Source organism: Tachypleus tridentatus, chromosome 10 (assembly GCF_004210375.1).
Source record: "Tachypleus tridentatus isolate NWPU-2018 chromosome 10, ASM421037v1, whole genome shotgun sequence".
NCBI lineage: Eukaryota > Metazoa > Arthropoda > Merostomata > Xiphosura > Limulidae > Tachypleus > Tachypleus tridentatus.
Window position 1 is genome coordinate 7,545,388 of NC_134834.1, and position 56,717 is coordinate 7,602,104.

At 32.7% G+C, this 56,717-nt stretch overlaps 1 protein-coding gene across 6 annotated transcripts; it reads left to right on the forward strand.

Moving 5' to 3' along the window:
- The first annotated feature begins 4,923 nt into the window (after nucleotides 1–4,923).
- Nucleotides 4,924–50,378, forward strand: Swt1 (Swt1 RNA endoribonuclease). 6 transcript variants are annotated; one of them, XM_076459987.1, is made up of 20 exons: nucleotides 4,924–5,117; nucleotides 8,614–8,798; nucleotides 14,329–14,863; nucleotides 15,413–15,492; nucleotides 20,835–20,912; nucleotides 22,666–22,747; nucleotides 22,874–22,959; nucleotides 26,227–26,331; nucleotides 26,791–26,872; nucleotides 37,117–37,260; nucleotides 38,036–38,085; nucleotides 39,937–40,034; nucleotides 40,176–40,238; nucleotides 42,054–42,142; nucleotides 42,362–42,524; nucleotides 45,649–45,738; nucleotides 46,362–46,502; nucleotides 48,358–48,457; nucleotides 48,707–48,777; nucleotides 49,254–50,378. In XM_076459987.1, the coding sequence occupies exons 2-20, from the start codon at nucleotides 8,628–8,630 to the stop codon at nucleotides 49,360–49,362; spliced, it is 2,337 nt and encodes a 778-aa protein (XP_076316102.1). In that variant the 5' UTR covers nucleotides 4,924–5,117; nucleotides 8,614–8,627; the 3' UTR covers nucleotides 49,363–50,378. The 6 variants fall into 6 exon arrangements, with proteins under 6 accessions (XP_076316102.1, XP_076316105.1, XP_076316101.1 ...); XM_076459990.1 differs by having other exon boundaries at nucleotides 4,935–5,117; nucleotides 8,614–8,821; XM_076459986.1 differs by lacking the exon at nucleotides 4,924–5,117 and adding an exon at nucleotides 5,118–5,230.
- Nucleotides 50,379–56,717: the final 6,339 nt, after the last annotated feature.

Here is a 56,717-nt window from a genome sequence, read left to right on the forward strand (position 1 = left end):
ATGGTATTTATTCTATGTAACAATGATCTGAGGTCTATATTGATGGTATTTATTCTATGTAACAATGATCTAAAGTCTAGATTGATGGTATTTATTCTATGTAACAATGATCTGATGTCTAGATTGATGGTATTTATTCTGTGTAAGAATGATCTGATGTCTAGATTGATGGTATTTATTCTATGTAACAATGATCTGAGGTCTAGATTGATGGCATTTATTCTGTGTAAGAATGATCTGATGTCTAGATTGATGGCATTTATCCAATGTAACAATGATCTGAGGTTTAGATTGATGGTATTTATCCTATGTAACAATGATATGATGTCTAGATTGATGGTATTTATTCTGTGTAACAATGATCTGAGGTCTAGATTGATGGCATTTATTCTGTGTAACAATGATCTGATGTCTAGATTGATGGTATTTATTCTGTGTGACAATGATCTGATGTCTAGATTGATGGTATTTATTCTATGTAACAATGATCTGATGTCTAGATTGATGGTATTTATCTGTGTAAAAATGATCTGATGACTAGATTGATGGTATTTATTCTGGGTAACAATGATCTGATGTCTAGATTGATGGTATTTATTCTGTGTAAAAATGATCTGAAGTCTAGATTGATGGTATTTATTCTATGTAACAATGATCTGATGTCTAGATTGATGGTACTTATTCTATGTAACAATGATCTGATGTCTAGATTGATGGTATTTATTCTGTGTAAAAATGATCTGAAGTCTAGATTGATGGTATTTATTCTATATAACAATGATCTGAAGTCTAGATTGATGGTATTTATTCTATGTAACAATGATCTGAGGTCTAGATTGATGGTATTTATTCTATGTAACAATTATCTGATGTCCAGATTGATGGTATTTATTCTGTGTAACAATGATCTGAGGTCTAGATTGATGGCATTTATTCTGTGTAACAATGATCTGAGGTCTAGATTGATGGTATTTATTCTGGGTAACAATGATCTGAAGTCTAGATTGATGGTATTTATCCTATGTAACAATGATCTGATGTCTAGATTGATCTCATTTATTCTGTGTAACAATGATCTGAGGTCTAGATTGATGGTATTTATCCTATGTAACAATGATCTGATGTCTAGATTGATGGCATTTATTCTGTGTAACAATGATCTGATGTCTAGATTGATGGCATTTATTCTGTGTAACAATGATCTGATGTCTAGATTGGTGGTATTTATTCTGTGTAACAATGATCTGATGTCTATATTGATGGTATTTATTCTATGTTAAAATGATTTGATGTTCAGATTAATGGTATATTCAGATACAGATTTCCTCTGATAATAATCGGATAGATTCCTTAGAATAGAGTAGGATGGAACAAAGAAAAACAACGTTTTCTGTGTTCTATGAAGAATGAAAGAGACACTATACAGTGTATAACATCATAAGAAACATTTGTTTATTCAACAAAACAATCAGATTTGATGAGTTAGAAATAAAGATAGAGACTTTACTAGAGAAGTGAAAATTTTGTGATAAATACTCTTATATTTCTAGAAGTCAGAAAATCTGTTCCAGAATAACAAAACACAACATTATATACGAAAAACAATAATGTCATTCTTCCTAAAACATGTGCACCGTCTACGTCACTGTCAGTCATTCTCACAGAAAAAGAAGGGGTGAGGTATCTTTAAGTTATGATCTAACGTTTCAAGAAAAAAACTTACATGTTCATTGTAACATAGCATGTTTAGTTCTATAGAAATTGTTAAAAAAGGCATGTGATACTATAGGTGAATAACTCAGAAAAATAAGTAAGTAGGGTGAAAAGAACTTAGTAACTAGGCCATTTCCTTGATCAGCGTCTTTTACTTAAACCATAAAGAAAACATTGATGTGTTACATGCAATTAGATTTGAATAAAGGGGTTAAAAATGAATAATATATTTGTTGTTGTTTTGAATGAAGCACAAAGTTACACAATGGGCTATTTGTGATTTGCCCACCACGGGTATCGAAACCTGGTGTTTAGCGTGTTAGTCCGCAGACGTACCTCTGAGCCACTGGGGAGCAATATATTTATATACTACAAATGTGCACAATAAAAAACAAAGTAAAAACATAATGCTTCATAATCAGTCATGTTTAAATGAGTATTTTTTAAATCCAATTGATAATACAGAAGATGGAATGTAGTGTATGATCTTATTCGTAACAAATGATCGTTGTGCCTGTTTGTAAATGAAGGAAATGGCTGTTACAGCTATTATAACTATTCTGCACAAGTAAATATCTTGTGTAATTTTAACAAATTATTCAAAATAATATAAATACTGTAATCCGTCTAAGTTTATTATGTGTTGTTTTTTTTAAATACATTCTTGTCTTTAATCAAAGTATGTGGACTGAATAGTATTGGAAGAAAATACAATGCAATCCTAAAAATATTTCATAACGTCTTGTCAGTTACATAAAACTGTAAAAATAAATATGGATTTTAATTTACACTAAGCGACAACGTTCCTTCAGTTACACACTTTTGGGCCTTTTGTTGGAGCCTACATCGGGAAACAGTGCACTGTATGATAACATTGTTGCTTAGTGTATTGTTGTCCGATAAGATCGCTGCTGAGAGAACTGAGATAGTGTATTGTTGTCCGATAAGAGCGCTGCTGAGAGAACTGAAATAGTGTATTGTTGTTCGATAAGATCGCTGCTGAGAGAACTGAGATAGTGTATTGTTGTCCGATAAGAGCGCTGCTGAGAGAACTGAAATAGTGTATTGTTGTCCGATAAGAGCGCTGCTGAGAGAACTGAAATAGTGTATTGTTGTCCGATAAGAACGCTGCTGAGAGAACTGAGATAGTGTATTGTTGTCCGATAAGAGCGCTGCTGAGAGAACTGAAATAGTGTATTGTTGTTCGATAAGATCGCTGCTGAGAGAACTGAGATAGTGTATTGTTGTCCGATAAGAGCGCTGCTGAGAGAACTGAAATAGTGTATTGTTGTTCGATAAGATCGCTGCTGAGAGAACTGAGATAGTGTATTGTTGTCCGATAAGAGCGCTGCTGAGAGAACTGAAATAGTGTATTGTTGTCCGATAAGAGCGCTGCTGAGAGAACTGAAATAGTGTATTGTTGTCCGATAAGAACGCTGCTGAGAGAACTGAGATAGTGTATTGTTGTCCGATAAGAGCGCTGCTGAGAGAACTGAAATAGTGTATTGTTGTTCGATAAGATCGCTGCTGAGAGAACTGAGATAGTGTATTGTTGTCCGATAAGATCGCTGCTGAGAGAACTGAGATAGTGTATTGTTGTCCGATAAGAGCGCTGCTGAGAGAACTGAAATAGTGTATTGTTGTCCGATAAGAACGCTGCTGAGAGAACTGAAATAGTGTATTGTTGTCCGATAAGAGCGCTGCTGAGAGAACTGAAATAGTGTATTGTTGTCCAATACGAACGCTGCTGAGAGAACTGAGATAATGTATTGTTGTCCGATAAGAACGCTGCTGAGAGAACTGAAATAGTGTATCGTTGTCCAATACGAACGCTGCTGAGAGAACTGAGATAATGTATTGTTGTCCGATAAGAGCGCTGCTGAGAGAACTGAGATAATGTATTGTTGTCCGATAAGAACGCTGCTGAGAGAACTGAAATAGTGTATCGTTGTCCAATACGAACGCTGCTGAGAGAACTGAGATAATGTATTGTTGTCCGATAAGAACGCTGCTGAGAGAACTGAAATAGTGTATCGTTGTCCGATACAAACACTGCTGAGAGAACTGAGATAATGTATTGTTGTCCGATAAGAGCGCTGCTGAGAGAACTGAAATAGTGTATCGTTGTCCAATACGAACGCTGCTGAGAGAACTGAAATAGTGTATCGTTGTCCGATAAGAGCGCTGCTGAGAGAACTGAAATTGTGTATTGTTGTCCGATAATAGCGCTGCTGAGAGAGGTGTAGCTGGAGAGAGAAACACATACTACCCCAAACAAAGAGACCTCAATGACTTGATCAGAGATCTTGGTTTAACAAAGTCAAATGCCGAGCTTTTGACACACAGGCTCAAGGAGTGGGATTTGTTGGATGAAAGTGTGCATGTCGTAAGTCAGAGGAAGCGTCACCGACGTTTTCCAAGCTTCTTTACTTGTCAAAATGGGCTCTGCTTCTGCCACAATGTATGTAGTCTGTGCGAGGCAACCGGAATTGCCTGTAACCCGAATGAGTGGCGCCTCTTCATTGATTGCTCATCCAGAAGCTTCAAAGCTGTGCTGGTCCATAACGGGAATAAGTATCCGTCTCTTTTCCTGGCTCATTCGATGCACATCAAAGAGGAATACAGCAGCATCAAGACATTACTAGAAGCCTTGAAGTATGATGAATATGGCTGGGAGGTTATCGGAGACTTCAAAATGGTGGCCTTCCTGATGGGTCTTCAAGGAGGCTTTACCAAGTTACCCTGTTATCTTTACCTTTGGGACAGCAGGGACACCGCAGCGCACTACAACAGGAAGCACTTGCTACAACGGACCGAGTTCTTTGTGGGGAGGCGCAATGTCAAGTGTGAGCCACTAGTGGACCTCCAGAAGGTAATGTTCCCACCATTGCACATAAAATTGGGTCACACGAAACAATTTGTTACGGCTCTTTATAAGAACTCTTCGTTTTAATTACTGAATAAATACGGTAACTGATACTAATATGATTTTTTTTTTCATTCCTCAAGTACTGAACAACCTATAAACCAATTACTTACTGTACGACTATCACTCCAACTCTTCTATGTATAATTGTATTCTTATCTCTTGATATTCTGCAGTCTATATGTCATTACATCATTAGTTAGTAGACCCCTCCAGCAAACATCGAAATTAAAACATTAAAGGTTTTGGCCTAAAAAACTGCTTATTAAGTTATATACTATAGTAGCAAACATTATACAGAGTTAAGGTGGCGCTTGTTTGCAAAATAGCAGTTTTAAAGCGTGAAGTTGACACTGTAATATCGATAGTTTTAGTTTTGAATAATGCTAATATTAATTTATTATGAGAAATGTGATTCTAAGGATAGCGATAATATTTTAATTTTTAACAAACAGATCAACAGTCTTCGTATGAAGTGGTAAGTACACGTCATACCAGGTACTTCACTTGCATGTGATGCAAGATGCACGAGAATTACGATTCTACGATTTTGAACAAGCGTTTCACATCCGTTAATGAGAAGAGATTAGCGTAATTCAACATTTTACTTTCTTGAAATTGTATTTTTCCCAGATATAAGCAACAGAGCATGACACTTGTAAATATTAAATATTCAAGACCACTCATACGTTATTTTTAATGAGGATTTCTTCGAAAAATGTATTTTAAATAAAATAATAATTAGGCCTAACTCTATTCATCTTATGAGTTAAATTATTGTTGTTAATTTTATGGCACATTGGCTCAGTTGCAGTTTTATTTCGAATTTATGTGAAAACTTGTTGTATTGTGCATATAAAATTTTTGAATTACCAATTTTTGTAAAAATACAAAAGTATGAAACGTTTGGTAGAGGCATAATGAATTAGTAAAGTTTGTTAAAAGATATTAAACCCTTATTATAGGATATGCAGATACAATATGTAATCTATATGATGGTCAAAATTATCTATTATTAATATGAACGTCACTTCGTGTTTCTACTTGTCTCAATTAGAGTTATGCAATCAATGAACAGACATATTACTAAAATCTTGAGACACTATAGGTACATGTGGTGAATTTAGAATTATAATCAGTTTTTTTCTTTAGTATGGGTTTAGTCCAATGGAGTTGAACCTGTGCACACTGGGATAACCTTTTGTACATATAACTACTACATCCCTGGAATTATTCTAATAACCTTTTCTAGAACTGTTTTTCAGTGTTTCCCTGAGTTGAGGCATCTGGAACTGTACAAATGAGGCCTAACAATGGTTTATATGTAATTAATATACAGTAGAGCTTAACTAATAATTTATTACTTTTGACTTGTAACTTATGTATAAATACATGAATGCTGTGACAAGTGTATCTTTCTCTTCAACCAACCACGGTTTCAGTGGCTCGAGTGACTCAACTAACAGTGTGTCAACATAATTTTATTCAAACATGCCATTGGGTTGGTATCTATCTATAATTTATTAAGTTAGTAATCTAAATTATGATATCCAGTTATGTTTCATAGAATTTAATATAATTTAAACTCTTTTTCTAAATATTTGCCAATTACACCAGTTGATTCAAGTTGTTCTGTGTATATACCTTGACATCTTCAGCACAGCTTGATATATCCATGAGTTGAAGTGACTCAAGTTTCATTTGTAACTTTTGAAATATCTTCTAACAAATGTTCAAAATATTTCACTTAATTTAAATGTTACTTCTATTAATTTTAATTTGTGTAAGTTGTACAACTAGTTCTAATTAAATTACTTGTAATTTTCTAATACATTTAATCTAAATAAAATAAGCACTTGAAGGATAGGCTTAGATCTCATTAGCTGTATGGCTTATGTTGCAGTAAGTATAACAATAAATTCTAGAACTAAATTACAAAATAAGTAATTATAATATATTTAATGTTTATTTTAAGTTATATTTAATCAAAAATTAATTAAAAAATAAAGTCTGAGGGAAAAAACTTACAAAAGTTAAACACTGTAACACTAAAACAACAGAAATTGTCTTCAGTATTGTTATGAACTTTAAACACATAAAGACCATGTGTTTGAAATATAGTGGTGTCTATTTTTATGTATTTACCGAATGCAGAATAATTTTTATGCAATTTACTAATTTTGTGTGGAACATAAATATCTGTGTTAACAAGGCTAGTGAATGTTTTATTTTCACTTATCAACCACCTAACACGTACAATCCAATCACTACTTTTACCTCAGTCCCTACCGACATGATTTTCTTGGCTAATCTTTTGCATAATACCTTTTCAAAAGATTTGTAAATCTAAATTTGCCAAAAACCATAACCTTTCCTTTCTCAAGTAACACCTTAAAAATATGTAAAAGATTTGTTATAAAAAATCATCCCAAATTACTTCAAACAATCACGTTCTGTTTTATAACAATCTCGGTTAATGAATCTAAAATTAATTATCATGTTAAACTATTCCTGTTTCTATCAGCTTTGATCTGATTATGTAGTTTCTCATTTTCTCCTTTAAGTCTGACCAGGTGGCTTATAAATAGTTTTTAAAATAGTGAATGTGTGATGTATCTACCTTATAGTTTAAGAAAGTTGAATTTACCATTGAGATGTTATTTTAGTGTATAAAAATGTATTAGTTTCTCCTTGTGTTGGTAAGTTATATTTTTAGACATAAATTGTTCAAACATGAGCTGTTTAAATGGAATAACATAATGCTTGAAAATTGTGTGTCAGAGAAGTGTGTGTTGTGTAAGTGACTGTCGTGTGTTGAGGAAACATGTACCCTTCCAGGGTGATTACAATATAGGTATAGAATGTCATACCAGGGTGTAACATGTACCCTTCCAGGGTGATTACAATACAGGGTATAGAATGTCATACCAGGGTGTAACATGTACCCTTCCAGGGTGATTACAATATAGGTATAGAATGTCATACCAGGGTGTAACATGTACCCTTCCAGGGTAATTACAATATAGGTATAGAATGCCCTTACAGGGTGAACAGGGTGTAACATGCCTTTCCAGGATCATTATAATACAGGATATAGAATGTCATTCCAGGGTATAACATGCCCTTCTAGGATGATCATAATACAGAGTATAGAATACCCTTCCAGGGTGAACAGGGTGTAACATGCCTTTCCAGGATCATTATAATACAGGATATAGAATGTCATTCCAGGGTGTAACATGCCCTTCTAGGATGATTATAATACAGAGTATAGAATACCCTTCCAGGGTGAACAGGGTGTAACATGCCTTTCCAGGATCATTATAATACAGGATATAGAATGTCATTCCAGGGTGTAACATGCCCTTCTAGGATGATTATAATACAGAGTATAGAATACCCTTACAGGGTGAACAGGGTGTAACATGCCTTTCTAGGATCATTACAATACAGGATATAGAATGCCCTTCCAGGGTGATTACAATAGAAGGTGTAACGTGCCTATGTAGGGTCAGGACGGGTTAGTCATAACAAATAAACCTCAGGTAGGGCTTGAGAATCAGTGGAATTTAAATATCTGTTACATTAAACTAAAAACAATAGTTAAGTAAGTTATAGTAAAGTTTAAGTCCACACTACCATAACAATGTTGTTTTCAGTTCCACTTTATAGGCTGATACATAACAAATTCAACTGATAGGTTTGAGAGTGTAATGAATATTTTGGGTATATTTTTTTTATATTTATTACTCATCATTATGAATCCTTTCCAACCCCCGAGTGGTCCTCAGGGTCATAAATATTAATATCTACTCGTATGTCACACACAAAATGTGATACTGTTATAACATGTACAGAGTTTTTCATTAACACAGCTTATAGGAAAGTTATGGTGTCACATTGCTTTATGCAGGTTTGTCACTGTAAACTGTTTGTATCTGAAGCTGTTACTGAGTTAACATGATTTGTTGTAGATCTTGCAAGAAACATGTGCGACATGAAGAGGCCGTGTAAGCCAACCCTTCCTCGTGGTTGGGTAGAGTATTCATCAAAGTCACACCCAGAGAGAACTTACTACTTTAATATGTATACAGGAATGTCATCGTGGACCTGCCCTCAACCAAAAGCCGATGCAGACTCGAGTCGCCAGAGATCTGATGTAAGCTATGTCTGGATGTGTGTGTATGTTTATGTTTTTATCATTTATATAAATGAATATACAAGAAAACACGCCACATTGCTTCCACTCTGAAATGTACAAAACCAAATATTCTGGGGAATATAACTCAAATATTTTGTTTCAAATAAAGAAGAGATTTCTGAGTAAATGAACTTAATCTAAAATTCAGTCGTCTACTGAATATTGCTGAGAAGTTTATGATATAAGCAAGAATTCGTTAAGAAATATGTTTGAAAAACTGAAACCAAAACCTTTCATTTCTTACTACATATTTCCTAGTGTCAGCATACATTTAAAAAACATATTTAAAAACTAGCTACAGTTATTGTAGCAATGGAACAGCTCACGTAGGAGAACCAAGGGTTGGAAATTAATTAATATGCAGCAAGTCACATTACAGAAATCCTGTAATGAATAATTTACATACAGTCAAGGTTTTGATATATTAGAGAGAGATTTGACAGTCCAGTGGAACTTCAAGTACCATATTAACCTGAATATAGGGCAATCTCAAATAAAAGACAACCCCATTTTCAGAACTATGGGAAAGTAACTGAACTGGAAGATGTTTTAGGTCCACAAAATCAGTGCAGTAACTGAACAACATATGGATGAATTAGGGTTGGTGATAATCTTGAGTGAACTCTGGCATGACACTTAGATGGATGTCATCTGGACATTTAGAAATGTGACATGCTAAAGTAGGAGGGAGGGTTCTATGGTTTGCTACAGTTATGACAGCTGTATATTTTCCAGTCTAAATATGAATAAAAAATCATTGTCTCATAATCTGGCAACTATGGTATGTTTTTTATTTGTAACAGTAAACAAAGTTGATATTTATTTATTAAGAAATTTAATGAAACATTTATTAGACACTGTTTAACAAATGAACATAATTTGACTGTTTTTCTTGCATGGTATTGCTCTGAAAATAACATAAACTCTTTATTAATGACATAATTATCTTTCTATATATGTAAAAACTGCTCATTTGGGTTGAGGGAAGTTTTCACGCAAAGAAGCGAACAACATTTCGACCTTCTTCGGTCATCGTCAGAACGAGCCTTTTTACATGTATATTTTTCTCTACAAGTGGGTTTTCTCGACGTCACTGATAGTTTTTTTTCTGTATAATTAAAATGCTTATTGATGAGTGAAAGGTGTTCAGGAACTATATCTCTTGGTAGCTAACCCTAATCAAGTTATAACCAACAAATGTACACCAAAGGCACTTGAAATTACAACTCGATACAAATACTTTAAGACAGTCGGTTGTTTGAATGTGTTATTTATAAAGATTGTTCATGGATAGGTCCAAAACAGTGAAAGTGACATGCTGTTAAGCTGTTATTAGAAACAGGTTGAGAAACGACTACTCGTACAGATACTTGGAGTTGTTGCCCATGAAGCATTAAGCTAATACACACAGGGTCAGTCAATTTGACCAGTCTTGTAACCATACATACTATAACTATGAATTAACTAAGTGTATCATTATGATCTTTTAGTAAACATTCCAAGTCTGTTGCAGGTATTAACAAAGAACTATTTCTATTTAAGATTCTTCTGTGAACTTATGAAGCCATTTCTGTATTGGTCTGAGTGAAAGGTGATTTTCATGCTCAGAATAATTACTTTCATTTACACAACTTTCTGAAGCTCTTAAATGCACATCAAGAGTTTTTCAGTGAAACTTTAAACTGTGCATCCTATTTTCTGTACCTTACAATAAAAGTTTAAACTATAAATCTTATTTTCTTTACCTACTCTAGTAAAACTTTAAACTATCTTATTTTCTCCACCCTACAGTAGAACTGTAAACTGTGTATCTTATTTTCTCTACTCTGCAGTAAAACTTTAAATTCTGTATCTTATTTTCTCTACCCTACAGTAAAACTGTAAACTGTGTATCTTATTTTCTCTACCCTACTAAAAATACTTAAAACTGTGTATCTTATTTTCTCTATCCTACAGTAAAACTGTAAACTGTGTATCTTATTTTCTCTATCCTACAGTAAAACTGTAAACTGTGTATCTTATTTTCTCTACCCTACAGTGAAACTGTAAACTGTGTATCTTATTTTCTCTACCCTACAGTAAAACTGTAAACTGTGTATCTTATTTTCTCTACCCTACAGTAAAACTGTAAACTGTGTATCTTATTTTCTCTACCCTACAGTAAAACTGTAAACTGTGTATCTTATTTTCTCTACCCTACAGTAAAACTGTAAACTGTGTATCTTATTTTCTCTACCCTACAGTAAAACTGTAAACTGTGTATCTTATTTTCTCTACCCTACTAAAAATACTTAAAACTGTGTATCTTATTTTCTCTACCCTACAGTGAAACTGTAAACTGTGTATCTTCTTTTCTCTACCCTACAGTAAAACTGTAAACTGTGTATCTTATTTTCCCTACCCTACAGTAAAACTGTAAACTGTGTATCTTATTTTCTCTACCCTACAGTAAAACTGTAAACTGTGTATCTTATTTTCTCTACCCTACTAAAAATACTTAAAACTGTGTATCTTATTTTCTCTACCCTACAGTAAAACTGTAAACTGTGTATCTTATTTTCCCTACCCTACAGTAAAACTGTAAACTGTGTATCTTATTTTCTCTACCCTACAGTAAAACTGTAAACTGTGTATCTTATTTTCTCTACCCCACAGTGAAACTGTAAACTGTGTATCTTATTTTCTCTACCCTACAGTAAAACTGTAAACTGTGTATCTTATTTTCCCTACCCTACAGTAAAACTGTAAACTGTGTATCTTATTTTCTCTACCCTACTAAAAATACTTAAAACTGTGTATCTTATTTTCTCTACCCTACAGTAAAACTGTAAACTGTGTATCTTATTTTCTCTACCCTACAGTAAAACTGTAAACTGTGTATCTTATTTTCTCTACCCTACTAAAAATACTTAAAACTGTGTATCTTATTTTCTCTACCCTACTAAAAATACTTAAAACTGTGTATCTTATTTTCTCTACCCTACAGTAAAACTGTAAACTGTGTATCTTATTTTCTCTACCCTACTAAAAATACTTAAAACTGTGTATCTTATTTTCTCTACCCTACAGTAAAACTGTAAACTGTGTATCTTATTTTCTCTACCCTACAGTAAAACTGTAAACTGTGTATCTTATTTTCTCTACTCTGCAGTAAAACTTTAAATTCTGTATCTTATTTTCTCTACTCTGCAGTAAAACTTTAAATTCTGTATCTTATTTTCTCTACCCTACAGTAAAACTGTAAACTGTGTATCTTATTTTCTCTACCCTACTAAAAATACTTAAAACTGTGTATCTTATTTTCTCTACCCTACTAAAAATACTTAAAACTGTGTATCTTATTTTCTCTACCCTACAGTAAAACTGTAAACTGTGTATCTTATTTTCTCTACCCTACTAAAAATACTTAAAACTGTGTATCTTATTTTCTCTACCCCACAGTGAAACTGTAAACTGTGTATCTTATTTTCTCTACCCTACTAAAAATACTTAAAACTGTGTATCTTATTTTCTCTACCCCACAGTGAAACTGTAAACTGTGTATCTTATTTTCTCTACCCTACAGTAAAACTGTAAACTGTGTATCTTATTTTCCCTACCCTACAGTAAAACATTAAACTGTGTCTTATTTTCTCCACTGTAATACCAACAATGTACAATAAAATATAAAGTATTTAAGTGTATTGTTATTGCACTTTTTACATAGAAAGACTAGAGGTTTTAATAGTTATTTAACCTAACAGCTTCACCTTTTAGCCTTTTTACATATTTTAATCATATTACTGTAAGGTGAAAAGTAGTAAACTGCAGGGTAAGTAAATGATCAGGATATAACAAGTGTAACATAAGTGATTCATGAGGATATAACAAGTGGAGCATGTGTCCTGAGCTGTTTCACTAGTAGCTGTGTTTATTACGTTTTCTATAATTATGCTTTCATTTAATTTTTGCTGGTTAACGTAAGAAAGTTTTTATATTTATTTTAGTAATTTGTGTTTGTAGACCATGCTTTTTATCTTGCTATGATATTTGTCTAAAATAAAATTCATATAGATTTCAGGTGTTTGGAACACAGAGAAACATGAGGCACTAGGACAATGTTTCAACATCAATATAATCTGTATAACTTTCTAACTAAACTGTAAATATTCCAGATGCTCTTGGTAATTAACACACAATAAGATGTTCTTGTGCACTGTTAACTCTGAAAGTTAAAACTAAACAAGTGAACTTAAAATTCTTTCATGTTACAGTATTTTCTTTATATTAATTATCAATGTCCATCAGATAAATAGGAGTGCATTAATAGTTGGCTGAAATGCTTGGAAATATGAGGTACTTTGAGTTTGACAGAACTGTTGAAAACTCGGGGAATTATGACAGTAGGAGGTTCAAATATTATATTGATCCTCATCATCAAATAGAGACTGTCTTTCTAGATGCTATAGATGTTGAATTGCACAAGTTTTAAGTAGGAAATAAATCTGAGAGTCAGCATGACACAGAAGTTTAAGAATGAATTTTTTTTTTTTGAGATTGAGAAATTAAAAATTCTATAATATTAAAATCTAAACTATAAACTAGATTTTTGTGCCAAGTATGTCAAAATATGATGATAGAAAATGTTTAATTACATTTTTGATGTAACTAAACAGGTTGCAATGTATGCACTTTGACCCTAGTGCAAATGGTGACACATTTGAAGTTAGCTAAAGTGTTAAATCAATGTCTGGTTTTAGAAATATTTTAAAAGTGACACTGTACTATGAGAAAGTTCATATTTTGCAAGAGAAACGTTATTAGTATCGAATAGTGAATTAACCTAATTTTGGCTATGTATAAAATAGGGCGTTTATTACATTTAAGGTCTTTTTAAGTTTCTCTTATGGTGGTAAGGATTTTCATTTTCTAAAGTGGTATTAATACAATTTATTTACTAATAACTGTGCACTAATTACTTTTAGCCTTTTTACTGTGATTACCTATGCACAAATTATCAGGAATATGTTTTATGTTGTTTAACTTTGTAAAAACTGTCTTTATCTCTAACCTGATTTCATGTTGTTTTTGTGTAATGTTTTTCTTTTTTTAACCTTGAATAATTTTCAACCTCACTTTATATCACTCTTTTCATTGCTTTAGTAAAATATTCCTGTGTATAAACATATTAGAGAACATTTCTTCAAATGAGTATAATAGTTTTATTAATGAAGAAATACCATAGCCTTTTCATATCTTATTTTGATATAACTATACGATAGTTATAATTATTGTAGGTGTAAGTTACGAAGTGGTAAAAGCTACATGAACTGGAATTTGGGAAAGAAATATTTTTATAAGTGTGTGTTAATGGTCATTAAGGTTCCAGAAACGTACCGTGTAGGAATGAAGGAAGCATTTTCAAACTGTACGATATGGATAGACTTCTATTTAGAAAAATTAATTGAAATATGGAAAGTATCGTTTTGATTATATGTTTTTTTTATAGAAAGATAAAGAAAGACAACAGGTTGAATGTATCCAGAGAGCTCCAGGCCAGTCTCCACTCACAGTGAGAGAACGACCACTTGTCACACCAGCTTCACCTGTTTCTCCATTAGATGTCACTGCTTCAGTTTCTCCTTCCACCAATCGTGTAAAATGTGGAACTGTGGTTTCAAGTTCAAGTGAATATAAAAGAAAACTTTCTTTTACCATAAAACAACAGGAAAGTTCTCCTAAAGATAATAAAATAAAACTTGGTAGTTATTCACTGAAGAAATCAAGTTTTCCACACGAAAGAACGAGTCACACGAAACCTTTTCGAAAGAGAGCTTTTGAACCAACAGTGACGTCATCATCACAGAGGAATGGAACGGGTTCTGAAAAACAAGAAAACAACAAAAGCCCGTTGACCGTTGAGTATCCAGAAAGAAAGGTCATAAAGCTAGTGAAAAGAAGTAGACATTCCTCAAAAAGGATTGAGTCTCCTCCAAAGTCATGCGGTTTATCGACAGAACCATCAGCCAGTATGACTAGGAAAGGTGAGAGTTAATTCAGTGTTTGATTTTACATCACATACCGAAGTAGTTGTAGAAATTATCAGTGATCTCTGGAACAGGGACTTTGTGGTATAATTTCAATAGTGGTGATTTGCCACGTCTGAAGTCCAGAGTAGCATTAAGATTGGGCACAGCATATCTCGTGATTTCTAACTCTTTCAAGTTCACTGATATTAGTTGTTGTTACTTTATTACATAATTTTTCGGATCAAAGTGATTTCATTTGTCTGTAAAGTAAGTTGATTGCTTATAGTTTCTCATAAGTGAAAGATGTTACAAGTATTTTAGTTCATTGAGAAATATAATCCTTTGTCTATCACGTTGCATAAACATAATGATGGTTGTAAAGCTGGAATTGGTAACTGACTACGCTCGTCTTGTTTATTAAATGTAATCTCTTTCATTGTACAGACTAATGTGTTTTCCACTCTGGATGTAACTCAGGATCAGTGATTTACTTTTTAAGTTTCTGTTAATGTCTGACATATTTGTAACTAATGTAACTTTTTCTTTCATTTTACTTGAATGCAGAAAACAAAATAGGAGTTTCACAAAAATCCAAATCCCACACTTCATCTGAGTGTCTCTCTCCAAATACTGATATATCTGAAGTAAGTTGGAATGTTTGTTAAATTGGTGTTTTAAAAATATTTTGTAGGTGCTACTTAAGTAAGAGAGTTTTGAAAAACAGAACAACAGTTATTAAAACACAACTTTAGGTCCACTTGAAATCACAGTTGAGATTTTTGTAGCATTGATTGTTTTGCAACTTGCACACTTTTAAAACTTACAGGTAATTCAAAGTTAGCTACAGTGTTTTATTTGAGATATAATATCTGTGGCACACCACTATCTGAAGATGAACATTGAAAGTTTATTGTATATGCTCCAAACATAGAGATGTAGAAATTATAACTTTTTATACCCTGAATTTTGTGTTTTACCATTTATGAAAGTAAAATATATCTTGTAACATACCAACTTAAATTATCAAAATATTTTTTGTATTGTTTATAATTAATGTTGTAACATTATACTTGAATGATATTTTTAAGACATTGTAACAGAAACAATTACTACTGCAATACATTGAAAGTATTCTAGACAGAATTTAATACACAGGTAGCGTTAGAACAATGTAGAATAAAACAGGTTCTGTTAGAACAAGGTAGAATAAAACAGGTTCCGTTAGAACAAGGTAGAATAAAACAGGTTCCGTTAGAACAAGGTAGAATAAAACAGGTTCCGTTAGAACAAGGTAGAATAAAACAGGTTCCGTTAGAACAAGGTAGAATAAAACAGGTTCCGTTAGAACAAGGTAGAATAAAACAGGTTTCGTTAGAACAAGGTAGAATAAAACAGGTTCCGTTAGAACAAGGTTGAATAGAACAGGTTCCGTTAGAACAAGGTAGAATAGAACAGGTTCCGTTAGAACAAGGTAGAATAGAACAGGTTCCGTGAGAACAAGGTAGAATAGAACAGGTTCCGTTAGAACAAGGTAGAATAGAACAGGTTCCGTTAGAACAATGTAGAATAGAACAGGTTCCGTTAGAACAATGTAGAATAGAACAGGTTCCGTTAGAACAATGTAGAATAGAACAGGTTCCGTTAGAACAATGTATAATAAAACAGGTTCTGTTAGAACAATGTATAATAAAACAGGTTCTGTTAGAACAATGTATAATAAAACAGGTTCTGCTAGAACAATGTAGAATAAAACAGGTTCTGTTAGAACAAGGTAGAATAAAACAGGTTCTGTTAGAACAAGGTAGAATAAAACAGGTTCTGTTAGAACAAGGTAGAATAAAACAGGTTCTGTTAGAACAAGGTAGAATAAAACAGGTTCTGTTAGAACAAGGTAGAATAAAACAGGTTCTGTTAGAACAAGGTAGAATGAAACAGGTTCTGTTAGAACAATGTAGAATGAAACAGGTTCTGTTAGAACAATGTAGAATAAAACAGGTTCTGTTAGAACAAGGTAGAATAGAACAGGTTCCGTGAGAACAAGGTAGAATAGAACAGGTTCCGTGAGAACAAGGTAGAATAGAACAGGTTTCGTGAGAACAAGGTAGAATAGAACAGGTTCCGTGAGAACAAGGTAGAATAGAACAGGTTCCGTTAGAACAAGGTAGAATAGAACAGGTTCCGTTAGAACAAGGTAGAATAGAACAGGTTCCGTTAGAACAATGTAGAATAGAACAGGTTCCGTTAGAACAATGTAGAATAGAACAGGTTCCGTTAGAACAATGTAGAATAGAACAGGTTCCGTTAGAACAATGTAGAATAGAACAGGTTCCGTTAGAACAATGTAGAATAGAACAGGTTCCGTTAGAACAATGTAGAATAGAACAGGTTCCGTTAGAACAATGTAGAATAGAACAGGTTCCGTTAGAACAATGTAGAATAGAACAGGTTCCGTTAGAACAATGTAGAATAGAACAGGTTCCGTTAGAACAAGGTAGAATAGAACAGGTTCCGTTAGAACAAGGTAGAATAGAACAGGTTCCGTGAGAACAAGGTAGAATAGAACAGGTTCCGTGAGAACAAGGTAGAATAGAACAGGTTCCGTGAGAACAAGGTAGAATAGAACAGGTTCCGTGAGAACAAGGTAGAATAGAACAGGTTCCGTTAGAACAATGTAGAATAGAACAGGTTCCGTTAGAACAAGGTAGAATAGAACAGGTTCCGTTAGAACAAGGTAGAATAGAACAGGTTTCGTTAGAACAAGGTAGAATAAAACAGGTTCCGTTAGAACAAGGTTGAATAGAACAGGTTCCGTTAGAACAAGGTAGAATAGAACAGGTTCCGTGAGAACAAGGTAGAATAGAACAGGTTCCGTTAGAACAAGGTAGAATAGAACAGGTTCCGTTAGAACAATGTAGAATAGAACAGGTTCCGTTAGAACAATGTAGAATAGAACAGGTTCCGTTAGAACAATGTATAATAAAACAGGTTCCGTTAGAACAATGTATAACAAAACAGGTTCCGTTAGAACAATGTATAACAAAACAGGTTCTGCTAGAACAATGTAGAATAAAACAGGTTCTGTTAGAACAAGGTAGAATAAAACAGGTTCTGTTAGAACAATGTAGAATAGAACAGGTTCCGTTAGAACAATGTAGAATAGAACAGGTTCCGTTAGAACAATGTAGAATAGAACAGGTTTTGTGAGAACAATGTAGAATAGAACAGGTTCCGTGAGAACAATGTAGAATAGAACAGGTTCCGTGAGAACAATGTAGAATAGAACAGGTTCCGTGAGAACAAGGTAGAATAGAACAGGTTCCGTGAGAACAAGGTAGAATAGAACAGGTTCCGTGAGAACAAGGTAGAATAGAACAGGTTCCGTTAGAACAATGTAGAATAGAACAGGTTCCGTTAGAACAAGGTAGAATAGAACAGGTTCCGTTAGAACAAGGTAGAATAGAACAGGTTCCGTTAGAACAATCTAGAATAGAACAGGTTTCGTTAGAACAAGGTAGAATAGAACAGGTTCCGTTAGAACAAGGTAGAATAGAACAGGTTCCGTTAGAACAAGGTAGAATAGAACAGGTTCCGTTAGAACAATGTAGAATAGAACAGGTTCCGTTAGAACAAGGTAGAATAGAACAGGTTCCGTTAGAAGAAAGAACAATGAAAACGTATAGTGTTGGATATGTTGTTTTTAATTTTGAACAAAACCCTTTATTTAGGAAGATTATTGTTTGTGAAGAAGGTATTTTTGTTTGTGCAAGTTGATACTGAAGGTTTCACCATGCTTTCTTGTCATAGTTGTTTTCCAATATTCTTGTATGTTGGAATGAATAAATATAAATATCAAAGACATAATTTAATAGTTTTCTATGAAAACTTAGTATTTGATTAATGTTTGAATTAGATTTCAGTTATAAAACATTGAATAACTTAGTTGATATGTGAATATTCTGGTCAGCTATTTTTTCTTTACAATAAGTTACTACATTGTTGTAATATCCAGTAGTTATGTAACCAGGCTACGTATGTTACGGTGACAGAAGTATTTTCGTGCCACCTCGGGAACTGTATGACGTATTACAGCGCTTGTTACACAGGAGTAAAATATGTTGTCTGATTTATTGGGCTACATACTGAAAATGGTATTTAAAAGATGTATTTAATTTTGATATATAAATATGAGAAATACAATTTTTAGGAAGTTTATTCAGTTTACGTATACGACAGAGTGAAAACATCCACTCAAAGCTGAACATTCTGAACATTGTATTAAAGATAACTACTATAATGCAGTGTGATATAATCACTTAGATCAGAAAGTGCTCTAAATATCAATCTAAATAATTTACAGACCAGTAGTAACATATAATATTTATGATGGATTTGTCTGTCATTCACAAACAGTCTACAATTACAAAAATTACAGTGACAGTAAATATTTAATAATTTGAAACTAAAAATAAGTAACAGTTGTAAGGTTTTCTTCGATAGATTGTTTAGCCGGAGTATTCATAATGATACTTTGTAGAATGGACAGTTACTGACCGTTGTGGAAACACGAGTGTAGAGGACAGCGTTTCGAAAGTCTTTCTGTCTTCACGTCAGAGGAAAGACAGAAGACTATCAAAACTTTCACGTCAGAGCAAAGACAGAAGACTTTCAAAACTTTCACGTCAGAGCAAAGACAGAAGACTTTCAAAACTTTCACGTCAGACGAAAGACAGAAGACTTTCAAAACTTTCACGTCAGACGAAAGACAGAAGACTTTCAAAACTTTCACGTCAGAGGAAAGACAGAAGACTTTCAAAACTTTCACGTCAGACGAAAGACAGAAGACTTTCAAAACTTTCACGTCAGAGGAAAGACAGAAGACTTTCAAAACTTTCACGTCAGAGGAAAGGCAGAAGACAATCAAAACTTTCACGTCAGAGCAAAGACAGCAGACTTTCAAAACTTTCACGTCAGAGGAAAGACAGAAGACTTTCAAAACTTTCACGTCAGAGGAAAGACAGAAGACTTTCAAAACTTTCACGTCAGAGGAAAGACAGAAGACTTTCAAAACTTTCACGTCAGACTAAAAACAGACTTTCACGCCAGAGGAAAGACAGAAGACTTTCAAAACTTTCACGTCAGAGGAAAGACAGAAGACTTTCAAAACTTTCACGTCAGAGGAAAGACAGAAGACTTTCAAAACTTTCACGTCAGAGGAAAGACAGAAGACTTTCAAAACTTTCACGTCAGAGGAAAGACAGAAGACTTTCAAAACTTTCACGTCAGAGGAAAGACAGAAGACTTTCAAAACTTTCACGTCAGAGGAAAGGCAGAAGACTTTCAAAACTTTCACGTCAGAGCAAAAACAGAAGACTTTCAAAACTTTCACGTCAGAGGAAAGGCAGAAGACTTTCAAAACTTTCACGTCAGAGGAAAGACAGAAGACTTTCAAAACTTTCACGTCAGAGGAAAGGCAGAAGACTTTCAAAACTTTCACGTCAGAGGAAAGACAGGAGACTTTCAAAACTTTCACGTCAGAGGAAAGACAGGAGACTTTCAAAACTTTCACGTCAGAGCAAAGACAGAAGACTTTCAAACCTTTCTCCTCTATACTCGTGTGTCCACAACGGTCAGTTACTGTCCATTCTACAAAGTTTCATCAATTGTAAGCTTTAAGAATAAAATATGTAGTTAAAGCTTTACACATTTCTTGCAAGATAAACTACACCAGCCCTAAGCTTGTTTACAAATTTCACATTTGTTCGAACCCAGTTTCAAAGATTTTGGAGTAGTTGGTTTTTATACCCCTGTTGATACAAGTTGTTGCTAGTGTAATTTTCATCTGTGCATTTCTATACTTTAATGTTAACTGTATAAGTAAAATAGTATGGATGATCAGTAGGGGGCTAGATAATAAAAATAGTCTGAATGATCAGTAGGGGGCTAGATAATAAACTGTAACAACAAATCATATTTTTGTTTAATTCAGTTGAACAAAACCATTCCTGCTTTGGAAGTCATCCAGGAAGCTATGGAAGTTGATACCCCTTGTGACGTGAATAGTGAGGTAAAGAATATACGTTTTAAATGTCAGCATCGTTTATCTATTAAACATTACTTGTAGGTATTGTCTTTAAATAAATCTTTCACTGATAAGTATTGAAACTGTGTTAATTTATACTAAATGTAATTTTTCAGCTACCTAACCTCGCGGTGTTTAGTTACAACATTGCTACTCTGTAATAAAACACTGATATGATGTTAATTAGTTGATGTATTTGTGCAAGGTCCCTCTGTTTCAAGAGTAAATCAAAACTAAGAGAACCATATTTCTTACTTTAGAAGTTCGTATGTCATGCTTTGTTGTAAGTTACAGAGGGTATAATTTTTTCTTGTGATTCATGACATGCACACATTTTACTGACATCACAGCAGTACAAGTTGCAGTGTTAAGTGTCCCTTTTGTGATGTCACTTTATTGTCTGTTGACTGACTGACAGATAACGTGCTATTTTATAATGGTGTAAATTATTAAACAGGTGACTCCTTTAGGTGGCTTTTTGGCCTCCTTTCAGCGAAATAAACATTTAAATAAAACGAATGTTGTGTACAGTTCGTATTTTTATGTTTATCACACTGAATCACCCATTTGTCCATATTTAATTTTCAAACAGAATTTCTGTTTATATTGTGTATCAGACAAAATATTTTCATATTTTAAAATTTCTTGTGTGATTTAATTTGAAACAACAAACTAAGTTTTTGATACAAACTTTAATCACACAGGCCTGCAAATTTAAACTACATCAAAGTTGTTTTGGTTTTAATAATGGATTTTCCATAATTCAGCTCTGAATATTTAGAAAATGTTGATTTTTGTTTTTACTATGTTAGTAAAAAATTCTACTTAGATGAAACTATTATTTTGTTTACCCCAAAATCTCTGAAGAATCCTTCGAAAGGCCCAAATCTCTCATCAAATTATTAAGTTCACCTTTTGTGAAAAGTTGTGGTTCACCAGACATTTCAGATTGAAAATAATCTCCATTATAATTTCTATTGACATCAGAATCATGTTGCACTGTGTCAAGAAGTTAGTTATAATAGGTACAGGTACACCAAGAGGTCTTATAGCAGATTGATAGTTTGGATGAGAAATGTCCTTATTTTGAGTGTTGCATATTATGAGCTACCAGTCATCTCTGTAGTTTTTTAGGCTTATACCAGACCATTGGAATTCTAGATGGTAATGGCTTGTTCTGACTGTTAGTCCATTGCCTCAACTTCTTGGTACAAATTCTGCAAATATTTTACAGAGCCCATGGTTTGCTCTGGTCCACAAATTTTATTCAAAAATACATGTAATGTTTTTTGATGAATTCTGTAATGTTTTGCCTTTGTTTCTTTGCAACAACTTTACTACAAATGTAACAATATATTAGAGCCATTTACACACACTCTTGTTGCCATAGGAATGAACAAATAATATTTAACAGAAAAAATAATTGTGTGAAAGTACACATAAACAAAAACTAAACAGAGATGATGTGTTATGTGGCCTGTTAACCATTTATATACTAATGATGTTTCAATCAGTAAGACTTGAGGCCTGATTGGTCCAGAGAACTCTACTGCCAGTTGTTGTAAACATTTTAGGCATAAAATCTGTAAATGTGGATAAAAATGAATATTGTTTTCAGATTCAGTGTACAGGAATTAATGTAAAAATAGCAAGACAGTGAAACCATTGCAGGCCTGTGTTATTGTTGAACATTTGTGAATATTGTTCAGGCTATAATTATTTTATCTTTTGAAATTAGGGCTACTACATTGTTGTGGATACGAATATTCTTATATCTGATCTGAACTTTTTGGATGAACTCAAAGACCAGACTTTACAAGGTGTGTTTGTTCTTCTGGCTTGTGTTATGAATTTTTTTTTTTTTTTGACAATATGGTGTACAGTGTTTTTTTGTTTACAAGGATTTCTTTTGTTTGAAGTTGGTTCTAAGTGTCATACTCCTATAGGTCGAGGCCCTCCAAATATAGTGATACCATGGGTTGTTATATTGGAACTCGATGGTTTAAAGGGAAACAGGTCTCAAACTCCAGACGTGAGTAAAATGCTTTTAGTTATTTCTTGTTAGAAATGATTCTAATCCTTTACTACATGTTATCAGTTATAATACAGTGTTGTAAGAGACTTGAATTTCTTTTCTGTCATGTTAGCACAATCAGCTAATTATAACTTGTGTTGGAAACTTCAGTAATAGATTTATCAATGTAGTGGTATTTCAAAACCCTGAACTTTGTTAATTGTAGTCTTAATAATATATTCTTCAGCATAGTTAAAGAAAAGGTATGAAAACACTTACACAGTAAACCAACACTTGTTAACAAAGTCAAGAAGTGTTAGAAATGACTAAGTATAAGTATTTAATATTATACAAGATCTTAGTTTTTATAAGAAAATAATTTTAAAACTCTTCATTCTCCCCTAGTGTCAGAATTATGACATTTGTAACCTGGGTCTTCTAATTCATTTACCATCTCTCTCTGAAGTATGAAATTTAATGTGAGTTACTTAATATAGATATTACTATGTCTGATTTTTATTGCCTTCAGTCGTATCTGTACAGGGCTGTAAACTAGAAAATCAGACTCGCTTCTTCCTCTCTCTTTCATAATTTTTTTGTGTTCTCTACTTTGTTATTTATGAACAATAAAAAGGTAAAGTTTTAATCTATCAAACATTGTATGTTGTTTTTAGTATTGTCTTCAGTTTGAAAGTTTCTTGTATGGTATTCAGACCAAGTTTAGGGTTTTTTTAACCTGTTGACTGCCAAGTATTTCAGCTGCTACTGCAGCTCCTATGCCAGGTTTTTTTCCAGCAAAACTGAGTATTTTTTAAAACAAAGGAAATAAGCAACAAATACTATTTGTTCGCTAAACTTGTAGTAGTACACAAAATGAAGAAATAGGTACGAAACATGAAATGAACAAACTTGTCTATGGCACTGTGTAACCGATCAGCTTGGTCAAATTATCTCGTCTACGGCACCGAACAGGTTAAAGACCGTAGTTAAAAAAAACAGTTAATGATAGTTATGAGACATTATTTCCTTTCTATTCTATATTCTAAGTCAAATTGTATGAGTAAATAAAAATACTTTAAATACTAGTACCATTAGTATTAAAAAAAAACACTGGACTTAAATTTCATTGGCACTTGAGTGACAAAAGCAAGAAGTCAAAGGTAAGTATTATATTTCTTTATTCTTGTATATATTGTTTGTTTAGTATTATAAAAGTAATTAAAATGTAATAATGATTATGAACTTGTGAGGTTAGATAAAGTTATATAAAGAGGATAAATAATATTACAAATTCTTCAAGTAATGCATTACTTCATTCAGTACACTAATGTTGTTCATGTATTTGCTGAGTGATTGACAGCTTGTGTAGCAGGATTTTTAGTTTAACACAGTTTAGTGGGCAGTAAAATAAGTAGGTTTAGACTATTATAAATTATTTAGGATAAACAGCTATGCTGTCGTAAGAAAATCTGTCATCATTCTATAGTGAAAAAAAAAAGCTTAATTTAGATTTATTTCATATTTTTTTATCGTGGTTACGAGGTCGGTCAAATAACTCCATATAGAGTTAGGATAGAGAAAATATTTGTTCAAAATTGATAGTTACTTAAGAGGTTGTGTAACATTTTTCTGTGAAGACAGGCAATATGTATTAAAACTTTTATTACTGAAACTAAGATGGCTGTTTAGTGGTCAGAAAGTTTGTGATGTTGACTAACACCATATTGAAGGAGTTAATTAGTAACTGATGGGTGTATCTCTTCCAGGTTTGTATCTGATAAAGGAAGTATGGTCAATATACAGTTGTAAACAATTTAAGCTTATCCTTATGACTTTAAGAGTATTGATATCTATTAAAGTAATGTAACCATCCCACATGAATGTCACAATATGATATCAAGTAAAATGGTTTATCTGTATAGTGTATATTTATTAAAGTAATGTAACCATCCCACATGAATGTCACAATATGATACTAAGTAAAATGGTTGATATCTGTATAGTGTATATCTATTAAAGTAATGTAACCATCCCACATGAATGTCACAATATGATACTAAGTAAAATGGTTGATATCTGTATAGTGTATATTTATTAAAGTAATGTAACCATCCCACATGAATGTCACAATATGATACTAAGTAAAATGGTTGATATCTGTATAGTATATATTTATTAAAGTAATGTAACCATCCCACATGAATGTCACAATATGATATCAAGTAAAATGGTTTATCTGTATAGTGTATATTTATTAAAGTAATGTAACCATCCCACATGAATCTCACAATATGATACTAAGTAAATTGGTTGATATCTGTGTAGTGTATATTTATTAAAGTAATGTAACCATCCCACATGAATGTCACAATATGATATCAAGTAAAATGGTTTATCTGTATAGTGTATATTTATTAAAGTAATGTAACCATCCCACATGAATCTCACAATATGATATCAAGTAAAATGGTTTATCTGTATAGTGTATATTTATTAAAGTAATGTAACCATCCCACATGAATGTCTCAATATGATACTAAGTAAATTGGTTGATATCTGTGTAGTGTATATTTATTAAAGTAATGTAACCATCCCACATGAATGTCACAATATGATATCAAGTAAAATGGTTTATCTGTATAGTGTATATTTATTAAAGTAATGTAACCATCCCACATGAATCTCACAATATGATATCAAGTAAAATGGTTTATCTGTATAGTGTATATTTATTAAAGTAATGTAACCATCCCACATGAATGTCTCAATATGATACCAAGTAAAATGGTTGATATCTGTATAGTGTATATTTATTAAAGTAATGTAACCATCCCACATGAATGTCACAATATGATACTAAGTAAAATGGTTGATATCTGTATAGTGTATATTTATTAAAATAATGTAACCAACCCACATGAATGTCACAATATGATACTAAGTAAATTGGTTGATATCTGTATAGTGTATATTTATTAAAGTAATGTAACCATCCCACATGAATGTCGCAATATGATACCAAGTAAAATGGTTGATATCTGTATAGTGTATATTTATTAAAGTAATGTAACCAACCCACATGAATGTCACAATATGATACTAAGTAAAATGGTTGATATCTGTATAGTGTATATTTATTAAAGTAATGTAACCAACCAACATGAATGTCACAATATGATACTAAGTAAATTGGTTGATATGTATAGTGTATATTTATTAAAATAATGTAACCATCCCACATGAATGTCACAATATGATACTAAGTAAAATGGTTTTTCTGTATAGTGTTCAAGATGGGAAAATCAGAGAAAGGCTATCAAGGCCATTAAGTATATATATTCTGTTCTGCGGAACAAACACCCTAGAGTAAGAGGACAGACACTAAAAGAGGTAAGAGCATTGAAAACACAAGACTAACATCTTTATTAATGAATGAGTAAACTTTTTAATATGATATAATCACCATCAGTTTCAGAAAATAAAAATTACTACATGAATATAAATATTTTCATAAGCTGTTCATTACTCAGAAAGAAAACATTTTCACATGTTTTGATTGAAACATTTCGATAGTCTGTCAGTCAAGAAAACATGGGTAATGTGCTTGTGTACATTATTAGTGTTAATTAACAATAACAAAATCACTATGTGTTGCTTGTTTCCATAGTAACAGGAAACCTACAGTTGTTTTTATTCAGTACGAGATGAAAGATTAGCAGAATTGTAATTCCAATTTGAAGTATGTTTTAAGTAACCATGTTGCCAGATTCCTTATCAATACACTAAGTCATTCTGTTGTGTAGTTTGTTCACTTTCATTAATATCAAAATTTCTTCCAATTAATTTCAGGCTCAACAGACTTTACCAAATTTTACTTCTTCTTGTAACGATGACAAAGTTCTTCAATGTTGCCTTCAGATCAGAAAACATGGTATGAAATTTTTCTTAGAATGTTTTAAATCAGATTACGTTTATCAAGGAACATGGTATACAAGTGTATTTAGAATGTTTGAAATTAGATCAGGTTTATTAAGGAACATGATATAGAACTGTATTTAGAATGTTTTAAATCAGATTACGTTTATCATGGAACATGGTATACAAGTGTATTTAGAATGTTTGAAATTAGATCAGGTTTATTAAGGAACATGATATAGAACTGTATTTAGAATGTTTTAAATCAGATTAGGTTTATTAAGGAACATGATATAGAACTATTTAGAATGTTTTAAATCAGATTAGGTTTATTAAGGAACATGATATAGAACTGTATTTAGAATGTTTGAAATCAGATTACGTTTATCAAGGAACATGGTATACAAGTGTATTTAGAATGTTTGAAATTAGATCAGGTTTATTAAGGAACATGATATAGAACTGTATTAAGAATGTTTGAAATTAGATCAGGTTTATTAAGGAACATGATATAGAACTGTATTTAGAATGTTTGAAAACAGATGAAGTTTCTATAGGAACATTGTATAGAACTGTATTTAGAATGTTTGAAAACAGATGAAGTTTCTATATGAACATTGTATAGAAGTGTATTTAGAATGTTTGAAAACAGATGAAGTTTCTGTAGGAACATTGTATAGAACTGTATTTAGAATGTTTGAAAACAGATGAAGTTTCCGTAGGAACATTGTATAGAACTGTATTTAGAATGTTTGAAAACAGATGAAGTTTCTATGGGAACATTGTATAGAACTGTATTTAGAATGTTTGAAAACAGATGAAGTTTCTACAGGAACATTGTATAGAACTGTATTTAGAATCTTTGAAAACAGATGAGGTTTCTATATGAACATTGTATAGAACTGTATTTAGAATGTTTGAAAACAGATGAAGTTTCTATATGAACATTGTATAGAACTGTATTTAGAATCTTTGAAAACAGATGAGGTTTCTACAGGAACATTGTATAGAACTGTATTTAGAATGTTTGAAAACAGATGAGGTTTCTATATGAACATTGTATAGAACTGTATTTAGAATGTTTGAAAACAGATGAAGTTTCTATATGAACATTGTATAGAACTGTATTTAGAATCTTTGAAAACAGATGAGGTTTCTACAGGAACATTGTATAGAACTGTATTTAGAATGTTTGAAAACAGATGAGGTTTCTATATGAACATTGTATAGAACTGTATTTAGAATGTTTGAAAACAGATGAAGTTTCTATATGAACATTGTATAGAACTGTATTTAGAATGTTTGAAAACAGATGAGGTTTCTACAGGAACATTGTATAGAACTGTATTTAGAATGTTTGAAAACAGATGAAGTTTCTATATGAACATTGTATAGAACTGTATTTAGAATGTTTGAAAACAGATGAGGTTTCTATATGAACATTGTATAGAACTGTATTTAGAATGTTTGAAAACAGATGAAGTTTCTATATGAACATTGTATAGAAGTGTATTTAGAATGTTTGAAAACAGATGAGGTTTCTGCAGGAACATTGTATAGAACTGTATTTAGAATGTTTGAAAACAGATGAAGTTTCTATATGAACATTGTATAGAACTGTATTTAGAATGTTTGAAAACAGATGAAGTTTCTATATGAACATTGTATAGAACTGTATTTAGAATCTTTGAAAACAGATGAGGTTTCTACAGGAACATTGTATAGAACTGTATTTAGAATGTTTGAAAACAGATGAGGTTTCTACAGGAACATTGTATAGAACTGTATTTAGAATGTTTGAAAACAGATGAGGTTTCTATATGAACATTGTATAGAACTGTATTTAGAATGTTTGAAAACAGATGAAGTTTCTATATGAACATTGTATAGAAGTGTATTTAGAATGTTTGAAAACAGATGAGGTTTCTGCAGGAACATTGTATAGAACTGTATTTAGAATGTTTGAAAACAGATGAAGTTTCTATATGAACATTGTATAGAACTGTATTTAGAATGTTTGAAAACAGATGAAGTTTCTATATGAACATTGTATAGAACTGTATTTAGAATGTTTGAAAACAGATGAAGTTTCTATATGAACATTGTATAGAACTGTATTTAGAATGTTTGAAAACAGATGAAGTTTCTATATGAACATTGTATAGAACTGTATTTAGAATGTTTGAAAACAGATGAAGTTTCTATATGAACATTGTATAGAACTGTATTTAGAATGTTTGAAAACAGATGAAGTTTCTATATGAACATTGTATAGAACTGTATTTAGAATGTTTGAAAACAGATGAAGTTTCTATATGAACATTGTATAGAACTGTATTTAGAATGTTTGAAAACAGATGAGGTTTCTACAGGAACATTGTATAGAAGTGTATTTAGAATGTTTGAAAACAGATGAAGTTTCTATATGAACATTGTATAGAACTGTATTTAGAATGTTTGAAAACAGATGAAGTTTCTATATGAACATTGTATAGAACTGTATTTAGAATGTTTGAAAACAGATGAAGTTTCTATATGAACATTGTATAGAACTGTATTTAGAATGTTTGAAAACAGATGAAGTTTCTATATGAACATTGTATAGAAGTGTATTTAGAATGTTTGAAAACAGATGAGGTTTCTACAGGAACATTGTATAGAACTGTATTTAGAATGTTTGAAAACAGATGAAGTTTCTATATGAACATTGTATAGAAGTGTATTTAGAATGTTTGAAAACAGATGAGGTTTCTACAGGAACATTGTATAGAACTGTATTTAGAATGTTTGAAAACAGATGAAGTTTCTATATGAACATTGTATAGAAGTGTATTTGGAATGTTTGAAAACAGATGAAGTTTCTATATGAACATTGTATAGAACTGTATTTAGAATGTTTGAAAACAGATGAAGTTTCTATATGAACATTGTATAGAAGTGTATTTAGAATGTTTGAAAACAGATGAGGTTTCTACAGGAACATTGTATAGAACTGTATTTAGAATGTTTGAAAACAGATGAGGTTTCTACAGGAACATTGTATAGAAGTGTATTTAGAATGTTTGAAAGCAGATGAGGTTTCTGCAGGAACATTGTATAGAACTGTATTAAGAATGTTTGAAAACAGATGAAGTTTCTATATGAACATTGTATAGAACTGTATTTAGAATGTTTGAAAACAGATGAAGTTTCTATATGAACATTGTATAGAAGTGTATTTAGAATGTTTGAAAACAGATGAGGTTTCTACAGGAACATTGTATAGAACTGTATTTAGAATGTTTGAAAACAGATGAAGTTTCTATATGAACATTGTATAGAAGTGTATTTAGAATGTTTGAAAACAGATGAGGTTTCTACAGGAACATTGTATAGAACTGTATTTAGAATGTTTGAAAACAGATGAAGTTTCTATATGAACATTGTATAGAAGTGTATTTGGAATGTTTGAAAACAGATGAAGTTTCTATATGAAAATTGTATAGAACTGTATTTAGAATGTTTGAAAACAGATGAAGTTTCTATATGAACATTGTATAGAACTGTATTTGGAATGTTTGAAAACAGATGAAGTTTCTACAGGAACATTGTATAGAACTGTATTTAGAATGTTTGAAAACAGATGAAGTTTCTATAGGAACATTGTATAGAACTCTTTAGAATGTTTGAAAACAGATGAAATTTCTATATGAACATTGTATAGAACTGTATTTAGAATGTTTGAAAACAGATGAAGTTTCTATATGAACATTGTATAGAACTGTATTTAGAATGTTTGAAAACAGATGAAGTTTCTATATGAACATTGTATAGAACTGTATTTAGAATGTTTGAAAACAGATGAAGTTTCTATATGAACATTGTATAGAAGTGTATTTAGAATGTTTGAAAACAGATGAGGTTTCTACAGGAACATTGTATAGAACTGTATTTAGAATGTTTGAAAACAGATGAGGTTTCTTCAGGAACATTGTATAGAAGTGTATTTAGAATGTTTGAAAACAGATGAAGTTTCTATATGAACATTGTATAGAAGTGTATTTAGAATGTTTGAAAACAGATGAGGTTTCTACAGGAACATTGTATAGAACTGTATTTAGAATGTTTGAAAACAGATGAGGTTTCTTCAGGAACATTGTATAGAAGTGTATTTAGAATGTTTGAAAACAGATGAAGTTTCTATATGAACATTGTATAGAAGTGTATTTAGAATGTTTGAAAACAGATGATGTTTCTATAGGAACATTGTATAGAACTGTATTTGGAATGTTTGAAAACAGATGAAGTTTCTATATGAACATTATATAGAACTGTATTTAGAATGTTTGAAAACAGATGAAGTTTCTATAGGAACATTGTATAGAACTGTATTTAGAATGTTTGAAAACAGATGAGGTTTCTTCAGGAACATTGTATAGAACTGTATTTAGAATGTTTGAAAACAGATGAAGTTTCTATATGAACATTGTATAGAAGTGTATTTAGAATGTTTGAAAACAGATGAAGTTTCTATAGGAACATTGTATAGAAGTGTATTTAGAATGTTTGAAAACAGATGAAGTTTCTATATGAACATTGTATAGAACTGTATTTAGAATCTTTGAAAACAGATGAGGTTTCTACAGGAACATTGTATAGAACTGTATTTAGAATGTTTGAAAACAGATGAGGTTTCTACAGGAACATTGTATAGAACTGTATTTAGAATGTTTGAAAACAGATGAGGTTTCTATATGAACATTGTATAGAACTGTATTTAGAATGTTTGAAAACAGATGAAGTTTCTATATGAACATTGTATAGAAGTGTATTTAGAATGTTTGAAAACAGATGAGGTTTCTGCAGGAACATTGTATAGAACTGTATTTAGAATGTTTGAAAACAGATGAAGTTTCTATATGAACATTGTATAGAACTGTATTTAGAATGTTTGAAAACAGATGAAGTTTCTATATGAACATTGTATAGAACTGTATTTAGAATGTTTGAAAACAGATGAAGTTTCTATATGAACATTGTATAGAACTGTATTTAGAATGTTTGAAAACAGATGAAGTTTCTATATGAACATTGTATAGAACTGTATTTAGAATGTTTGAAAACAGATGAAGTTTCTATATGAACATTGTATAGAACTGTATTTAGAATGTTTGAAAACAGATGAAGTTTCTATATGAACATTGTATAGAACTGTATTTAGAATGTTTGAAAACAGATGAAGTTTCTATATGAACATTGTATAGAACTGTATTTAGAATGTTTGAAAACAGATGAAGTTTCTATATGAACATTGTATAGAACTGTATTTAGAATGTTTGAAAACAGATGAGGTTTCTACAGGAACATTGTATAGAAGTGTATTTAGAATGTTTGAAAACAGATGAAGTTTCTATATGAACATTGTATAGAACTGTATTTAGAATGTTTGAAAACAGATGAAGTTTCTATATGAACATTGTATAGAACTGTATTTAGAATGTTTGAAAACAGATGAAGTTTCTATATGAACATTGTATAGAACTGTATTTAGAATGTTTGAAAACAGATGAAGTTTCTATATGAACATTGTATAGAAGTGTATTTAGAATGTTTGAAAACAGATGAGGTTTCTACAGGAACATTGTATAGAACTGTATTTAGAATGTTTGAAAACAGATGAAGTTTCTATATGAACATTGTATAGAAGTGTATTTAGAATGTTTGAAAACAGATGAGGTTTCTACAGGAACATTGTATAGAACTGTATTTAGAATGTTTGAAAACAGATGAAGTTTCTATATGAACATTGTATAGAAGTGTATTTGGAATGTTTGAAAACAGATGAAGTTTCTATATGAACATTGTATAGAACTGTATTTAGAATGTTTGAAAACAGATGAAGTTTCTATATGAACATTGTATAGAAGTGTATTTAGAATGTTTGAAAACAGATGAGGTTTCTACAGGAACATTGTATAGAACTGTATTTAGAATGTTTGAAAACAGATGAGGTTTCTTCAGGAACATTGTATAGAAGTGTATTTAGAATGTTTGAAAACAGATGAAGTTTCTATATGAACATTGTATAGAACTGTATTTAGAATGTTTGAAAACAGATGAAGTTTCTATATGAACATTGTATAGAAGTGTATTTAGAATGTTTGAAAGCAGATGAGGTTTCTGCAGGAACATTGTATAGAACTGTATTAAGAATGTTTGAAAACAGATGAAGTTTCTATATGAACATTGTATAGAACTGTATTTAGAATGTTTGAAAACAGATGAAGTTTCTATATGAACATTGTATAGAAGTGTATTTAGAATGTTTGAAAACAGATGAGGTTTCTACAGGAACATTGTATAGAACTGTATTTAGAATGTTTGAAAACAGATGAAGTTTCTATATGAACATTGTATAGAAGTGTATTTAGAATGTTTGAAAACAGATGAGGTTTCTACAGGAACATTGTATAGAACTGTATTTAGAATGTTTGAAAACAGATGAGGTTTCTACAGGAACATTGTATAGAACTGTATTTAGAATGTTTGAAAACAGATGAAGTTTCTATATGAACATTGTATAGAAGTGTATTTGGAATGTTTGAAAACAGATGAAGTTTCTATATGAAAATTGTATAGAACTGTATTTAGAATGTTTGAAAACAGATGAAGTTTCTATATGAACATTGTATAGAACTGTATTTGGAATGTTTGAAAACAGATGAAGTTTCTACAGGAACATTGTATAGAACTGTATTTAGAATGTTTGAAAACAGATGAAGTTTCTATAGGAACATTGTATAGAACTCTTTAGAATGTTTGAAAACAGATGAAATTTCTATATGAACATTGTATAGAACTGTATTTAGAATGTTTGAAAACAGATGAAGTTTCTATATGAACATTGTATAGAACTGTATTTAGAATGTTTGAAAACAGATGAAGTTTCTATATGAACATTGTATAGAACTGTATTTAGAATGTTTGAAAACAGATGAAGTTTCTATATGAACATTGTATAGAAGTGTATTTAGAATGTTTGAAAACAGATGAGGTTTCTACAGGAACATTGTATAGAACTGTATTTAGAATGTTTGAAAACAGATGAGGTTTCTTCAGGAACATTGTATAGAAGTGTATTTAGAATGTTTGAAAACAGATGAAGTTTCTATATGAACATTGTATAGAAGTGTATTTAGAATGTTTGAAAACAGATGATGTTTCTATAGGAACATTGTATAGAACTGTATTTGGAATGTTTGAAAACAGATGAAGTTTCTATATGAACATTATATAGAACTGTATTTAGAATGTTTGAAAACAGATGAAGTTTCTATAGGAACATTGTATAGAACTGTATTTAGAATGTTTGAAAACAGATGAGGTTTCTTCAGGAACATTGTATAGAACTGTATTTAGAATGTTTGAAAACAGATGAAGTTTCTATATGAACATTGTATAGAAGTGTATTTAGAATGTTTGAAAACAGATGAAGTTTCTATAGGAACATTGTATAGAAGTGTATTTAGAATGTTTGAAAACAGATGAAGTTTCTGTAGGAACATTGTATAGAACTGTATTTAGAATGTTTGAAAACAGATGAAGTTTCTATATGAACATTGTATAGAACTGTATTTAGAATGTTTGAAAACAGATGAAGTTTCTATATGAACATTGTATAGAACTGTATTTAGAATGTTTGAAAACAGATGAGGTTTCTACAGGAACATTGTATAGAACTGTATTTAGAATGTTTGAAAACAGATGAGGTTTCTTCAGGAACATTGTATAGAACTGTATTTAGAATGTTTGAAAACAGATGAAGTTTCTATATGAACATTGTATAGAAGTGTATTTAGAATGTTTGAAAACAGATGAAGTTTCTATAGGAACATTGTATAGAAGTGTATTTAGAATGTTTGAAAACAGATGAAGTTTCTGTAGGAACATTGTATAGAACTGTATTTAGAATGTTTGAAAACAGATGAAGTTTCTATATGAACATTGTATAGAACTGTATTTAGAATGTTTGAAAACAGATGAAGTTTCTATATGAACATTGTATAGAACTGTATTTAGAATGTTTGAAAACAGATGAAGTTTCTATATGAACATTGTATAGAACTGTATTTAGAATGTTTGAAAACAGATGAAGTTTCTATAGGAACATTGTATAGAAGTGTATTTAGAATGTTTGAAAACAGATGAAGTTTCTATATGAACATTGTATAGAACTGTATTTAGAATGTTTGAAAACAGATGAGGTTTCTACAGGAACATTGTGTAGAACTGTATTTGAAATGTTTGAAAACAGATGAAGTTTCTATATGAACATTGTATAGAACTGTATTTAGAATGTTTGAAAACAGATGAAGTTTCTATATGAACATTGTGTAGAACTGTATTTGAAATGTTTGAATACAGATGAGGTTTATTTCAAAACATGAAGTTTGTCTTTAGCCATCTTGTCAGATATACGTACATTTTTAGCATGACTTAATTTACAGTAGCTTTCTACTGAGTATGCAGTGTTGTATGTGACATTAGCTGTATGTCTCTGATGTATATTTGTGGTGATTATATAACATTTTGTCATATAAAAGAATGGTTTTATAAATTCATGAAGTGTTCTATATTATATAGGGCAGTATGTAACATGATTATTTAGAATGTGTGTTTTAAGAAATTATTCACTAATGTTTTGAGCTTTTGTTACAAGTATTCCCTTTATCTTGCAGTGAACATTTCAGAACAAAACGTAAGAGGTTTAGCTACAAATCTTCATGAAATGAAAGTTTTCTTGTTTAATGATTAAAATACAAAAGTGGCTGTCCAAAATCTGTTTTAGTGATTAAAATACAAAAGTGGCTGTCTGAAATCTGTTTAAGTGATTAAAATACAAAAGTGGCTGTCCAAAATCTGTCAGGCTTTAGTACTTTGTTTGTATGAATTGAACATGTTTTTAAAATACAAAAGTGGCTGTCCAAAATCTGTTTAAGTGATTAAAATACAAAAGTGGCTGTCCAAAATCTGTTTTAGTGATTAAAATACAAAAGTGGCTGTCCGAAATCTGTTTAAGTGATTAAAATACAAAAGTGGCTGTCCGAAATCTGTTTAAGTGATTAAAATACAAAAGTGGCTGTCCAAAATCTGTCAGGCTTTAGTACTTTGTTTGTATGAATTGAACATGTTTTTAAAATACAAAAGTGGCTGTCCAAAATCTGTCAGGCTTTAGTACTTTGTTTGTATGAATTGAACATGTTTTTAAAATACAAAAGTGGCTGTCCAAAATCTGTCAGGCTTTAGTACTTTGTTTGTATGAATTGAACATGTTTTTAAAATACAAAAGTGGCTGTCCAAAATCTGTCAGGCTTTAGTACATTGAACTTTGTTTGTATGAATTGAACATCTTTTTAAAATACAAAAGTGGCTGTCCAAAATCTGTTTAAGTGATTAAAATACAAAAGTGGCTGTCCAAAATCTGTTTTAGTGATTAAAATACAAAAGTGGCTGTCTGAAATCTGTTTAAGTGATTAAAATACAAAAGTGGCTGTCCAAAATCTGTCAGGCTTTAGTACTTTGTTTGTATGAATTGAACATGTTTTTAAAATACAAAAGTTGCTGTCCAAAATCTGTCAGGCTTTAGTACTTTGTTTGTATGAATTGAACATGTTTTTAAATACAAAAGTGGCTATCCAAAATCTGTCAGGCTTTAGTACATTGAACTTTGTTTGTATGAATTGAACATCTTTTTAAAATACAAAAGTGGCTGTCCAAAATCTGTTTAAGTGATTAAAATACAAAAGTGGCTGTCCAAAATCTGTTTTAGTGATTAAAATACAAAAGTGGCTGTCCAAAATCTGTTTTAGTGATTAAAATACAAAAGTGGCTGTCCGAAATCTGTTTAAGTGATTAAAATACAAAAGTGGCTGTCCGAAATCTGTTTAAGTGTTTAAAATACAAAAGTGGCTGTCCAAAATCTGTCAGGCTTTAGTACTTTGTTTGTATGAATTGAACATGTTTTTAAAATACAAAAGTGGCTGTCCAAAATCTGTCAGGCTTTAGTACTTTGTTTGTATGAATTGAACATGTTTTTAAAATACAAAAGTGGCTATCCAAAATCTGTCAGGCTTTAGTACATTGAACTTTGTTTGTATGAATTGAACATCTTTTTCCGATGCGGTAGGAAGGTTTTAAAGTTATGATTGTTTTTATTTAAATTTCTTTATAGTCTAATAATAGAATTTGTGTAAATAACAACTTTTATAACTGTTTCTTCAGTTTCTGAAAACCAGGTGGTGCTTCTCTCAAACGATAAAAACCTCTTAAACAAAGCATTAATCAATAACATTGAGGCTCATTCTCGAGAGTCATTTGAAAAGATTTTCAGAGTGGACTTCTCGGACTCTAAAGTTATCGGAAGAAGTAAGTAACTTGTAAACAATTCTGTTTTCTTTCTGTCTTCCTGTGTATTAAAATATTCAGAGTTCCTTTATAGAATGGACAGCAAATGCCTGTTTTGGAGACACAAGTTCAGAGGATGACCTGAATACAAAAGGCAGAAGACTTTTGAAACATCGGCCTCTACCCTTGTGTCTCCACAATGGACAGTTGCCGTCCATTCTACAAGGTTTCATCATGAATACTCTGCCTAAACAATCTATCAAATAATTCAGAGTTTCGATGACTATTGAGGATAGTACACTATTATTGCTGAAATTCAGAGATGAACAGAGATAAACGTAAACCAAGTAATGCCACCAAACAACCCTCTTTGCTTAGCTCATTTCTAATAGAAAATTAAAATTGTTCATTAACTGCCCACTTTAGGTGTTTTTGGTCTGGAGGTCATATTATTATAAATTAACTGTTCATTTTACATTATAAAACTTCTAATGATTTCACTGTGTTGTATCTGTTATAGCTTAAAAATTTCAATAATTTGATCATGGGTTACGATGGCATATATTCTAAATCTGATGCCTCCTGGTGGTGAACACAAGCAATACTCCATACCATATGTGTATGGTAGACCAATGTCCATTTATGTCCAATAATTTAACATTTATATATCCTAGATCTTTTCTGTATAATCTGTGATTTGTTTCAGTGTTTTTGTAAAACATAGTGTAACAGGTGTGTACCAGTTGTGGTATTTCTGTAATATTTTAACTGTACATGTATTTTTACTATTTTGCAGATAAAGAAACTTGTCTGACTACAGAAGAAGTTTCAGACACTCTGAAACAGGTTTGTTTATGAAATACAAATTTCACTAAAACTTGTTTGTTATTTTCTGTCCATGCAAGAACATATAATTATATAGATCTGATAGCAGTAGATATTTTACATTGAAACATTAAACTTACCAGAAGACTTTTGTGAGTTTCTTTTTATGGGAGTAACTGTGGAAGAAGAACTGGAGATACAAAGTGTAAACTATATCTGGTTGGTAGCTTACGAAAACTGTGTCAAGTGTGTTTTTATTGTGGACTGGGTTGTGTGTGAAGTGTGTTTTTGTTGTGGACTGGGTTGTGTGTGAAGCATGTTTTTGTTGTGGACTGGGTTGTGTGTGAAGCGTGTTTTTGTTGTGGACTGGGTTGTGTGTGAGGTGTGTTTTTGTTGTGGACTGGGTTGTGTGTGAAGCGTGTTTTTGTTGTGGCCAAGGTTGTGTGTGAAGCGTGTTTTTGTTGTGGCCAAGGTTGTGTGTGAAGCGTGTTTTTGTTGTGGACTGGGTTGTGTGTGAAGCGTGTTTTTGTTGTGGCCAAGGTTGTGTGTGAAGCGTGTTTTTGTTGTGGACTGGGTTGTGTGTGAAGCGTGTTTTTGTTGTGGACTGGGTTGTGTGTGAAGCGTGTTTTTGTTGTGGCCAAGGTTGTGTGTGAAGCGTGTTTTTTGTTGTGGATGAAGCGTGTTTTATTGGGTTGTGTGTGAAGCGTGTTTTATTGTGGACTGGTTGTGTGTACCGTGTTTTTATTTGTGCAAGGTTGTGTGTTTTTTTTTTTGGCCAAGGTTGTGTGTGAAGCGTGTTTTTGTTGTGGCCAAGGTTGTGTGTTAGGCGTGTTTTTGTTGTGGCCAAGGTTGTGTGTTAGGCGTGTTTTTGTTGTGGACTGGGTTGTGTGTGAAGCGTGTTTTTGTTGTGGCCAAGGTTGTGTGTGAAGCGTGTTTTTGTTGTGGCCAAGGTTGTGTGTGAAGCGTGTTTTTGTTGTGGCCAAGGTTGTGTGTGAAGCGTGTTTTTGTTGTGGCCAAGGTTGTGTGTGAAGCGTGTTTTTGTTGTGGCCAAGGTTGTGTGTGAAGCGTGTTTTTGTTGTGGACTGGGTTGTGTGTGAAGCGTGTTTTTGTTGTGGACTGGGTTGTGTGTGAAGCGTGTTTTTGTTGTGGCCAAGGTTGTGTGTGAAGCGTGTTTTTGTTGTGGACTGGGTTGTGTGTGAGGCGTGTTTTTGTTGTGGACTGGGTTGTGTGTGAAGCGTGTTTTTGTTGTGGACTGGGTTGTGTGTGAGGCGTGTTTTTGTTGTGGACTGGGTTGTGTGTGAAGCGTGTTTTTGTTGTGGACTGGGTTGTGTGTGAAGCGTGTTTTTGTTGTGGACTGGGTTGTGTGTGAAGAGTGTTTTTGTTGTGGACTGGGTTGTGTGTGAAGAGTGTTTTTGTTGTGGCCAAGGTTGTGTGTGAAGAGTGTTTTTGTTGTGGCCAAGGTTGTGTGTGAAGAGTGTTTTTGTTGTAGCCAAGGTTGTGTGTGAAGAGTGTTTTGTTGTACAAGGTGTGTGTGAAGCGTGTTTTTGTTGTGGCCAAGGTTGTGTGTGAAGCGTGTTTTTGTTGTGGCCAAGGTTGTGTGTGAAGAGTGTTTTTGTTGTGGCCAAGGTTGTGTGTGAAGCGTGTTTTTGTTGTGGCCAAGGTTGTGTGTGAAGCGTGTTTTTGTGTGGCCAAGGTTGTGTCAAGTGTGTTTTTGTGTGGCCAAGGTTGTGTCAAGTGTGTTTTTGTTGTGGCCAAGGTTGTGTCAAGTGTGTTTTTGTTGTGGCCAAGGTTGTGTGTGAAGCGTGTTTTTGTTGTGGACTAGGTTGTGTGTTTTTATTGTTCTCTTTATAAAATACACTAATCATCTATTAGAATGTAGACAAGATGGTGTGTGAAGCAAAGCAACTCTTGAAGCAGATTTTAACACCAGTTTTAGTGACAGAAATGAAGGAAGCATATGAAGACTTGTGGTAAGTGTCAGATTAGTTTTTACAACAGTGACAACAGGATTGTTTTAATAACCATATTAACTGTTGTGTTGTTTCACATATTTTTTGAAGTCTATTGAACTCTTTGTTAAAACTGTTTGATTAATAAGATGTTTTTTTTAAGGAAAAGATCGTACTTTATCGTCCACCGTGGTCATTAATTCAGGTTTTGCAGTGCTTTAAGAAGTACGTATTTTATGTTCTTTTCATATTTACATACAGAACAGCTGCTTTTCCAGAATGTAACTAATTAATAATCAGTAAAAGAAAAAAAATATACAGACCTACACTAAAACCAAAGATTTCATGTTATGAAGACAAAGTGAAAATAGGTTACATTAACAAAAAGTTAGATGAGTGTTACTAGCATCCGTTCACTACACTGGTTGTTTTACTTCTGTACTGTACAAAGTTCTCTGTTTTTGGTATTAAGAAAGGTAAACCTATATAACAGGTATAGCTCCAAATGTACTAAGTGTATAGCTCTGAATGTACTGAGTTTGTGAAATTTGACAAGGTTTTATGAAACATTACACGACCTTCACTGAGAACTGTTAGTTACTGATGAATTTATGGTTTATTTGCACATAGCCTCTTTGAACTTCCTAAATGGTTTTCATAGTAAACCTTTATCTGTTATTTTCACTTTTCACAGCTACTTTAATATGTTCTTTGAACTGTCTTATTACTGTGGTAAACAGTAAGTTAGTGAGTGGACTAAAAAGGGTGGGTTTTATTATGTCTGAGTACACTTCTCGAGGATTAATGGAGAAATTACTTCTGTCCTTTAAGATTTCTAACCTAATAAGTTTTTATTACTTCTGGTAGAAACCAGATGACACGTGTTTCTTGAAAGGCAGGGGGTATACAAGGAAAGTGTGTGTAGATTCAACAAACTAATGTCACTTCAATAAAGGTTTAAACATATATTGTCATTATTTATAGTACAAGTTGTTGAACAGTGTGAAGTACACATAAAGGAAAATAAATAAATTACTTGTGACTCCAAAAGTCACTTGTTCATTATAAGCTGTGTCCAGCTGATTCATAGTGGTGATAAATCAATTGAACTTTTGAAAGTTATAATGTGCATTTTGACCACCACCTGTATCCATGGTGATTAATAATTAAGTTTTAAATTATTAACTTCATGACATAAAAGATTTATCAGCCTTGTTAGTTCAAACAGAACCTTTCCAATAAACATTTCTTGATGAAATCAGGCTGATGTTTCAAATAATATGAAATTTAATGTGTATAGTCAGTATGGCTGGTGCAGGGGCGTAGATTTTTTACACCCGATGGGGGGGGAGGACTTTTACAACCACTTATGTGAACTGTTCAATTTGCAAATTGGTAATCTCTGATTACGTGAACCTGAAAGCTGTAAACATGTAGTCACAGAGTAATCTTGTTACCACAATACTTGCATGTATACTTAAGCCTACTGACTGATACTTACGAACTATCGCTTAGGTCGAAAAGCTTAGAAGCACGCCTATATTAAAGATGTACATTTCGGCTACTGAAAAAGCCTACATCTAGGCCTAATTATGTAATTCGATTGGTAAGAACACGAGAATCACAAGAACAAACACATAATTTGTAGGCCTGTGATGTAATAAAACAATTCAACAGACCAAACTGTAGGGGGGGATGATTGTATGCACCATACCCCCACCTAAAATGAAGGGGGTAAACAACCAATCTTCTGTAACTTTACTACTAAATTCCAAGAAGAAATAAATACGATTTTGAAAACTATGTATAATAAAGAATGTACTTAAGGATAGCATCCTTTATAAAATTAATAGCCTTAGATCTTTGTAAATTTCTAGTAGATGAAGAATAGCTTTAATAAAGTGTACTGTTGTTAAACAAAAAATATACACTATGCTGAAAGACAGGTATGGTTTAAACATTGGAGCACAGACTTAATTTGAAATATCAAATCAGTTAACAAACTGGCGGGTCTAAGAGTATTTGTTATTTTATTTTCAGGCACTGGTTTGCTGTTTTTAACTTCAAATTCTCCCGAGAATTCAACACCCTCGTTAAAGATCTCCTGAGAGAACTAAAGGTTTCTGAATGTAATTCAGTTGTTATGTTTCTGTTTTTTTAGAACTAACAATAAAATCAGTACTTTTTTGTGACAATAAAAAATCTAAAAGTCACCATATGAGAAGAAGCAAGTTCTGTGGTTGTTTTGTTTTGAAAGTGAGTAAGAAAGTACCAATTAAATGCTTGTTTTAATTTTAACAGACGGAGAACAAGAGAAGTGTGTTGTATGTCTGTTTTATTTTTAACAGCATATATATGCGAGAAGAAGCAGGCTTTAGGATTCCTCAAATTGGCCGTTTCACTCAGTGTTCACATTCAACGGGTCTATGGCTCAGCAGCTGCAACTGTTGAGAGACTGGGAGAGCTACATGAACAGTGCCAGTTGTTCAGTGTGGAAGAGAAGTGTTCAAAGTATGTAGATACTCTTACATAATGTGCCAGTAGAGCAAGGTTCAAAGTATGTACATACTCTTACATAATGTGCCAGTAGAGCAAGGTTCAAAGTATGTACATACTCTTACATAATGTGCCAGTAGAGCAAGGTTCAAAGTATGTACATACTCTTACATAATGTGCCAGTAGAGCAAGGTTCAAAGTATGTACATACTCTTACATAATGTGCCAGTAGAGCAAGGTTCAAAGTATGTACATACTCTTACATAATGTGCCAGTAGAGCAAGGTTCATAGTATGTACATACTCTTACATAATGTGCCAGTAGAGCAAGGTTCATAGTATGTACATACTCTTACATAATGTGCCAGTAGAGCAAGGTTCAAAGTATGTACATACTCTTACATAATGTGCCAGTAGAGCAAGGTTCAAAGTATGTACATACTCTTACATAATGTGCCAGTAGAGCAAGGTTCAAAGTATGTACATACTCTTACATAATGTGCCAGTAGAGCAAGGTTCAAAGTATGTACATACTCTTACATAATGTGCCAGTAGAGCAAGGTTCAAAGTATGTACATACTCTTACATAATGTGCCAGTAGAGCAAGGTTCAAAGTATGTACATACTCTTACATAATGTGCCAGTAGAGCAAGGTTCATAGTATGTACATACTCTTACATAATGTGCCAGTAGAGCAAGGTTCATAGTATGTACATACTCTTACATAATGTGCCAGTAGAGCAAGGTTCAAAGTATGTACATACTCTTACATAATGTGCCAGTAGAGCAAGGTTCAAAGTATGTACATACTCTTACATAATGTGCCAGTAGAGCAAGGTTCAAAGTATGTACATACTCTTACATAATGTGCCAGTAGAGCAAGGTTCAAAGTATGTACATACTCTTACATAATGTGCCAGTAGAGCAAGGTTCAAAGTATGTACATACTCTTACATAATGTGCCAGTAGAGCAAGGTTCAAAGTATGGACATACTCTTACATAATGTGCCAGTAGAGCAAGGTTCAAAGTATGGACATACTCTTACATAATGTGCCAGTAGAGCAAGGTTCAAAGTATGTACATACTCTTACATAATGTGCCAGTAGAGCAAGGTTCAAAGTATGTACATACCTTACATAATGTGCCAGTAGAGCAAGGTTCAAAGTATGTACATACTCTTACATAATGTGCCAGTAGAGCAAGGTTCAAAGTATGTACATACTCTTACATAATGTGCCAGTAGAGCAAGGTTCATAGTATGTACATACTCTTACATAATGTGCCAGTAGAGCAAGGTTCATAGTATGTACATACTCTTACATAATGTGCCAGTAGAGCAAGGTTCAAAGTATGTACATACTCTTACATAATGTGCCAGTAGAGCAAGGTTCAAAGTATGTACATACTCTTACATAATGTGCCAGTAGAGCAAGGTTCAAAGTATGTACATACTCTTACATAATGTGCCAGTAGAGCAAGGTTCAAAGTATGTACATACTCTTACATAATGTGCCAGTAGAGCAAGGTTCAAAGTATGTACATACTCTTACATAATGTGCCAGTAGAGCAAGGTTCATAGTATGTACATACTCTTACATAATGTGCCAGTAGAGCAAGGTTCAAAGTATGTACATACTCTTACATAATGTGCCAGTAGAGCAAGGTTCAAAGTATGTACATACTCTTACATAATGTGCCAGTAGAGCAAGGTTCAAAGTATGTACATACTCTTACATAATGTGCCAGTAGAGCAAGGTTCAAAGTATGGACATACTCTTACATAATGTGCCAGTAGAGCAAGGTTCATAGTATGTACATACTCTTACATAATGTGCCAGTAGAGCAAGGTTCAAAGTATGTACATACTCTTACATAATGTGCCAGTAGAGCAAGGTTCAAAGTATGTACATACTCTTACATAATGTGCCAGTAGAGCAAGGTTCATAGTATGTACATACTCTTACATAATGTGCCAGTAGAGCAAAGGTAGAGAAATGTTACACTTGGGAGGATTTTAAAAAATATTTTAGTGAATATATCCTCACTAGTGTTAGAGTAAAAATGTATATTAACTGTTTACAGCGATATATTTCACGTGAAATAGATAACATAAAGAAGTAACAAAACTCGGGAATTTCACATTTATTTGGTCTTTAACACTCAGATATACTTAAATGTTGCAGTTAAAGCTAGTTGATTTAAGAGACTCAAATGTACTGGTTACACAATACTAAAATAACACGTTTGATTTTAGCTGATGCTATATGACTTTAGAGTATTTGTAAATCTCTTAATCTAGTGATTTGATTACTCAAAGAAATGATTCCTGATAATCCAGTATCATATTTTGTTTTATTCACCATCATTTCCTTAGTTGAACAAAAAAATGCAGACCAGCTAAGTAATTAATAAATATTTGTTCTAAAGTTCTTATCAATGCTATGTGTGTAGCTACCAGTTTAGTCACCAGGTTTAATTTAATTTCTTTAAGTTGCAGACTCAATGCTTTTTAACCACACCTTGTTTTTTAACATCTGAGGTGTTTTTGATTAGATATTATGACTTTATGTCAACAAACCACAGGAAGTACAAAAGTGACACTTGAAAGTAACCAAGCCTAAGGAACACAACCATATTATTGGTACTGACCTCTGCTTTACAGAACCAACCAGATTCTTTAAAATACATGGTGGTAGATTTTCCTTTCTAAAACAGTGCTAATACTTTCCTTTGTAGTAACGCCATGGAATCTAGATTAACAGTTTCTTGTCATTGCAATTTGGATAGCTGTATAAAGCATCATTATTTATGGTAATTGCTTAAGCTAATATTGAATGATGCTAAACATTCTTTAATTAAGATAATTTCATAAAATTTATTATATTTGTGCTAAAAAGTTAGCCACAAATAATAAATAACCTTCCACCATATGGTTATTTTGAAAACTTGAGCTAGAAACAGTTCAGATTGGCCTAACCAACATTTATGTATCTGCATGTCCTTTCATGTTATTGTTTTGCTGCTATAAGTCATTTGTTTAATTCAACTGACCAAAACTAAAAAGGTCCACTTTTTGGTGAAACTGGAGTAAAAATGTTAGACCAATAGCTTACTTGAATTTTTTTCCCTGTTTTTATAGCACACGGTTAAAAGAAACAAGTGTAGACATTCAACATAAACTAGTTATAGACATGTTCCAGTACGTGTGGCAAATTATTAACCATCTTAGGTAAGTAAAATGTTGCAAGAAGTATTTGTTTAAGAAAGGTCAGTTTTGTTTGGCAAGTTAGCAGATATGTGAGGTAAACGCCTCGTCTTTGTCAGAAGCGTCTTGGAGATGTTTGTGTAACCATCTGTATGGGCAATCTTTGACCAGTTTTGAGTGTACATTTTTCTAAAGAGAAGGAAATTTGATTGAAACAAGTGGGTGTTTAATCTTGCATCATATAGTTAACCCTAGTTTAATATAAAGTGGAGAATATCTTTGGTCTTGCAAAAATGTGGTCAGCTTATAGCAAATGGCTAAACACCATGTTTTGATACCTGTGGTTAATTATAGCAGATAGTCTGTTGTGTAGCATTGTATTTAAATACAAACAATTCAGAGCACAACTATTTGTAACACATTTTCTTTATTAGTTATATGATTTGTTATGTACGTATATGAACCAGAGCTAGTAGTGTTTTATAACAAAGATCTTATTAATCAGCAGTATAACAAATGTAACTGTTAATGTTATAGCCTTAGTTGTTTGTTCAGAATTGAGGTTAACTTTACAAACAGTGTAGTCTCTCATGACAAGAATTTATGTTGTTATTTTATTGGTATGTGTTACTTTACTCTGTCTGTAGTGGGATGTTGCTGGACAGTTTTGGTTTTTCACATGACCTACAGTACGCTTGTCCTCAGTCCCTGCCTAACCCACAAGAAGCTGTGAAATTTCTTCCCAAGTTCTTTCTAAAACTTAGAACTCTAGAGAAACACATGCAGAGGTACAGTGATAATATGTTTCAAATAAGTTGTGGAGACAGTAACCGTCTTTTGTTTTGATGTATTCTATTTGTTAAAGAACTATAACTCATGTAAACATAAATATTTGAAATTGAACTTTATTACTCATACCAGTTTCTTATGTGAGGAAATCTTAAGGTTCACATACAATCAGCAGTTTCCTGGTGACACAGATAAAAAACGTTTTCTGTGATGTTGGTATGTAAGATTATTGTAAAGCATGATTTGTTTTTATATGCTCCAAAAGGGTTAAAGAAGAATCGGATGTTTTGGACTGGTTTCCAAAAGTGCCCAGAAAATGAAATTAGGATTTGATCTTTTCTTGTCTTTGGTGAAGCAGTGGGGTAAATCCCCTCGTTGTATCAAATGGCTATAACTTTAGAAGTGTTTATATCTGCTTGATGCATTGTAAAGGATAATGAGATTTTTATCAGGCTTTAATTACTGGGTGCATTAAATGTTAGTAAATACGTATTTATTTTATCTGTTTGTATAAATCTTCTTTGTCATTTTTTACAAAGAAAGTTAAGTATCAGAACTTATTACGATCACATGCATGTATGTTTGTTCTACCTACCTTACAAAAATTAAAGTGCCTGATTTGTATGAAAACTGGTGTGCATACATAGGTCATAAGTATTAAAATTAACATTTGTGTTAACCATGGACAAATTAGCAAAAACTATAAAGAGTACAGTGGAACCCCTCTAAGTGGCCACCCCTTGAAAGCGTTCATTCAATCACAGTCCCTTTTTGTGTTTACATAATCCCTCATTATGTACAGTGGAACCCCTGTAATCAGGCCAGTTTGTCTCAGTCCAGAAGGAGAGGGGTTCCACTGTAGTCTGTAATTTATATTGTATACGTGAGAAACTTGGGCACGTTATTCTTATCCAACTGATCCATGTGCCTTGGACAGAGAAACTTTATTCTTATCCAACTGATCCATGTGCCACTTTGTGTGACAGAGAAACTTGGGCACGTTATTCTTATCCAACTGGTCCATGTGCCACTTTCTGTGACAGAGAAACTTGGGCACGTTATTCTTATCCAACTGGTCCATGTGCCACTTTCTGTGACAGAGAAACTTGGGCACGTTATTCTTATCCAACTGGTCCATGTGCCACTTTGTGTGACAGAGAAACTTGGGCACGTTATTCTTATCCAACTGGTCCATGTGCCACTTTCTGTGACAGAGAAACTTGGGCACGTTATTCTTATCCAACTGGCCCATGTGCCACTTTGTGACATCCAATCAAACAAGTTGAAACTCATTCTTCCATTTCGTGATACATTTAACTGTGGGAACGTTTGTGATGCTACAAAGGTAACATCAGTGCTTTAGTTTCAGGATTTCCTTGCATGAGTAACTGAATGGCACGCATCTTAAGTATATTAGTACCGAACTTTGTAAGGAAGTCTTTTCTGAAATGTTACAATCATGACTGCAACACTAACCCGTGTTTTGCTAGTTTTTATGAGTTAGTTCTGAAGACTTGTAATTATGTAAGTGGACAAAAACGAATTAAAGCTAATAATTCTCCATCTGTTTTTGAGACCCTTGGTTCTCTTAGTGTAATTTCTTTTAATGGTGAGTTATTTGGGTTGAGGCAATCGTTCTTGTCACCATCACAGTGAATGACTTTTTTGTGGTGAGAATACATTTATCTTCTTTGGTACCAAGTAATGGCTGTAGAAATGTGAGGACTAGTAAGACAATAATTGTATGGAAAGTGGTAACTATGAAGTATCAGCTTGGAGGTTGGCTAACAAAGTGTCACTTGTTTAACGGTTACTAAATATAGATCCATCTAACATAATTAATTTCATCTACAGTGTTATCCAGACCAGTTGTTCAGTCGACCCAGAGTACAAAGAATCGGTTTCTAAATTCTTCCACATTTTAATGAACTTTGTTGCTCAATTAGAAGTCCAGGTAAGTTTAACTATGTACATTGTCATTATTAATGTATTTGTCTTGTGTAACTCACATGTTTTACACTCAACCTTGTAACAAACTTGAGTGTATTATTTAGCTGTGATTGTTTGTAATGTTCACTGTTGAGTGTATTATTTGGCTGTGATTGTCTGTAATGTTCACTGCTAGGTGTACTATTTAGCTGTGATTGTCTGTAATGTTCATTGTTGAGTAATTAGGTTTTATATCTTTCCTTCTTCTCTTCAGTTGGATGTTCCTCCCACCAACCCCCCAACTTTAGAAATGCTTGAACTGTATTGTAGGAATGCCAGTAACAGGTATATAACTTTTTCTGTTTTCATATCTTCTCTAGCTTTGATTTTGAGAAGAAACTAATCAGACAAGAAACCAATTTTTATTGTATTTAAACTGTATCAGCAATTGCAGTGCTTTATTCCATTAATTTGAAACTGTAAGTAACTATCCAAGTAAAACCCTGTTAATGGACTAAACCCAGAATCAGGGATAATGTTAAAAAGTGATGTTTTTGTTGAGACAGGAATGAATTATTTTAACCTTCATACAAAACATATACGAGGAAGCTGTAATAAACCATGTAGTCACATCACTGTCTGGACACACCCTTGTTTTGGTCAAGGGAAAAATAAACCTCCTAATTTTGTGCCAATTTTCTCAGATGAAACTTTGCATCTAGATGTAACAATAAGAAAATATATTTTTGACAGTAAGCAGTTTCCTTGAAAGTATATTTTTGACACACAACTTTGTATATATTACTGTATATCCATTTCAGGGAATGCCTGACAAATGGATACCATCAACTTGTACACTTTTATGATCTGATCCACCAGTGTATGATGAACATCAAAGGGACACCAGACACCGATGTTCTCACCAAGTGACCACACTCCATCCTCTGTAAATATTGTATATAACAGATGGACATAAAACTGAATGTTTAACTTAAAACGTCTATTAAAGGTCACATTATAAGTGGGACATCTACACTAGGAATGAAATTTGTTTTCATGATTTGTTGGATTCTAAAGAATATTTTTATATGCATACTGTATATGTATCATATTACTGTCTAGTACTTAGTTATCCTAATGTTTTATAGTTCTAAAAACCACATTTCAGGTTATTTATATCTAATATGGTCATTATTTACTTTGACTAGCGTTTCATTTCCACCCAATTAAAGAGAAGAGTAAACCTAGAGTTAAATCTATCTACGGTTAAAAGTTTAAACAGTGCATTGATTATTAAATAAAAAGATATGTCAGAGAGTTACATCAAAATAGTTTTGCAGTTTCAAGAACTGGGGAAATGATTTGTTTTCAAAGATGCAAGTGTTAACAGCATCTTTGTCATTAAAGATTGGATACTTTAGAATCACTGAAATGTTGTACTTGTTACAGTTCTATCTCCATTGTTCATAAGTAAAGTTACAATAAAACTATTAATTATCACAATGTTTTAATTACTGGGAAATACATAGATGATGTTAATTCTATATCATCATAACACTGTGTAAATAGTGTAGCTAATGGACTTCGTGACTAGTCAGAGGGAAAAACCAGGTCTTGTTAGAATCATGACAGTTGTGAAAACACATATTATTAACCTGCTGGTGTTCAATTTACACTAGAGTCAAGATTTTAGGATGTATTTCATGAAAGGTGGTTGGCTACACGTACTGATCAAGGAACAAAATTATTTTTGAATTTCAGAATGTGGGAACAGTTACAAAATTTCCAACAAATGGCTTGTGGATCTGTAATGCTTCGATAATAAGAAATTATGTGATGAAGTTTTGCCAGTGGTGTCATTTTTTTAATGTACTGTTTTAGTTACGTAAAGTTGACATGACATATATTATAATTTACTTACAAAAAAATAAAATTTTGTTCCATAATGGTATGGCTGCTATTTTTCAATTAATCAACTTCTGTTTAAATGTATGTGAAATTTAATATTCAACAAGATGAATCCACTTATAGAATATTTAAATTACTTACTGCATGAACACATTTCAGCACAGTGAATACTGTTTCTCTCATTACCTGTATCTACAGAATTCTGGTAAATAGCAATCGTAAACATAGGATTTTGTCCAGTGTGTGTGTTGGTCACTGAACATTTAAGTTATGGAGAAACAGTGATGCACCACCTATCGATCATGCAATAATACCCTGAGTTCACTTTATAAATAACTGTGAACAGCATTCCAAACAATTACATTTTTGTACATTTCGTGTATCATACAGACTCACTCCCTCTCTCCTCCTGTACCTGTAAAGTGATTATGGAAACAAAGGCCTTACAAGCTTGTACCACATCTGTACTGTGCACAAGATTTAGTGTTAGTTGTATGGTCATTATAAACTTAGTTAAATTAAAATATCAAAGTAGCATTAACTGGTGTCGTAGGGAACCTAAAGAGTGAGCTACTGTATGCAGATGAATTGTAAAACTTATCTTAGAATCTAAGCTAGATGAGATTTATAATTATAAGTTACACATGTATTCATGTTTTAACACTGTCCTAAAATATTACATTATTAATATTTTTCTTATATTGGTTTCAAATTTATTTTGTTGAAATTACAGTTTGCTTATTGTGAGAACTGGTGCTAGGATGTTTTATATTTCATAAATGGAACAAAGTTTATAAAAATATTTTCTTTTATCAGGTACTTTAATAAGTTAACAGTAGAAAGAGAAAACAATTACTACATTCACTAACTTCACATTTAATAAACATTTTAAATACTAGGTGGCAGCACATTTTATACCTATATGGTAATAATGGATAACTTTTCAACAAACCAGTTAAAAATCCATAGTACAGTGCAGTATATCTAGCACAGTATGATAGAAACAAATATATTCTTCATAACGTTTGGTAAATTTCATTACATTTATTAAAATGCAACTCATTTTTACTTTGTCTTTCATCTAAATAGTTATAACAGTTTTAGGGAGCATCGTGTACAAGTCATCTTTACTGACTATATGTCATAACTTTACTAATTACTTAGAGTGCTCTAAATTAATTGTTTCAAGCTATATTCAGAACTGCAACAGTTTTGTTATATCACACCTTACACAAGCTCGCCTGAAAGTCTGAAGATTATACTAAATCTTGGCTTCTTTGTTTTACATTTAATTAGAGGTTAAATGCTAATGAATTATGTAACTTTCCAGAGTGCTGTGTCTAACCACATTAATGAGAAAGTTGAGGATCTTACTTTTTGGTGTGTTCATGCAAGACTTTTACTCATTACAAACAGTTTAAAGTAAAATATTTTCTGATTCAAACTATCCAGGACCTATCAAGCATTGCATGAAAGAAAGATAGTATATGTTATGGGAACAGTAGGAACATTACAATAAATTGTGAGATGGTGTACCTCTTGAGAGCAGGACAACTTTCAAGTGTTCTTCATGGAAAGTGTCACTACTGATCTGTCATGAACTAATTCTGTCGAATCCAGTGAAGGTAATGGATGTCAATGCTAGCTAAGAATAAATATGTTACATTACTGACTACCTAAATATCACTTCTAAATGTTGGAGTCATTTAGGTAGCCAATCATTCTACTGTATCCAATCACACATAACATCTCTTGTACAATACTAACACTTAGACATTCCATACAGAAGGTCAGTGATAACTTGTTATTCCTAACAGAAAGCCAGTGAAACTACTAAGGTGTCATTCTTAGGAGACTCAGCAAGACTGCTTCATTACTTCTACAGAGAGAGAAATCACTTCCACTGATCTGAAAAACAAACAGTGAGTGATGAATTAATTCCACCAGGAGAGATGTCTTTCAAGCTCCTCGGTTGAGGGTTGGGTTCCATGAAGAAGATGAGAAAAAAAAATTGCTCTTAGGAGAACAGAAAGTTTGAAATGTGGTAACAAGCAAATAGAATCTTCAAGGTTTCAAGACAGTGGTTTAAAATGTAACAAGGTCCTCACATTACCAGAAGACAAGATTCAAAACAAGTAAAAAGCTAGGTGTGATACTAGTGGTGGTTAATGTGTAAAGCAATGAAGCTATCTGTGCCAAACAATTTGTAAAATACAAGATAAATAAAGTATAAGCAGGTAAAATATTTAAATAGCATTAAAAAGGTCAACGACCCATAAAAATTAAAAAAGCAAGTTGAACAGTGTCACCATCTCCAATGGCACTGTCCAACTTCAGGGATAAACCCATGGAAAAAACACATCTAAAATTGTTTGGTTTGGTGTTTTATGGCACAAAGAAATTAGCCTATCTGCCCCCCATGTCTAAAATAGTGCCATCACTCTTCAAGTCATAACAACAGTAAATTGTGGGCTATTGTAACTTGAGTGTTGCAAAGGCTACATATTGGTGGATCACTACCAGATTTAAAAGAATAAAACTGACCAATGTGTAGCCGAGTTAGAATGACTTCCTGCTTCTGTTCCTTATAGAAATAAGATGGACAAAGATCACTAGAAGGTTTGATCTGGAAAAGTTTGTTATCACTTTGCTAACTTCAAGTTGACCACCACCTGAAACAAAGTTGAGCCTTCAAAAGAGGGCCGTAGTCCATACATAGAATAGGCATGGCCATAACGGCACAAGAGCCAAAGGACTTAGCCGCAACATCAGCAGACTTGTTACCACAAATACTAATGTAGCCAAGTATCCAGAGAAAAATGGAAACAGAAGATAACAAAACATGGGCTAGTTGTTTCTGAAGATCCTTGAGGACAGGACAAGAACTAACATGAAGCAATTCCAGGGCCAGTAGAGAGGAGTCCGTGTACCAGGATGTGGAAGTCTGAAGAAAGATATAGCTAATACGTTTACTTACAAATACCAAGAGATACAAAAAAGTTGTTAGTTTTTGCTTCAAACATTTATCAGAAGTCAGAGACATTACATGAGAATATACAATATACCAGCAGTATGTAACACTCAGGTTACATATATTTGTTTGTTTCAGGACAAAGCTGTATTGAATTGCCTGCTATGTTTACTCTGAGGAATCAAACTATGGATTTTAGTATTTTAAGTCTGGAAACTTACCATTGTCCCACAAGAGGACAGCTGAATAAATGCCTGATGGAATATCCAAAATGAACCTACAACACAAGTATTCACATTTTTTATCATCCTAAACTTTTTGTTCAGTTGTTTGGCATTTATAGGAACAAAGGCTACATACATCAAACAACTGGTAAGTCAAGTTAAAATGAAACAATGTTCAAAATTCAAATAAAAAATGTAAAGAAAATAAAAAAACACTGGTTCACAAGTAAGTTGGACAGTGTCACCAACTTTTGTTTTGTGAATATGCTTTAAATAATGGTCCATATATTCATTGAAGGTAAATATACAGATTGAAAGTTTGTGCCTAGTTAATGTTAAAAATCACCAAAGACTCTGATGAACAGTGGCATAAATTTAAAAGACAGATAGGAAAAGTGATGAAACTTTGTAGAATGGATGACAACTGCCTGTTGTGGAAAGGACGACATTATGAAAGTCTTCCCCCTTTTGTCTACAGATCATCCACAACAGACCGTTGTCGTCCATTCTACAAAGTTTCATCATGAATACTCTGCCTAACCAATCTGTCAAAGATAGGAAAAGGTGTAAAACTATGAGCACTATTATACAAATGTTAAGTATACTCTATTACAATGATTATATATTCTCACCCTGCTGGTCCATTTATTCTCCGACAATAGCCCTGCAGTACAGTTTCCATTGCAAAAGGCTCTCTCGTGAGGTTGTCATGTCCAATGTATGCCTCTCTTCCCTGCTTACTTTCCATAAGCCATTTAGTGTATGAGGATGATTTCTCAGTACCCATTTCAACCGTCTGAAGCCACAAAAGTCTACAGGCACTACATCTGACAAATATTCTGGTGTGTCCTCAATGTGAAATAGGATAAGTATCCATTTTATTCTCCAACTGCATGAAATGATTCTTGAACAGATATATAATGGAAGCAGCATCATTAATACACAACTTATCAGTCAACGCATCTCCTTCCTTCAAAGAGTCAGTGGTATAAACAAAGGTTGTACCCCTCACACCATTACGTTCATATACAAAGTATACATTAGACCCCTGATCAAGTATGGGTGCATGCTACTCTGTAATATGCCCAACTCTCTCTTTAAAATATTACAAGCATTACAATACACAGCGATCAGGACTGCCTTCTGTTTGCCATGCTACACTCCCCATTGTTACCAAGATAAAATATACGACATACCACCTATTAAAACACATTTACTTTAACTAGCCACTAAATTTTATAAAAAGCAGTAAACCGTAACTCACAGCCCAGTTTACCGATCTATCAGCTACCCCCTCCTCTTGGCACATGCACATTAAACCCATTAATTCACCCTATCCTATTTACTAATGTCTTCTATCCCAATTTAGTATCGATTATTATGTCTAATTATCTTTTTTGTTCACAGCTCAGGCACTAACCAGATATATTTTTCTGGTTACTGAAAGTGGGTGTTTCTGGGGATACTACCATTTTCCACCCACAACTACATTACCAGGCATGAGGATTTACAGATCTCTACCCTTGTGTTGTTGCTTTTTTATTTTTTGAGGTCAGTGTTTAACCTCTCACAGACCACCAACGGACCTTTGCCATCAGATTACAGCATAATCTCATTAACTTTACATCTTGTCAGTTTAGCCATTAATCACTAATTCACCAGCCCAGTTAAATTTAACTCCACGAGTAGGGCAAAGAGAAGATCTCTTCTGAGAGCTCTCGACTGCTTTGCATCTCTTCTTGAGATGTTAAATTGGAATATCTGCCACGATTTGTAGTTGAGTTCAGTACACAATGTGTGTCACTCTTCTAGATACAGATCTTTCTGAATTGGGTACTACTGTCCATGGCTTCTACCACTGAACTTTGTCTTTGTGGATCCTCATCTACTACAAGAAGCTACCAACACTTTACTTATCACACCAACATTCCTATGTTACCCAATGTCATAAAGTACAATAGTTATCTCAGATTTTAAACCATAATCTGGACAGAGCTTTAGGATTTTGGTGTATGAATAATTTGTGTCTGAGAGGCTAGTTACACAGCATTCCAACAATTGAACATTTTTGGTGGTGTCTCACTATCTACATATTATCAGCTAAACAGTGTCAAACTATTTCTCATACACTCCTTTCAGCATGGCTGTGATTTCAATATGGTTGGCTGATTTGCATACTCAAAAATTTTCAATGTACTGAACATTTTATAAAACACATGTGGGAAAACAACACAAGAAACTCATTAATTTGTCAACAAACCACAGGTCAAGAGCATACACAATAAGTCATGAAATTCTGATTATAGAGTATAAAATAAGAAAAGTATGACACATTAAACAAACCACATGTGAGATAAACTAACCCTAACAGAAGCTGATGACACAAGACTTAATAACAAAAACAGGCAGGGAGGTTATAAGAGAAACCAACAATAACTACCCAGGTTACAAATCACATGTGAGATAAACTAACTCTAACAGAAGCTGATGACACAAGACTTAATAACAAAAACAGGCAGGGAGGTAATAAGAGAAACCAACAATAACTACCTAGGTTACAAACCACATGTGAGATAAACTAACCCTAACAGAAGCTGATGAGACAATACTTAACAAAAACAGGCAGGCAGGTTATAAGAGAAACCAACAATAACTACCCAGGTTACAAATCACATGTGAGATAAACTAACCCTAACAGAGGCTGATGAGACAAGACTTAATAACAAAAACAGGCAGGCAGGTTATAAGCTGGGTAGGTTACAAATCACATGCGAGATAAACTAACCCTAACAGAGACTGATGAGACAATACTTAACAAAAACAGGCAGGCAGGTTATAAGAGAAACAAATAAATAACACTGAAAACAATAGGACACAATAGTTTATTATACAACAACACTTTCTTCATATTGTATACCATGCAATAAAATAACAAAACAACCATCACCCCAGCAATTCATTCGCACAAGTTTAGTTCTCACTGATAAACACTAGGCCTAATAATCTTTAGTTCATGTTGTTTCTGTTACAACGTATGTAATCGTATTACAACCTGACCCAGACTAAAGCAACGGCCTCATCACCTTTGGTAATAGAATGATAACACTCCCAGTTTACCCATGGAGAAGAAAGGTGTATTTGTCGAAAGAGCTCAGGTTATAGGGTGTTTATTTCATTCGCTT

Bases quoted from the DNA above. Each gene is read 5' to 3' on its own strand.
- Swt1 (XM_076459985.1), top strand. The intron at 26,332-26,790 runs GTAAGAGCATTG...AATTAATTTCAG, and splicing joins GAGGACAGACACTAAAAGAG to GCTCAACAGACTTTACCAAA. The intron at 48,778-49,253 runs GTATATAACTTT...TATCCATTTCAG, and splicing joins TGTAGGAATGCCAGTAACAG to GGAATGCCTGACAAATGGAT.